General features: G+C 32.9%; 4 protein-coding genes across 4 annotated transcripts; 1 reads left to right on the top strand and 3 right to left on the bottom strand.

Annotated features, from left to right (window-relative positions):
* The first annotated feature begins 21,761 nt into the window (after positions 1-21,761).
* On the top strand, positions 21,762-27,049 carry LOC126775038 (cuticle protein 3-like). Its single transcript, XM_050496766.1, has 4 exons — positions 21,762-21,805; positions 23,267-23,461; positions 24,795-24,993; positions 26,357-27,049. The coding sequence occupies exons 1-4, from the start codon at positions 21,797-21,799 to the stop codon at positions 26,470-26,472; spliced, it is 519 nt and encodes a 172-aa protein (XP_050352723.1). The 5' UTR covers positions 21,762-21,796; the 3' UTR covers positions 26,473-27,049.
* A 2,130-nt stretch (positions 27,050-29,179) lies between these two features.
* On the bottom strand, positions 29,180-34,301 carry LOC126774706 (pupal cuticle protein 27-like). Its single transcript, XM_050496243.1, has 4 exons — positions 34,293-34,301; positions 30,582-30,777; positions 29,649-29,897; positions 29,180-29,295 (listed from the first exon to the last, which is right to left on the bottom strand). The coding sequence occupies exons 1-4, from the start codon at positions 34,299-34,301 to the stop codon at positions 29,180-29,182; spliced, it is 570 nt and encodes a 189-aa protein (XP_050352200.1).
* A 2,054-nt stretch (positions 34,302-36,355) lies between these two features.
* LOC126775013 (uncharacterized) lies at positions 36,356-38,077 on the bottom strand. The gene is made up of 3 exons (XM_050496728.1): positions 38,036-38,077; positions 37,037-37,565; positions 36,356-36,615 (listed from the first exon to the last, which is right to left on the bottom strand). The coding sequence occupies exons 1-3, from the start codon at positions 38,042-38,044 to the stop codon at positions 36,356-36,358; spliced, it is 798 nt and encodes a 265-aa protein (XP_050352685.1). The 5' UTR covers positions 38,045-38,077.
* Positions 38,078-55,396: 17,319 nt separating this feature from the next.
* LOC126775005 (pupal cuticle protein 36-like) lies at positions 55,397-62,652 on the bottom strand. Its single transcript, XM_050496716.1, has 3 exons — positions 62,602-62,652; positions 61,127-61,739; positions 55,397-56,265 (listed from the first exon to the last, which is right to left on the bottom strand). Exons 1-3 carry the CDS (start codon positions 62,608-62,610, stop codon positions 55,964-55,966), a joined length of 924 nt encoding a protein of 307 aa, XP_050352673.1. The 5' UTR covers positions 62,611-62,652; the 3' UTR covers positions 55,397-55,963.
* Between the last annotated feature and the right edge of the window lie 9,437 nt (positions 62,653-72,089).

Raw genomic sequence — 72,089 nt, 5'->3', positions numbered from 1 at the left:
CCTATATAACTATACGTTCACAAGGATGAAGTGTTGTCCGTGACAATTTCCTCTAAAAAAAAGCTAAGATAGATAACTTGTGTATTATCTTCTAAATAAATTTTCATGGAATACCTGAAGAATATATATACGTGTTTATTTTAAGCAATATATTTAATATTTATACATTTACTTTTTAATTATAAATAAAAAAAATCTATACGGAATCCATAACACGCGAACTAAATTCACGCTTTAATTTAAGTTCTCGGTCGCTTTACATCAATACGTTGCAAATACAGTTGCAAAACTTTTGCGCCGAAATAAAACAAGAATTTAATGAAATGATCATTAATCATAATCGCGACTGTATAGATTCTGGCTCAGGTGACATTTGTGTCTTCTGTAATATAATGATTGCAGTAAAATTGTTTATTGAAAATGAACACATTCGCTGATAGGGTTTTGCGCATGCGTCGAATATTCCCCACTCTGTTCAATTATTCTTTCTATTGCCGTGTTCCTGTTTGAAACCAGTGAGTCAGTTTAATTGTCGCTTATCATATATTTCTAATATTTAAACTACATTTCTGGTGTAGTGTAACTTATAGCATGTAGATCCCGAGGATTTTTTTCGTAATAAGTAATCGGATTCACAAATAACCCACCTGATGGTAAGCGGTGACCACCATTTATAGACCTTCAATGCACCACAAAGCTTTGGAACTGAAATACTAAATCCCTTGTGCCTGTAATTACAATCACCCTTCAAACTGAAACAAAATAATACTAAGTATTTCTGGTTGATGGTAGAATATGTAACGAGTGGGTGGTACATACCCAGATGGGATTATACAAAGCCATACCGCCAAGTAAACTGGTCCTCGTCCTGGAACATTCTCGAATCTTCTGATATAGAAATTATTAGATTTTTTGTCATTAGTCAAAACCCTGGGGATAGGCAATTTGAAACTGTCATGTTTGGTTAATAAAGTAAAGCATTTGACTGTGCATCTGCTTCTATCGTGTCGGATTGCAGGACTATCGGACTTAAAGATTGAGTGAATAAAGAGTGCATCTATGTTTGTACATTCTAGTGTACTTTAATAGTCTTTGAATTTGGCAACCGTCGTCGAATTTGAAGCCTCATTTCATTTCACGTTACGTGTATTGTTACATGAGTACAGATAACTAAAATACCAATTAGAATTAAAACAACAAAACTAACAGTTCACGCCACTCAATACGTCATTATGCAATGATACAGTTTATTACTCGTTATATTAAAGGCGTGTCATATATATGTAATGGCCCAAATAAAATGATATAGTACCATAACAGTCCGCGGGCGAAATATCACTTTCAACACTTCACATTGATTTGATTTTCAAAATGTGCTTACTGTCAGTTAAATTCGAGCGCACATAATTCTTAATAACTGGCTCTCGCCCGCGGCTTCGCGAGAGGGTATATGAATGTCATGGTGATCGTTTATGTAGTTAAGACATGAAAACATAACAACAAATATACATGTATTTGTATTTTTACGTATTTATTATATTAGTTAGGATCACATCTTCATCTTCAATCATCTTATCACCTTCACTGATGTCAGGCTGGTTGGTATATTGTTCGCCTACCCTGAGGAGAGCTCCGTCGAGCTACGAGTGGAGCACAGCACGGGAGGGATGCGTTATATCAACACGATTCCGCAGCCTCTCCGATCCCTAACGAAGACGGTCATCGCAGTGGTTTTAGTGGGTAAGAATCCCACATAACCCAGTCCCCTCCCCTAGAGAGCCGGGTACCGGGAGAATTTGTATTACAGTTCAACGAGGAAATGCTGCTAAAATTATTGTCGGCATTACACGTGGTCATAATTTGTGAATAAGGTACTATATATATAATAATACATACGTATATATATATATATATACGTATTTACTCGTTGGTGTACTTATACTAATAAGGTTGGTCTAGTTGCTAACTAATCTGGAGGTTTTTGGTTCAAGTTACACAAAATAATTGAGTTTTTTCGTTGATCTGGAACTTAGTGCCTACACATCTATGTCTCGAAAAGTAAGGCCGTTGGTCTTGCGTCTGAACTCTTTAGAGTCGTGGCGAATTTGCCATCCCATCGGATTAGTAAGAGTGAGGGAATAGAGTGCACTTGCTGTGCACACACACTTGTATACCATAATATGTCCTTTGCATTGAGTCATATTATGGTATACTTGAGAATTATCCGTATGGCGGGAATATGTCAGTAAGACAATATAAGTCCTCAATGTAAATTCTTACTAATAAAAATCGTAATATTTTTCTTAATAACAGCTGTCAATAATTATAATTCATCGTCAATCGCCCTCGGCCCTAGGTCGATGACATTCATATGACATCCGTTTTTGTAACTTAATATTAAAGTCACTTATACTAACCTATCATTATGTGTAACTCTTGATAAATGTTTCGAAGTAATCAACTTTGTTACGGGCTATTTAAATCAATATAATTCATCAATATTTTGAAATCAATATACGTGTACTAACAAAATTATGATTATTAATGTGTCAATTTAATTTAAAAAATGCCACAGGACAATCTTTTACCCGGCGTGTTTTTGCTTTATTTGTAATGTGTATTTTGTTCTTTTTATTTTAAATTAAATTTTTGCTTGCGCAGTAGGTACAGTTAATACATAAAAAATATATATATTAATTTTTATGCTATATTTATACATAAAAAAAATAAAAAATCGTATTGGGTAATATAATAATAAAATAATTATTATATTATCTAAGACGGTTTTTGCTCATTAATTTATGTATTTTAATTATATAGTCATGCATTAAATGCAATTACAAAGCTTATTCAATATCCGTATATATTATTATATATAAGAATGCGTATGCTTAGTAATTAGGAACTTTTTAGTAAATTTCTCATCAACGCTTTATTTAACTTCGTCTTCTACGAAACGGTTGTTCTTACGCGATTTAAAAACGCCTTTTGTATGATTTTTGTAATATTTATTTAATCTCTGTGTATTATTTTATTCTTTTGTGTACGATATAAAAATTATTATATAAAGACTAATCGTATTCGTATTTATCAAACATTCAATTAATTATTTTTTTCGATGTGTTTGTGATTGGTCCGGTGATTATGGTGAGTGTACAGTACAGTACAGTAACAGCCTGTTAATATCCCACTGCTGGGCTAAGGCCTCCTCTCCCTTTTGAGGAGAAGGTTTGGAGCTTATTCCACCACGCTGCTCCAATGCGGGTTGGTAGAATACACATGTGGCATAATTTCGATGAAATTAGACACATGCAGGTTTCCTCACGATGTTTTCCTTCACCGTCAAGCACGAGATGAATTATAATCACAAATTAAGCACATGAAAATTCAGTGGTGCTTGCCCGGGTTTGAACCCACGATCGTCAGTTAAGATTCACGCGTTCTAAACACTAGGCCATCTCGGCTTGCATGGTGAGTGAGCGTGTGTTAATAAGACTAAAGCCCAATTATTATCTATAATATTGAAAATAATACGTATTTCTTTTGTTTAAAATTATAATAAAAATATGATGTTAATATTTGAGTTTCAAAAAAAAAAATAGTTAATATTGAATTCGTTTCTTGATTTTTCGGCGTTTAAAGTGGTTTTTATTTATTAAAATGCCAGTACTTATAGGCAAAAGTGACCACTTTCGAATTAGATAAGCTGCTCATAAGCTTTCTTAAAATATATTTAAAACTTCTCTTATACTAAAATTATATTTTTGAGTCATTTCAGCCTTAATATATACTTAATCTTCTCACTATTAGAAAGAAACTTTGTACAGTAATATTAATTAACTGCCTTGGTATATTGGCTAGCCGATAGCGAGGTTGGTTGGTTCAAATACTTGGCCACTAATAACCAATGTTATTATATTTCTAATTGCTTTGGTCAGCCGTTGGGTTCTGCGCTTCGCTCCAACCACTCACCGGTTTTATTTTTATTTATTCAATAATTATACATACCTACTTTATATTTCTGTATGTATAGATTGGGCTTGTCCGCGATCAGTTTGTTGTTATTAGCGATATTTCAACAGAGTTAAAAATAAACAATTGAGCTAGATATAATCCATATAAAAATATACATAGCAAAATTTCAGTCTACACTAAAATTAATCTAATGTAACGGTTAAGTAAAAATAAAATTTAATAATATTATGCTAGTGATTTTTAGAATTCGTGTCAATTTACGAGATGTATAAAAAAAAATCATCTATATTTCCTAACGGACAAATTTCTCTGATATATTACTGAATAAAAAAAAATCAAGCTCTTGAAAATAAAGGAGCCCTGATGTGACAACCCTACCTAATTACGTCATTGCGCATTATCCACTCCTTTGATACTAACTAATGACTATTAGTTAAGTTAAATGTTATATGCAGCTATAAATTCTCATTTATGTAGACATAAAGGGCTCAAGTCAAGGTCAGGATGACCAGAACGCAATGTGGAACATCATGTGTCCGGGAGAAGTAAATTACTATCAAGGTTATCATTGGTATTTCCTATTTGTGAAATAATTAAAAAGTAAAATGACTTTGTTTATGTTCATATATACTAAGATAATAATAACAATAACATCCTTGGACATTTTTCACACACGGCCATCTGATCCCAAATTAAGCTTGTACAGAGCTTGTACTATGGAAACCAGACAACTGATATACTACATCTACTATTTTTCTTTTGTAAATACATACTTATATAGATAATTACACCCAGACTCAGGACAAACAGACATGTTCATGCACACAAATATCTGTCCTGGGTGGGAATCGAACCCACAACCTTCGGCGTGAAAAGCAAGCATCCACCAACCACGCCAAAAGGCTCGTCAAATATATACTAAGATAATAAATCAGGTTTATTATTTGTCGTTGCCGTCTTTTACGCTCTGTAAATCCTGTTCGATTCAAAATGGAGCGGAATTCGACGATGGTATTTGGTCTAAATTCTGAATTTAGGTGACAAAATTCATTGTTATTTAAAGTATTCATTTTGAATAAACCGACTGACGTTTATCGTGAATTATATGGGCGGTAAAAAAATTTAAATCACAATGTAAAAAGTTTTTTTATATAGGAAGTTTTTCGTGTTTTTATTTATGCCAACTATGAACTATATACATATATACTATTTTGATGCAGGTATTCTTCAAATGTTAAATTATTATGGTTTATGTCGCATATCGCTTTTTTGACTTTTCACGATCATTTTCTACGGTTTCGAGTTTATTCTTACAGAACACTACTATTTTCATCTGTTATAATATAACAGCTATTTAGTAGTAAAATAATTACCAAAACCGTGACTATTTATTATTATGATCCTTTGGCATAAAATGGTGAGACTTGAGTTTTAATTTCTATTAAAAAAAGTTTGATTACTGAACACCAATAATTTTTTTTTTTTTTTGTCTCATTTTTCTCCTTTACAACTGTCTATCTGTACAACGAATCGCATGGATTAAAAAGATGGTAGGCTGTTATTATGTTTTATTTTTTATTTATTTGTTGACTTTTAAACCATCAATGTGTTTGATTCACAACAATAACTATTATTTCTTCAAGAAATACGAATACTAACAATTTATTTAAAATAACTCTTAAAAAAACACGTTTATCTTTATGTAAATTTAATTGCCACGAAACAAACTAAACAAGGAATACCATCTTCATTTTCTATATTTGCTCATCATTCTTGCCATGTATAAAAAACCAGAAACGTTCACTTCAAGTGGAATACACGCAGAAATGCCTGTACTTTAATATGGCTTTATACAAAGGATAATTTTCTCAACTATATGCCATCCTTAGAACATAAATAATTGCAAAATACACTGTTTACTGTAAATGCGCCTTTCAAACCAAAACACACGGGTAGAACCGGAGAATAAATGGTACTAACACGGACCTGCCTAAAGACCTATCACCTATAGTCCTTATTGATGAATATTGTCAGTTACTTTTGGAACTAAATTTCATGACGTCAGTCATGTCATTGACCACCATATTGGATTTATCATGAGAATGAACGCTGTTTAGGAATGAATATTATTATCCTAATAGGACTGGTAATCATGTAAATGGTCGTAAACAAGCTATTTGTTCAAGCGTCAACACCTATGCTTATTGTGTCTATGTCAAATCACTCATTTTTACTCAACTAACCCTCGACGTCGAATGGATGATATTAAAATATTTTGATACGTGATTTTTGTAATGTGAGGTACACTGACAAAAGGAGCATCTGATTGTAAGAGGTGGAGATAAGAAATTCGCTGCTAATAGGAATTCGAATTCTCTTGTGCCTGTTGCCTGGCTCGCTTAGTCTTCAAAAGAGACAACAATATTGCTTTTTAGCGATACCAATGATAAATGCTTCGTACCAATGAGAGCTTGCATGAGGCCCTATCACTGTGTGGAACAGTTCCAAGATAATTTGTAATAGAACGTGCTTATATAGAACATACCTTAAATCTTTTATTTATTTTAATATGAATCAAGATTATTACCAAATCAAATTAATTGGACTTTGTTTTTGATATAAATGCCAGACAGATATAAGATATTCATAAACTTTTACTTATAATTTAGTTTGTATTGTGTCCTAAAATATTTAATCATGAATTATACATAATGTAACTAAATATAATGTTATTTTTTAAACGAACAAAAAAACCAAAGTTAGCAATTTATTATATATATAGCTATGTTTAGATTTTCAACCGTCAGTTGTATTCATGATTTCCAATTTACATATGTTCTTCATAGATATATATTATAAATTATTATTCAGTTAAAGCTGTCAACAGTTGTCCTTTATAACTATTAATAATTTTTAAATATAAGTTCAACCCTATTGATATTTAACATTGTAGATATATCTTAATAATAATAATAATAATAATATCCTGGGACATTTTTCACACACGGCCATCTGATCCCAAATTAAGCTTGTACAAAGCTTGTGCTATGGAAACCAGACAACTGATATACTAAATATACTACTTTTCTTTTGTAAATACATACTTATATAGATAATTACACCCAGACTCAGGACAAACAGACATGTTCATGCACACAAATGTCTGTCCTGGGTGGGAATCGAACCCACAACCTTCGGCGTGAAAAGCAAGTGTTCTACGAACCAAGCCAACCGGCTCGTCAAACAAAGTCGTCGTCTTAGAACGTAACAAAAACATATATATTTCATTTTATTATTAAAATGTAAAATAACTAATAAATAAAAAAACGTCTTAGGAAGTAGTTATAATTGATTTATTTATTTGCAAAATAATGTGTTAATAATTTTGTCATTTACATACCTACTTGTATGCAAAATATATAACCATAACAACCCGCTGTGGATCAATGGCATCTTCTTGTAAATTTATATCTCATATTTAAAAAAAAAAAAACGTAAATCGTAAAACTCAACTTATTATACAATTGATTCTTGCTCTACCGGACCGTTACCGCATACGTTGTGTCGCATCATTCGCACTGTACTAATATAAGTCGCAGGAACTTGTATGGTACAACTAAGGTCAGCAGGTACTGTGATTAGAACTGACAAAACCACGAAGATTGACCAGCAATAAACTAACCACAAGAACAATGAGAGTACAAATTACACTGCAGTGTAAGCATATATAAGTTCGAATGCTATAATTTTTATAAGCTTTTATTATATCATGTGTGGGTCAAATCATGCTGACTAAAAACGAGTTCTACAAAATTAATAATCACTTATGTCCGGTTGCTATGGCTGATAGAATTGTCTACGAAGTGTTCCTATAAAAAGCGTTTTGTATGTGTCGAACTTGAATGTAAATGACGTCAAAATTTATAGAAACGATTTTATATGCTAAATATAACAGTCCTTTCTCGTCACTCAAAAACAGTTGATTATATATATATATATTTAAATACAAATAAAGGAAGTATAATAGAGACTTGTTAAACCAGAAGTGCTTCTAGAAAAATCACTTCATTACTTACCCGAGAAATATTGACAACTGATTTATGGTGACATACTATTCTGACGCGTGTTTTGCTTAAAATTTTATAATTATTTTGGTCAATGTCGCATATCACTTTCATATAATATACGACCGTTTTCTGCAGTCTCGAGTTTGTTCTTATAGCATAAATGTGAAGTATTATTTAATATTAATTATAATGTTCTTACCTTGAAAACCTTCATCCAAAATAATTATTTTAATAATTAGACGTATTTGATATAACAGACAATTTTGTGTAATGTTTGTAATTTGAACATCTAGTAGAGGACTCCAAATATATATAAAATTATAATCTAATAATATTTCATAAAATCATTTACAAAGATGTGAAAAATCACACGATTTTTTAATATTATCACTTTCTCACCTTGAAAATGCTTAGGTATAATTCTTCTTATAAATAATTTGATTTAAGTATAATTGGTTTTAGCTTTATTAAAATATTTAACAATTAAATTATTAATAAATATTTATGTACATCTTACTAATATGAGGGCTTTGTCAAGCTCGTCTGGGTAGTTGCCACCGACTCATCAGATATTCTACCGCAAAACAGCAATACTTGGTATTGTTGTGTTCCAGTTTAAAGGGTGAGTCAGTGTTACTACATGCACAAGGGGTATAACATCCTAGTTCCCAAAGTTGGTGGCGCATTAATAATGTTCTTCTTCTGCGTGTGCTTCATTTCTGTCGTGCTTGTCCTGAAATGCTTTCACAGTTGTGTCGACTAGCTTCCTCCACACAACTCTGTCCTCGGATTGTTTCAAGGCAGTCGGAATATTGAGTCCTGTTATATTTTGGATCTGGTCGGACCAGCGGGTAGGTAATCGACCGCGTGATCTTTTGATTTCGACAATAGATGAGATGATGTAAATTTTATTTTATTATTTTATTAATTAACCTTCATTAGTAATGTAAGCGATGGTTAATATTTCTTACAATGCCAATGTATATAGGCGGTGGGGCCACTTACCACTAGGTGGCCTATTATCTCGTCTGCCTACTTATTCTATTAAAAAAATACACTACGTTTTTTTCATAAAGAATTGAACTTCTGATAAATTATAACATCAACGCCTAATAACATCGACCTTAAATAATTTAATCGAGGAATTTAGGATAATGATGCGAATAATAATAATCTTAGAACTAATAATGTAGAGTCAAGGAATTTTGGCGTCATTATTGTTTGTTAATGGCGTTTGTTTTAAACATAAATTTATTTTTCATACTTGACTATATCATATATCTAGTATATATTTAACAATACATGCAATGTATATAGTACTTGGAGAAGATTTAATATATAAAATCTATATATATATATATATTAATATATATGCGAAAGTAACGATTTCACGTCTTAGCCTCTGAACCGAATTTGACACAAGATCCACAGGCTTATTTTTTTTTACCGAGCATCTACCCCCTATCCCTATCACGCGGGTTAAGTCACATGCGAAATTTATTTGTTAATATAATCATTTATATTGTTAGTTAATTATCAACTTACTTATCAAAGATACATTTCTAAGAAAAAGAATATTCTAGCTCAATTATGTTTTTACTATTAGCTAAAGATGATAAAGAAAACTGAATATGGGCCACACTTGTATCTCCTCAGTTAATAAGCTACAAACCTTCACCTCTAAATGACGTTTACTGGTGGTAGAGCTACTTATCTGCCTCAAAGTCCTGGAGCACCTGGATCCAATCAGTTCGGTCCAAGTGGGCAGGGCTCAGCCAATGATCGTCCTCAACAAGCTGCGGAGAAAAATTCAGCCATATTGAAATTGGATCAAGAAATTGGAGAAAATGGTGAGTGGAAGCAATTTTAGAATATTCTGTAAGAATGAGGTCAGAATGAGATATGTGATATTGGTTATATTAAATGTTTATATTACTGGTGGTAGGACTATGTGCAATCTCGTCTGGGTAGGTACCACACACTCATCAGATATTCTACCGCAAAACAGCAGTACTTGTTATTGTTGTGTTCCGGTTTGAAGGGTGAGTGAGCCAAAGTAATTACAGGCACAAGGGAGATAAAATCTTAGTTCCCAAGGTTGGTGGCGCATTGGCTATGTAAGCGATGAATGACATTTCTTACAATGCCAATGTCTAAGGGCGTTTGGTGACCACTTACCATCAGGTGGCCCATATGCTCGTCCGCCTTCTTATTCTATAAAAAAAGACGTGTTCTGCCAACAGTGGGATACAGGCTATTTTTTACTTTTAATAATCATTAACTACAAAATAATTATAGATTGTAACAATTACGAAAGTATGTAGAAATCTTTGTATTATTAGCTATTTCCATATAGAATTTTACTGCGTGTATAAATGCAATATGGGGACTATAAACTGCCAAGCTTGGATTCTGAACTGAAGTTCTTTCGTAACTGTTTTTAATTTTCTCCATAATAAATTGTAGGTATTTTTATAGTATAGGCTCGTCGAACTTTTAAGCCGCTGATCCCATAGTCTTGGACTCAAACGACGAATTAGGTCTATAAAAACTTATTAGGTTTTTTCCAAAAATTTGGCAATAATGGCAGTGTTTTGAATTCCGTGCTGTTACTTAATTTGGTCAAAATCTGATAATGGAATATATGTATGAACGTATAACTGTTTTCGACGTGAACTGATTTTAATAATTGTTGAAAAAATGTTGGTGTAATTTTAGAGGGAAGTTTGTTGTAGTTTCATTGTCAAGATCTTATGATTGGATCCATATCAAAGAATTTTAGGATCAGATTTTTTTTCTTAATTTAAAAACCTTGGTTTTATTTCTTTTCTACCAAGCAAGTGAAAAAATTAAAAGTGCACATACGGTGCCTATCAAGGAGATTCTATCTATCATAAAAGATAACACCATGATGGATAGGCTGGTTGATACGATGTTTCATGACAAAGGCACAAGAAAGATAACTGACACGCAAAACAAACTAAAATTGCAGTTGGAAGACTTTAAATGGGATGCTGATTGGAAATAACAAAATGCAGGCACATCAAACTATTAAACTCAAAGAAATACAAAGACACCAAAGCCACGGCGACGTCTGTAGAAACTATAAAGATTAAAAAAAGAAAAACATTAATTATAGAGTATTGTTTACTTAGTGATGCGTCTTGAAAGAACGGGTTGTGATCGTTGAATACCATCTATTACAAATATATATCAAGTCAAAAAAATGTATAGAAAACTGGCCTAAGGTAATAAAATTTTATAATGTAATGTAATAAAAAAAACAATTATCAAACAATAATAGTAAAAATTAATCGAAGATTCCATTTTATTGAATCAAGAATTTAACCTTTACAGTCTATCTATATTAGTCATTCCCATCCTTTGTTTCACGAAGGTTACAATGTTTCATTTGAAATATTAGATTCGCTTATGTCTAGTGATGTGAAGTAATTTGTAACGAGGTCAAAGTGGAAAAAAGTCTTATATGTTTTATAATGTTAAGAATCTCTTTTAGTTATAATTTATTTATTTATTATAATATCAACACTAACAATACAATTAACTCTTTAAACATGACGTTATACAAATTAAGTGTCTCCTAAATTATAGGTATGGCAAAATATATCAACATTTCGAGTTAACAATTAAATTATTATAAAATTATATGATTGGTATAAAATGAATAAAATATAAATATCTGAGAACATTTAAAATTTTAAAACGAGTATTGCTCGTGGTCGATAGTGCCATTTTATAATTTTTAACTTTTTTGTGCACATTATAAAAATATGCCATCATATATATAATAGGCACAAATTATTCTATATTCTATTGCTATTAAGAGGATCTTTTTTAAGCATTTGACAATGAAATCAATACAAAAAACGTATTACAGAATTTGTTTCGTAATAAATTGTGTAAAGGTCAAAAACACAGATCCTTATTAATATTACGAATGCAAAAGTTAGTTTATTTGTTTGGTTGTAAATTTTTAACCTCTTAACTACTCAACAAATCATTATGAAATTTTGCGTATAAGTTATCAGGTTTATAGGAAAGGACATAGACTACCAAACACCTGTCTCCCACCCCTTAACAGCAACAAGGGCGAAAACTAGTAAATTGAGTGCCACGATTTGGAAAACCTCTTTTACGTTTATAACATGATTAGTATCGCTTTTTTGTGCGGTAATTTTGTATGGTACCACTCGAAAACAAAAACATATTTTATTTAACTTTCATTTGGTACGGTTAAAAAAAGTAATTCACTTTTTATAACCTGAGTTAAGAACCAGCTAAATTTTGATCGTTGTGAAAAGTTTTGGTAGAGCAACTGCTTCATGATTATTAATTCAAAATTGCTATAAATTTCTTTAATAATATCAAAAGATAGCACACTTGGAATTATAAAATAAAAACACAAAATTGCGCAAAAAAGCATCACCATACACTATTCCAATCCAAGAAGGGGTAAAGATAAACAAACCTTAGATTTACATATTCAAAATGATTTGCTTAATAGTTCTGCTATAGTATGCACTGCACAAAGTTCTTAATTAAAAATTATATCGTTGTGTACAATATAACATTATTTTACTTATCTATTTACATATTAATTTTACTACCAAAGTTCCGATAACATATTCGCTGACATTCAAGACGGATTTTTTTCGCTTATCCATAGCGAAAATAATATATTATACAAATTCACGACCAATGATATCTTGTCTAAATGTTTCTTTGTATTAGTAATAATATTATATTCTTATTAAAATCATATTGAAAAACTACTTAATCGTAACATTAAGTAACCTCTTACAATTTCTCTTAGATCGTAGTTAAGAAATATTAAAAGAAGTTTAACTGTCATTGGGGCCGTAAAGTAAATTACACAGAGTATAACCGTCCATTAACTCGGTAAGTAATGTAATACAGTAACAGCCTCAAACGGCTGTGCCTTAACCCGCTCTCCTTTCTGAAGAGGCTTGGACCCTCACCCTTGGATTCTTACCCTACATACTCCCACTAGACCCTAACACAGTAAAAATACCCTTTTTAAATCAAGTTTTTAATTAATGTAATGTAAAAGGAATGCATTTCTAGTGTTGTATATTAGGCTATATTGTCATCAGCATGAAAAGTGTGAACAAAAAAAAATTAGTTTAATCGTGTGTGTGGAACTAGTATTCAGCCACAAGATTTGACCTACTAGGTGAAGTCAAATAATAGCTTTTAATTATGTAAATGAATTATTTACTGATAAAATTATTTTATACATAGATTTAATTAATTCCTTATAGAATATATATTTAAACTATCAAATGTGTCATCGCCAATGGTAAATGGTCACCATCTCTATAAACAAGGTAAATTGTATTTGAACATTTTCATTTTACATATATAGACAATATTTTAATTAATTCAGTTAGATCTTGATTATTCTATGTCTACAATTACCTAAGAAAATACGTTAGACCGGTTTATGATTCGAAAGGCATAGGTTCGATTCTGACCTCTTCAACTATTACTTACTTCTTATCTTAAAATTTATATATATTATATAAAGGAAAAGACAAACAATTTTATTATTATTTTAAACATAATATATACATAATATAAGCAGATCTTCAATATTATATAATAAGGCACTAAACCTTAAACTTCTGTCGCCGTCAATGTTTCATATGATTTCTTACAGTTACTACCATCGCCATTGGCGAATGTTTTTTTATATATTTAGTATCCAGAAGTGAAGCTGATTTTATAAATTCTTCGAGTTGCTGTAAAAATAGAACACAAAATCATAGAAATTGACATTAGTTACAAACTCAATTACTTTTATAAGTTCAAATATCACAATTGAACACATTCACCAATCACAAGTCTTGCTAATATTAATTAATTAATTTACTTTTCCGTCCACCAAGTGGCGATCTTTATTTTTATATATCGTTATTGTGTGGATAATGTTATCTGATATATATTTTATATTATATGCAGCTATGTCATTGGTTTAATGCTTAGCTTGTACTTATTGGAATCATGTAATGTATGGAACATTTGTTGTTCCCTTAAAATAATTTTATAATCTGTTTCACGACTCGCGATTTTACTTACACAGTTAGAGGAACGTTTCAATACTCTGCTAGTGTCTTTCAACAAAATCAAGCTTTTGCATAGTTTTGTAGCATTTGTTTTCAATTTAATCCTAAGCAGTAAAAAACATAATAGTATACTATTAGAATGGTATATGTCTCGAAATGGTAACTGATCTTACAAGACAAACGTACTCACTATCGAAACCTTACATATATACTTAATAATTATATAATTGTCTTATAGAACAGTTGACAGTACGACTGGTAGATTGTACAAAAGTTTATCTATTTAGCTGATATTTAAATGTTATATGTCAATTTGTAAATTTTTTGTAAAGAAATAAATAAAATATTATTATTAAAAATTTATTTAAAAAAAAGTATAGTTTTTATATGTAATGAAGACTTTCGCTTTGATTTGTATATGTCTGCAATTTTTTTTTCTTTGGGCGTCTATGTGACCTTTCGACGGTGATTTATCCGAATCGATATGACTTGGAAAGTGGGAAACCTTCGAAAAAAGAGTATTTATTCCTAAAAGGCTAACAACGCATTTGCAATCATTTTGGTGTGCAGGTGTTTATAAGCATTAAAGCATTAAGCAAGCAGTATAAATTATAAGTGGTATTCATATATTTTTTTTTTATAGAATAGGAAGGTGGACGAGCGTATGGGCCACCTGATGGTAAGTGGTCACCAAACGCCCTTAGACATTGGCATTGTAAGAAATGTCAGCCATCGCTTATAGCCAATACGCCACCAACCTTGGGAACTAAGATTTTATGTCCCTTGTGCCTGTAATTACACCATATTCCATCAGGTGATCCTTTACATAAAATAACTAACCATAAACAAATAAAAAAGCCATCAGGTGGCCCATCTGCCTGCCCACCTGAGTATATTATACAAAAAAAAGCTCAAATGAGGGAAATCAAAGCAACCAAATGTGTGAGCCACTATATACAGGAGCCCATTCTTTCACTCTCATAATCTGATGGAGTGTCAATGGGAAATCAGGAGTAGGACCATTTGTTTTCATGCTTTTCGAATCACAAGAAATTTTTATTATTATCCAAGTCAAGGCCACATTCAACCTGTTTATACATAACATAATGTGATACTTTAAATATAAATTAGTGTCCCAAGGCGTGTAATTTCTCAATACAATTTGACCTCTTGCGGTCAAACACTCAGATTATCGAATGACTGAAACCAGATATGGAGAATTGAGTGATGGATTAATTATTATAATTTGAGTGGAAAATTTAATAAAATTTTATTGATTTGACTTTTATTGTTATAAGAGATGTGTCTACACTTTTTTAAGTTGTTGGACGTCAATATTAGATTTCTTTATTATATTTGGTTTATACTTTATTGTGTCCGGGGCAGTTTTATCACCCTTCCAGGTAACCTTCGTATATATTGAGAATAAAATATATAGGGTTTTGGCAGTTTTGGCAAACATAAAGTAGAATGAAAATAAAATTATCAAACGATATATATTTTTAATAATTTTACATTTATCTCAAGTTATAATTGTTTGCTTAAGGATATTACAAAATAAGCAAATCTTTGTTCCAAACCAAATTCTTGATGAGGAGAAATATATAACAGCACTGGGATTTTTTCGCCGGTTTTTCTCTGGTCTTAGGTATTTCTTAATTGGAAGCAGATTTTTAACAATTAATAAAAGTGTAAAGCTTTTATATTAAACAAAGAATTTGTCATTATATCTAACTACAAAATATAATGAGGTCTAGTGGTTAGCTTATAAGGCCACAGATCCCGAGATCCTAGGTTCAAAGCCTGGGTTGAGCCAATAACAATTTGGAGTTTAGAAATCGTCAGCGCTTACACTCGCGTACCTCAGAAAGCATGTCTTCTGTGGCTGAACTATTTCTAGCCGTGAAGGACATCGCGTCCCATCGAATTTTGTATGTGAGGATATAATATGTACCGTGTAGTTGGTAATTCTATCTTAAATGGTCACCGTTGAAATGGGGCGGTAAGACATTTCTAGGACGGTCAGTCGTATTTGTAACAGGCAATAAATATTGATCAGTAAAATATACGCCAAATAACAAAATACTGTTAATACTACAACAGCATCTACTACAAAATAATAAAATAAAAATATTATTTCAATTGGTCTAAAAGCACTTCTTATAATGATTCAAGCAATGCGTTTTTTAAAGTAATTAATAATATTCCTATTTATCCCTCTAATTATGTGTAGTTTATGTGCGGAGGACGACACTGACTCAAGGGTCAGGATTGAACCAGTGACTTAACACATCTTGGCGACTTGTAAACTATTGAGCTATTGACGCTTCAATATATATATTTTTAAAGTATATGTAGGCGGACGAGCATATGGACCACCTGATGGTAAGTCGTTACCAACGCCCAAAGACATTGGTATTGTAAGAAATGTCAACCATCGCTTACATCGCCAATACGCCACAAACCTTAGGAACTAAGATGTTATGTCCCTCGCGCCTGTAATTACACTGGCAGTGTAAGTAAACCCTTCAAACCGGAATACAACTATACCAAGTACTGCTGTTTTGAGTCAGAATATCTGATGAGTGGGTGGTACCTACCCAGACGAGCTTGCACAAAGCCCTACCACCAGTTAAAAGTTTTATACTCATGAATGATTATTTCACTATATAGCATTAATTTCATATAAGCTATATCTCCTATATACTTATATAAAGCCGAGATGATCTAGTGATTAGAACACATGAGTAAACCGACATGTGCCGTGGAGTACCGGCTTAGAATAGTACTCCCCCAATCTCATCCCGTGGGTGTCGTAAGAGGCGACTGAGGGACGGGGAAAAGGGGGGATGGGCAGCAGCGTCCCCCCTCCCATAAACATCTTACCCCCTACTGCGCTCGCCAACACGCCTGCCCAGCGCGGCGAGTATGGGCAAACCCCTCCCTTAATGGCAGATGAGCCCAAAAAAAGGCCCCCAGTTACCGGCAAGCCCGCTAGGCCCGACCAAGGTAGCGGTCGCGGTATCGGCAGGGCAGGGGGTGCTAAGAATCACCGGTTCACGGCAGGCTACCGTATAAAACGACTGAAAATGGCAACGTATAATGGACGCTCGATGAGGCTGGACCATCACCTCGCCGAATTAGAAGTAGAGTTAAGTCATATAAACTGGCATATACTGGGGTTATCTGAAGTCCGAAGACAGGGGGAGGACACGATAACTCTAGAGTCCGGTAACTTACTCTACTTCCGCGAAGGTGATAACCTCTCCCAGGGTGGTGTCGGTTTTCTTGTCAAAAAGGATCTCATTAGCAGCATTGTGGAAATCAGTAGTGTGTCGAATCGGGTAGCGTACCTTGTCCTAAAACTTTCCGACAGGTACTCCCTGAAGGTTGTACAGGTATATGCGCCAACTTCGACATACTCTGATGATGTGGTCGAAGCGATGTACGAGGACATCGCAAAGGCCCTCAACGACACCTCGAGGGCCCACTACAATGTTGTTATGGGAGACTTTAATGCTAAAGTGGGAGTACAAGATAGCGGTGAATCGAAAGTCGGACCTTACGGCTTGGGCTGCAGAAATCACAGGGGGCAAATGCTGGTAAACTTTCTCGAAGCGCAGGGGCTTTTTTTGATGAATTCTTTCTTTCAAAAGAAGCCTCAGAGGAGGTGGACCTGGCGAAGCCCCGATAACGTGACAAGGAACGAGATAGACTTTATCATTTCGAATAAAAGGCACATATTTAGAGATGTTTCAGTGATCAACAGGTTTAATACCGGAAGTGATCACCGCTTGGTTCGAGGCACTCTAAATATCAACTTAAAAGCCGAAAGATCGAGAATGATGAGGTCTACTCTCCGACCTACCATGCTCCAAGCTGCTCAAGGCTCCGAAAAGTTCCAAATGGAACTTCAAAATCAATTCACCGCGTTGGAAACCATAAGCAGCATTGATGAGAGAACCGACACGCTGGTCAAAATACTGCAAAACACATCCCGCAAGTGTTTTCCGCCACAGAGAAGAGACAACGCACCAAAACTCTCTGCTGAGACACTCGAGCTCATGAGAAAACGACGAGAACTACCATCGTTTTTGTCAGATAAGGCCTTAAACCGAACAATAAAAACGCTGACGCGACGCGATCTCCGACGCTCCAATACCCGTGCCATCAAGGCTGCGATTGAGCAAAATCGGGGATCGAAAGTGTTCGCTCGCAAGTTTGGGAGGCCGCGTCTGACAAAACTTAAAACTGAAAATGGTGGGGTCGTTACCTCTAGGCCTGAGATTATCGGAGAAGTAGAGAGGTTTTATGGGCAGTTGTTCTCTTCAAGATCGGATAAACCCGTGGGAATCAGTATTGATGACCAGCGCGCCCCTCTTATGCGCCATTACTCCGAGGAGCTCCCGGTCGTTGACCAAGGAGAGATTAGGGCGGCTCTAGAACAGCTTAAAAACAACAAAGCTCCGGGAGATGACGGAATCACAACAGAGTTGCTTAAGGCAGGCGGGACTCCGGTCCTGAAAGAGCTAGCAAGCCTCTTTAATTCCGTCATCCAACATGGCAAGACCCCGGAAACGTGGAGCGGGAGTGAGGTGGTACTGTTTTTCAAGAAAGGTGATAAAACCCTCTTGAAAAACTACAGACCAATCTCCCTCCTGAGTCACGTGTATAAGCTGTTCTCAAGAGTCGTCACGAACCGTCTCGCCAGACGACTTGACGAGTTCCAGCCCCCAGAGCAAGCCGGCTTTCGATCAGGCTACAGCACCGTGGACCACATCCATACTGTTCGGCAGATTGTGCAGAAGACCGAAGAGTACAATCAGCCGCTGTGTATGGCATTTGTGGACTACGAGAAAGCCTTCGACTCCATCGAAACCTGGGCAGTGCTCGACTCATTGCAGAGATGTCATATCGATTGGAGATATATCGAGGTACTGAGATGTCTGTACAACGCCGCTACAATGACTGTCCACATCCAGGACTGTAAGACGAAGGCGATCCAACTGCGCAGAGGGGTGAGACAGGGGGATGTAATATCCCCGAAACTGTTCACCAACGCGTTGGAAGACGTTTTCAAAACGCTGGATTGGACTAGGTATGGAGTCAATGTAAACGGCGAGTACATCTCACACCTTCGATTTGCCGACGATATCGTCATCATAGCAGAGTCGCTGGAACAACTCACCGAAATGCTGCGTAGCCTAGGCGAGTCTTCCCGGTGTGTCAGTCTCGGTATGAACTTGGAAAAGACCAAGGTCATGTTCAATAGGCATGTCGTGCCGGGACCGATATACGTCGAGGGGAAACCTCTCGAAGTTGTTAGTGAATATACCTACCTAGGACAGATAATACAAGTCGGTAGGAACAACTTCGAGAAGGAAGCCGATCGAAGAATTCGCTTGGGATGGGCAGCATTTGGCAACCTTCGTCAAGTCCTCAAGTCGTCTATACCGCAATGTTTGAAGACGAAAGTCTTCAACCAATGCGTCTTACCTGCCATGACATACGGTGCCGAAACGTGGACACTAACTGCGGGACTAGTCCACAAATTCAAAGTCGCTCAGCGTGCTATGGAGCGAGCTATGCTCGGAGTATCTTTGAAGGATAAGATCAGAAATGAGATTATCCGGAAAAGAACCGGAGTCACCGACATAGCTTGCAAAATTAGCAGGCTGAAGTGGCAGTGGGCTGGTCACGTATGTCGTAGGACCGATGGCCGTTGGAGCAGACGAGTCCTAGAGTGGAGACCGCGAATCGGCAAGCGCAGCGTAGGGCGCCCTCCAGCCAGGTGGACCGACGACCTCAAGAAGGTGGCGGGCACCAACTGGATGCGGAAGGCGGAGGACAGGGAGCTTTGGCGCACCTTGGGAGAGGCCTATGTTCAGCAGTGGACAACGATTGGCTGTTGATTGATTGATTTGATTGAGTAAACCGAAGTTCGGGTTCAAGTTCAATTTTCACGTGCTTAATTTGTGTATATATTTCATCTCGGGCGGTGCCGAAGAAGATCGTCAGGAAACATGCATCGAAAAAAATAATACTGACATATGTTTATCCACCAACCTGCATTGGAGCAGCGTGCTGAAATGTGCTGTAAGCTTTCTCTTAAAAAGGATATAAGGTCTTAGCCCAGTAGTGAAACATTAACAGGCTGATACTTTAAATTTGCATATTGTTTAATAAGCCTAATTCTAATCTATAAATGTTTTTTTTTACATAAAATTTAAATGTGTGTTAAGTTTAATCAAAACTCAAAGTCAATATAAGAGTTACACAAGTCAATTATTTATTACATTATCTAATATAATTAAATAGTCAAAAAGTTACGAAATTAGAAAAAAATCTTTCTTGTGTTCCAAATTTGAATTGTAATTAAACTAGTTTAATTACAGGCACGTGGAACGTAACGAGTTATGTTGAATGACAGCGTGTTTGCAACGAGAGCTTTATACAATGTCAATGTCGAACATATTCGTACTTGAATACTTACCTAGTGAACAATTCAGTTACGCCGTGATCATCAAATTTAGTTTGACTGTGTGTTAATAAGGTTACATCGGTATTTTCATTATTTTTTTTAATCAAAAATGCTATTCTAACTAGCACTTATGATTTTTATAAATTTAAACTTACTCTCAAATTGGTGAGCCGAGATGGCTCAGTGAACGAACACGCCTGTAAATATCCCATAAGTGTTGACTAAACGCATCCATTCCAAGATAAAGTTTGAAGCTTCATCGCACTGATCAAATGTGGGTTGGTGAATGATGCAATTCCCTCCGATACAGGCAGACTTTCTTACAATATTTTTAAGTGACCAATTATAAACCCAAATTAAGCACATGAAACCTTAGCGCTCGCAAGCTTTCAATTTAAGAGTTTCGGCTGAAATCTAGCTACTGAGCCATTTCAATTCCTAAACATATAACATACTTATGTACTATTAATATAAGATTACAATCACAAGTTATAATATTTTTATTTTTTAATAATATAACAAAACATAATACGATAAAGTTTTTATTAATATTTAAATATTATATCCTTGAAACTAGATACTTATATTTAAATTTTATATTAAAGTATAATAAATCATATCGCTTATAACACTGGTTTTTTTTTCTTTTTACATTGATGGCATAAGTTTGAATAATATAGTAATAATAGGTTAATAAATAAATAATTTAAAAAATAAGGATTTTCTTCTAAAAGTAATGCATATAATATATATATTATCTACATTATATAATATATATAATGTAGATAATAAAGACATGTACTACGTAGATACGATCAGATATGGAACCTCCTTTTTTAAAGCGCTGAAGAATGCAATACGATCCTTGACATCTAGGATAATAATCTCATGTCCGCAACGATATGGTTCAAAATATTTTAACAAATATTATCCTTAAAAAATAATTAACAAAAATCAAAACTTCGAACGAGTTGGCCAACATAAAGATGATTCAAAAAAAAAAGCTTACGCAAAAAAAAAATCTAAAGATCAACTATTTATAGAGAAAAGTTACATTATAATGTTGAATGAATTTTGTAACCACCGCATCGAGTATATATAAACGAATAGACGATAGAATCGTCACTTGTGTGATCACCTCCGACCTGATCTAACATATCATAAACATGCAGCTGGTGAGTACATATTACAGTAACTCGATTTTAACTTTTTTAAATAAATTTCATGTCAAACATCATATTTTAATATGCCATTTGAATAAAGTGTTCCATGTCAACATTTTTTATTGTTCCATCGATATTAATATTCTAAATTTAAATGCGATTTTTGACATTGGTTAATGATGTTTCAAAATTATTGATAATTTATTGTCTATTAAAAAAAACTATTAATCGTGAAATCGTTTCTATTAATATGTTAATATAGTGTCAATGTAATGTCATACTGTCAGGTTGACATTGTTATAAAATTTTACTTGACCACTGAAATAGACTAACTTTAACTCAAAGTAGCATTTACTTAAAAGTTACATCAAATTTGATGTTTTCAATTTTTTATCAATTTTAAACGAACAAACACTAATTTAATTATTATTTAACAATTAATTTTTTTATTGGTTGGTTTTGTGTTAGTTGTTTATATTTTGTTGCTGTAATGACTTTATATGTGTATTTCTCTTTAAAATTGAGAACTATTTTTATTATAAAAAAAAGGATTCTCATTGGATACTTTAATAAAGTGGAATATTGAAAAGTTATTATTAAATAAAACAATACAAAAATAATAAAACCTAAATATTACATATATTTTTTAATATTCCATTTAATTTAGCAATATTTCGTGGCAAAATCGTACCAATTTTTTTTACATTTGCTAAAATAACGTTCTTTTCACAATTATATTTTAATTTATATAAAATCAAATAAAACTTATTATTTTACTTTATACAATGTATAATGGGAAATTAATTTTGAATATTATAGACTCAATGTCTGTTTATTTCCTAATCTTTGATAAACTTGAGAACCCACCGTGTCTATTTTGGTAAAAAATGCCGACCGAAAAACACTTTATGATTAGCGGGATAAGATTTAAAATACTTTGTAACAATTTTCTTTTCATGTGAACCGCTTTGTTCAGGGTTGTAAGCGATGGTAATGTCAAGACAATGAGTATTGCATTTGAGATAAATGTACGTGTGAATGATTAATTGTGAGAACGGTAGCAAATTTTTATCTTCGATGTCATTATGTTTTGGTCGAAAACATTAAATTACAAGATACAAGTCAATAATGTGAATATTTCGACACCGAAAATAATAAATGACAATACTGTTTCATTACGATATTCTGTTGACTTAATTCGTTTTAGCTTATAACATATTTTATATGTTATTTGAAACAAATAAGAAAAAAAGCGTTTGTGCAATAACTGAAGCATAAATTGTAATGTTTTTTTTTAATATTTTGAACCCTGTGTTGATTATATACCCATCACCATTCTGTTAAAAACACAACAAAGTACTGTTTTTAAGACTATTAATAACCATCAATAAGCTTATTCTGTAATAGCACAACTACTTTAATTGTATCATATTTATAACAACCAATTACCTTTATCAATTCTTCATTCTACAGTACATCATCGCCATTGCCCTCTTCGGCATCGCCAGCGCCGCCTATTCCCCATACCCAGAACAGTCCAACCGCCCTCAGGCCCAGTACGAGAGGAACGCCCGCATCTTAGCCTACGAATCTGATGTTAAGGAAGACTCTTACAGATACAACTATGAGACCGAGAACGGTATCAAGGCTGAGGAAGAAGGACGTGAGGTATGATCTTTTTAATATCTACCTTCTTATTAACAAAATCAAGACCTATAATCTAATGAATTAGCTATCAGTAAATTAATACATTAAAGTATATTATGTATTAATATAATAGTTTTGAAAACAATCATTATCCGTTTCCGACTTTCTATTTTACAAATTCCTATTTTATTCCCGAATTCCTATTTTACAAATTGTTTTCATTGCGTTCCAGTAAAAATACGATGTCGATACACAAACTTATTAAGCGCTGCTATAAATTAGCAATTTATTAATTCAACCATGTGACAGTAATTAAATTGATAACCCATAATTATAATAACGAAGACCGCTTGAAATTAATAAGCTTCGAACGTTATAAATTACTTATAAATGCTATCAAACGAATAAATCTTCAATCAAAACCATAATTGTCTACTGAACGCAATTCTGAAACCAAAATTATTTGATCACATTACAAGTGATGCAACGCTAATTTATGTGCTGATACTACCTTTGACCTCCATACATTATCTGGAACTTTAAGCCGATCCCATTCGTAAAACACTCGTTTGATACAATCACCGGTCGAAAGGGCATCGGTCATTCGACTTGCATCCAAAATGTCGACATTGCGCAAAAGTTTAACATTTTTAGAATTTTTTTATTCATCACCAACATCTACTATGTTTATTTCTAACGAATGTTTCAAAATCATAAAAAAATCTTAATCTCCATTAAAGGGAGATGAAATGTTTTGCAACTTAACATAAATATATTTATTTAATCTTAGGAAGACAAACAGTTATATATATATATTTTATTGATAAGCAAATATATATATATATATATATATTTGCTTATCAATAAAACATTATACAAGATGCCTTTTAAATGGTTTTCAAAAGTTCTGTAACACTTAACAAATAATATAGCAATGGAGAAATAGGCATAATTTAATACACAAACGTTACATCGATATTATGAAAGCGATGTCATCTGGATGACAAGATGAAATCAATTTTTACATCAAGTGTGAGTTACATGTGTTCAAGGTTAATTTATGCTAATAGAATATTCCTCAACGTCGAATTACCAAAAAAAATCTGTTTTATATTAATTTATTCTACACTATTTCAACCGAATATAGAAACTGATTAAAAATTCTTAAGTCATTCCTTACCATGCCGATCTTTAAATACTTTTGAGTATCATCGCCTTAAATATTCACTGTGACTAATTCAGAATTACCAGTACGAAAGCGAACTTTAACCTCAATAAACAGATCTTAAATTTATTCATCTAACTTTGCCTTTAATATAAGATTTTACTTAATGATTTTTTTTTCTAATTTCAGGTCGATGGAATTGAAGCTCAAGGTGGTTTCCAGTACACCGGTGATGACGGTCAAATCTACTCCGTGAGATACACAGCTGGACAAGATGGTGTAAAAGCTCTGGGTGACCACTTACCCACCCCTCCTCCTATACCCGAAGAGATCTTGAAAGCTCTTGAACAAAACGCTCGTGATGAAGCCGCTGGTATCATTGATGACGGTAAGTGTACTTTAAATTGTTATGATTTAATAGTGGAGTTAAAATAGCAACTTATAAGACTTAATATGTCTTTATCTTATTCAATATAAGTGGTAATGACATTTAGGCCATCGATAAAAATGATTTGATATTATAATAATATAATGTTAACGCTAATGCCATTCTGAACTGTTTAATAAATTTAAATGTACTTTTATTATTCAAGCATAATTATGTATAATAAGTACAACATTTCGAAACATCAATACTAAAGATGTTTTTTTTATTTCTACAATTAGAACGTCGAGAATTTTACATATTAGGCAATTTTTATACACCAATGCAGGTCGTAATGTAGCGTTTAAAGCAATTACTTCTTGATAACAATGGATTCACAAGACGCATAGAATTGAGTAATGTTTAATTTGTTAATTTTATCTTAACAATGCAAAGGAAGGCATGCATCGAATAGAAATTTTACATAAGGCAACGGATAATATTTTTAGCATACTACTGACTTTCAAGCTCTTGCTTGGAACAGTGTAGAAGATGTTTGGTTTAAAATTGTTCTATTAAAAATGGATTCAAATCAAGATAAATAGACATCAGCTAAACCAATTGCAGAATTAAGATTAAGGCTGTCATAATGTAAAATGTATAAATGTCCGAATAGTTACTTAAAGTTGTTTCTTAAATAATAAATACGAAAGAGTTGCATCAAACTAGGGAAATACATTTAAGTTGACGACGCAATCAAAACCTACGCTGACTCAGCGCAATATGACCTTTCGTGGATTATATAAGTCTGGGAACAGTTTAACCGAATCGTATGCACTTTAAATACATCTATTTTCAAAACAGTAATGATATTTACTTATGCTAACTCTTGGGAAGAATATTTGCTAAAATTATTTTTCTATTGAAATATCCTTAAGTATATATAAATAAGGTTCATATTTGTTCATCAGTCTGTATTGTTCATTTACAAATATTAACAATTTATTTGAAAGCTGTAATTTAATAATTGTCTATCGTGAGAATATAGTAGATTCTAACGATGTATTTCTCTAACGTGATTTGATCTTTTGATTAGAGATTTGTGACTCCTTGGATTTTTTTTATAGCTATTGTTTCAATTTTTTACACAAAAATATTTAAAAGAAATTGCTCTTTTAATCAATAAGGCAATAAAATGTCAATGTTCATAGCTTAACAGAGGTACAAATAATAATACTTGTATATATTACTTCATTTAATTAAAAAAATGATGACGTAGTGAACCTGTGAAAGAAAAAAGAAATTGCTTTAATAAAAAATAAAAAAAACATTTCAAATATAATTCGGCAATAGATATAAAACTTAATATTATGATTTTCAATTTCAGGTCAATACAACCCCGGCAAATATGGTGGTGCTCCATCCGCCGGCGCTTTCGTTCCTCAGCAGAACTACGCACGTGCACAGGCCACAGCCGGTTTCCGCAAACCCTACAAGTACTAAGTCTAAACGAGACCTCTTATAAGCCTGGTTTACATTCAGATATCTAGAAAACTAAAACCTCATTCTTACTTTAAAGTACTTGCTCTGTAAGGGCTAAAATTAAAGAGGCTAATTCTTTTAACTGTAATTTTAAGTCTTACATTTTATCATTAAATCAAATATTCAATACAAGAAGTTCACTAGAAGATATTCTAGGATTTTTTTGTTTTTATGTCTCAACATAATTACAATGCCACTTTTTAATTGAGATGCTTTAAAATCATTTATGAGGTTTTATGATTCATCTCATTTCTATTATATTTCTTTTAATCCATTTCATAAGTGAACCTTAATTGTCTTTGATCTGATCAATTGAATATCGGATATTTTAGTAGACGAATTGAAGCCAGGTCATACTTAATCGATATCAGTGATACCACATAAATATATCTTAATGTAAACTAGGCATTATGTAACAAAAATAGCTTACGATCAATACAAAATAATGTGATAATAATCTGTACTTCTGTAGGTATAATCCAGATAATGGAAAGTTAGTTTTTATTTATTCTATGAATAAAAATTTTTTTATATATAATTTTTTTTTTATTGTAAATCCCAACCTCAATTTATTGCATCTATTGTCGGAATTAAGAAATTCACAATAAAATAGCGGCAGATCCCGATTGATAAATAACGAAAATGATAAGCAATATTTCCTTTTATTAATATTATAGTAGATTACTATTATAAGATGGTTTTAACATTTAACAAAAGAGTTACAAGCACATATAGAATAGTAATGCTGATGTGTGACTGAAAATTATTTTCTCCAAAACATTTATCCTTAAATTTGAAAGTTCCTATACACTTATTAGACAATTACATTATAACTTATTTTCAGTTATAAAAAAAATAAATATATTAAGTTTAAAATTTTCCTATATGATTGTGAATTGTTGCGGCGCTTCACTATCTATCATCGCGGGGTGCGGGGACGCGCCTACCAACTTAACTTCACTTGTCGTCTCGACGCGCGTGCGCGACACACATCAGTTCTTATAATTATTTATTATTAATATAAGTATTCAATTTCCAAAGACTTCGTTATTTTTACCACCACAAAAGCAGCTATCGAAGCTAACAAAATGGTCCTTCGCCCGTGAAATATTAAATAACGAAGAAATTAGAGAAAAACGCGTCATTCTTATTGACGCACGCGCACGCGCACCCACGTGGACAAGTCACACAAAGGATACCTGTGCAGAAAGGCAAATTTTCTACATCGAGGATACCTTTTCATCGCGCGCACCCACGGGACAAGTCACACAAAGGATACCTGTGCAGAAAGGCAAATTTTCTACATCGAGGATACCTTTTCATCGCGCGCACCCACGTGGCCAAGTCACACAAAGGATACCTGTGCAGAAAGGCAAATTTTTTACATCGAGGATACCTTTTCATCGTCCGATATTCAAGGAAGACGAAGCAGATCATTTCATATTAACGATCATCCAGTTCAAGCATATAACGTGACCACGTGGCCTACCTAAGACGCGTCGTCGCCGACGTCGCGACGTCTACAATAATTGACCAATCCACAGACCAATATTTCTTTGCAAGGTGACCCAGTTACTCGAAAAAGTAAATTTTAACTGAAGATCAAGCAATGCAAGGCCCTGAGCCCTTTTATGTACTTAAGATATCTTAATAATTAACATCGTGGTTAGCGGCAATGAAATACACATTAAGAAAACTTATACATTTATTATTGTAGTTCTGTACTATTATAATATTATTATGATTTTCAATTAAAGGTTTCTTTTAGTGGCTGTGGCATCAACAATGCTGTTACCATTTTTTAAATTAATTCTGCAACGCGGGCTGATAAACAACGGGCAACATAGGCTGCCGACCTTCCATGTTTTAGAGTTAGATATATACCGTTTGAATATAAAGTAACAGTATGTAAATGTCCCACTGCTGGCCTCCTCTTTGAGGAGAACATTTTGAATTTATTCCACTACGCTGCTCCAATTCGGGGTGGTCCATGCAGCAGATTTTCATGAAAATCTATACAGGTTTTTTTATGATTTCTTCCATCGTCACGGAGCACGAGTTTAATTATAAACACAAATTAAGCATATGAAATCAGTGGTGCTTTATTGGGCTTGACCCAGCAATTACCATATCGGATTTAAATATATATAGTTAAAATTTTAATTTATTGTTTTTCTATATTCTCATAACGACATCAAAACAGCAATTGTCAATACTGTTTGAATAAGGTTTGATAGGAACTATTATTGTTCATAGCTGCAGATATTGCTTTTAATTAAGAATGTTTATTAAGCACAAATAAAAAAAGGATATGTACAAAATAATAATACAATGAAACGTACGTGCAACAGTCAGTTTTAGTCATATTAGATTTAAATATAAAACAATATCTTTTTTTGTGTTTTTTTTTAAATGCTCCAGTCTATTTAACACCAGTTCAAAAGTGGATAACAATAAAGTGTTTTACAATGTATCTGTACTATACACATTTATTTTTAATAGTATGAAATTATTTTTAAATAAAAAAAATAATTAAGTAATAAAAATATTTATATTTTATAGCAAGCTCATATATATACAAAATGTTTGACTTAAATAAATAACATACAAATGGATATAAGTTATGTGGCAAATTATACATTAAGATATGTTAAAAGTATATCGTGATTTAATAGGAATATCCGGAGTTCGAGTCGAAACTGCCCTGGTGGTTGGCTGAGCCAAGTCCCTGACCAGGCCTTCCTCCAACCTTGTCTTGACCATCATTGTCAGGATGGTATTTACCTGTTAAAATAATAAGGAAGTTAATTCCATTCCCAGCAGTCGAAATATTAAGTTTTTGCTGCACCTTATTTGCTGCAATTAGACACCTACATGTGACTAATTTAATTGATATTCTGCCACATGTGTATTCAACCAATCCGCATTGGAGCAGCGTGGTGGAATAAGCTCCAATACTTCTCCTCAAAAAGGAGAGGAGTCCTTAGCCCAGCAGTGGGACATTCACAGTCTGTTACTGTGATTAACTGTTTTATCACAGTCAGATATAATTTGACCTATTTCTACTCTTTCAAAACCAAACTAATGCAGCAGGAAATGTCTCACATAATATGTTTTGGAAGACAAAGTATACTCACCATCATCAAATATACCAGCAGCCTCATCTTTCTCATTCTGTTTCAAAGCCAAAAGGATTTCTTCAGGTGTTGGTGGTGGAACTGGGAGGTGATCACCTTGGGGTCTGAAACCATCTTCTCCAGCTGTAAATGTCACGGAGTAGATCTTTCCATCATCGCCCTTGTAAGCAAATGCACCTCGTGTCTGAACTGCGTCACCAGATTCCTCAGCTTGGATGCCGTTGGATGTTTCGTACGAGTAACGGAAACCTGATAGATGAAGAAGTTTTGTAAGTATATCATTTGTTTTTCCAAACAATATTTTATATCAGGTTTTTATTTGAGAATGGCCTTAATAATAAACGTTGTTACCTATCTCTTTCTGTCGTTATTGAATTGGCATTCGAAAGAGGAAGACTGTTTAACGAATCAGTCGCTAAACAACGTTTATAAGTGTGGCCGTTAGTATTAATGTATTTAAGTAAAAATATAATTGCGTTAAATATTTGTTATTAAATTATTCAAATCATCGGTGCTATTTTGTAAGAACTCCCTTCGTATCTCACTCTTGTATCCTTCGAATGTTTTTTTTATAAAATAAGTAGACGGACAAGCAAATGGGCCACCAGATGGTAAGTGGTCACCACCGCCCATAGACATAAGCATTGAAAGAAATGTTAACCATCGCTTACATCGCCAATGCGCCACCAACTTTGGGAACTAAGATGTTATATCCTTTGTGCCTGTAATAACACTGGCTCACTCACCCTTCTAACCCAAACAATACCAAGCACTGCTGTTTTACTTTAGAATGTCTGATGAGTGTGTTGTACCTACCCAGACGAGCTTGCACATAGTCCTACCACCAGTAATATAAACATTTAATATAACCAATATCACATATCTCATTCTTACCTCATTCTTACAGAATATTCTAAAATTGCTTCCACTCACCATTTTCTCCAATTTCTTGATCCAATTTCAATATGGCTGAATTTTTCTCCGCAGCTTGTTGAGGACGATCATTGGCTGAGCCCTGCCCACTTGGACCGAACTGATTGGATCCAGGTGCTCCAGGACTTTGAGGCAGATAAGTAGCTGACGGTAGTTGAGCAGCAGATGTCAAAGCCAAGAGTGTGCAAATGATTATCTGGAATTATATAAAAGTTTTGGAAACAAATTTGAGTTTACTTATAAAGGTTGCTTAGTACGTTAAACTATGCTGTCTTTTTCTGTCTAATGTAATATCAATGATGATAGAAAAGGACAAATAAGTGCTTAGCTAAACATGCACTAAACAAAGTTTATAAAATTCATAATGTTTAATTTTTTGACAAATCTTACCATTTTGTTCATTTTGTATTATTTCTCAACTGAATTGCTATTTCAATGCGATGAGCTGTACTGTGCCTTCTTGGGCCCATGATGCGCTTTTATATGTAACAAAAATATTTAATTTAACAATTAAGAGATTGTTAACAACGATATTGTGACTCCCGTATACCTTGAATGTTTGAAGATGCGATTACTTTCTATAATAATATGCAAAAAATAAAATAATATTATACAAATATAAGACCTTATTACATCAAGGTCGTTGCATGTTGTATTTAAGGTATTTTATAAAAATTATATATTTTTTTCTAAATGTTCGTCTTATACAAGTATACACATAAGCTTATGTTTTCAGTAATTAATGATATTATGTAATTGATGTATAACTGAATGTAATTAACTGCATATAAACAAAAGAATAATGGGTAATATTCTGCGTTCTCATATATCAAGTATGTGTTGATACACATGACGATGAGTTAAAATCAATTCAAAATTATTTGATTTGACTTGATTTGATGATTTAAAGGTTAGAACATTGTGGATGCTTAGAATTTGGTGGGCTGCAGCGCCATCTAGCCGCAAGTTACATGAAATGCATGAACTACTAGATGCGTACAACAAATGTTAGGACAGCCACTGGTTCATTGTAACTCTGGCTCTTCGGGCGAAAATAAATGACACGGCAAGATGACCTGCCGGTCAGGAATTAGCCCGGGTAAAGGGGGCAACCCTGAGACCCGTACCTAGACCGGCTTTTTGGGCCAGTCAGGAGGAACTCTCTCTCACAACATGTCTTAAATTGCTTCTTGAATAATATGTCTTCGTTACTATCAATGTGAATAGAATAATATAATATACTAAATGTGCGTTATAGACTCTATTAAGGTTTTCATTCTTCATCATTAAAAAAGAGGAAAATTTTGCTCAGCCGTGGGGTAAAACCTTCCAGAATATAATTTAACATTGTATTCTAAAAGATGACAAACTTGCTATATACCCGATTATGATTATAATGTATATATATCAGAATGGCATCTGCCACATGCGGGTTTTTTCGTTTTCGTTTTATTTCTTACATTAAAACGTTCAAGCTACCAATTATAAAACAATTGTAGCACAAAAAAAAAATCAGTAAGATTTGAGGCGTTTATATTTACTTATGTCGTAATTGTGTTGCTACTGTGTAATTATTATATAAATGAAAATTGTGGTGTAAGTTTTATAATATAGTTTTAATACTGTTATGTTCCATACGAAACTGGTACTCTAACAACATTCGCGCGGTACAATTTTTTTATCGTGTGTGAACGCAGCATTATAATTGAAATAAAAGCAGCTTAAATGTAACGGAGGTAGAAATTTAATAAAATTCTTGCATTCTATGTCAGTGGGCGAGTAGACGTTCCAGTCAGCTCGTGACCAGACAGGTATAAGCCTATCGAATCGTCAGCCTTAACAATTGTAAAATAGAGCAATCCTCCGCTCTCTATATTGCCCAGCTGTCTGGTAAAACCTTTATGTTTTTAACATAACTTATGTATTTAAGTAAGTTTTTGTTATTTATGAGATGTGAGATTTTAAATTAAATATTATATATACATGATAAATATGATCGCAATTAAAACCTTAATACAATGCCTATAAAGGATACATCGAAATGGTCTAAAGTAATACTATTTATATTTCTCATTATTTACAACCTAAAATAAACAACAAATAACGTTAAACTTTCAAGTTCGAGTTGAAGAAATAGGTTAGGAAAATATTTGAGAGGAGATTTGATGATAACAATTTTAATCGCAGCGTCTATTCACGACGGAGGAAAGTGGAAGCTGTGCAAGATATATTCAAGGGTGTACGCAAACATATATATATGTATATATATAAGAGAGTGTGAGAGACTATAACTAACGTTAGTTACCCGTTAGAACGACAGTCCGACATGACCGGATCAGGCGAAAAACCTACAGAAAATTTCTTAAAGGAAAAAACCCAGGGCCTCGGTATCTGCAGCCTTATAAATTATCCACTAATTCAACAAGGTAAATTTATATAAACGAACATTTTCATTACCAAGAAACTATTGGGAAATGTCTTAATGTAGGCAATGTAAAGCTCACGACTTTGTACTAATGACAAGGTCATGTGAAGGGCACAGTGTTAACATTCTCGTAATAAGTTCGTTTCTGCTACATTTAGAGAAAATTATTTGAATATCACTATACAATATTTTTATCAAAATTCAAAGTAGGTCAATATTATTTAAGTGAAACTTTTTTGATACAAAGAGAGTAACATTTCAAGGTCAAATATTATCATTGTATTTTTAAATAGAAAGGCGTCCAATGGGCCAACTCATGATGGTAAATGGTCACCATTGCCCATAGACGTTAGCTGTAAGGTACAAGGTACTTACCCAGATGAGCTTGCAAACAAAGCCCTAACACTAACTATATAGTTAACAATGTAAGGAATGGTTAATATTCCTTACAGCGCCAATAACTATGGGCGATGGCAACCACTTAGCACAAGATGGCCCATTCACCCATCCACCTACTTATTTTATAATATATATGTCATTATTACCGCCAAGTGCGTAAGGTGAATATTTTTTTAATCGCCAATATACCTTATTGGAGAAGCGTGGTAAAGTAAGCTCCACAACCTTCTACTCAAAAGGAAAAGAGACCTTAGCCCAGCAGTGGAATACTAAGTATTGAAGATAAAAACGCTTGGTTCATAAATATCCATTCATTCTGTGTTTATAAAAAGATCTGTGTGAATAATGTTATCAATAAAAAAATAACTACAAGGTTTTTTGTCGGTTCTTTATGGTAGACTCTACATTCTGAACCGGTAGTAGCTTTTTGTTTATATTGTAAATACTCATAACAGAACATACACGATCAATAGAAAAACATTTTTGAATAAGATATTTTATGATAATGATAATCTCCTGACTGATTTTAACCGCAACGGCCATTATCTACGTAAACTGGCAGATTGCTACCACAGCTGTTACTTATTATATTGCTTATTCCCTGCTCACTGTTATAAACCGTAGGAACTGCAATCTGTACATGCTTTCAGATGAATAGAAATGCTATCTATAGCTTGCAAACTATGAGCTGCGTTTCAATAAAGGCGGACGGACAACTTGGGCCACCTGATGTCAATTGCTCACTACATTTACAGGTGGTAGAGCTTTGTGCAAGCTCGTCTGGGTAGGCACCGCCCACTCATAAGATATTCTACTGCAAAATAGCAGTACTTGGCATTGTTGTGTTCCGGTTTGAAGGGTGAGTGAGCCCGTGTAATTACAGGCACAAGGGACATAATATCTTAGTTCCCAAGGTTGGTGGTGCATTGGTGATGTAAGCGATGCTTAACATTTCTTACAATGCCAATGTCTATGGGCGTTGGTGATCACATACTATCAGGCCCATATGCTCATCCGCTCATCTTCCTAATCTATAAAAAAAACATAGACATTGGCAATGAAAGAAATATAAATCACTCCTTACATCGCCAATGCGCCACGCTAATGTTATGTCCCTTGTACCTATAGGCTCACACACCCTTCAAAACACAAAAATACTTATTGGCTTGATGGTACAGTATCTTATGGGCATCTTCCCAGATGGGCATGCACAATCCTACTACCAAATGCTATAAGTATCCGGCATGATCAGGAACAAGTGCAGGACCAAAATGATTGTTAACAAAAACATTCCTATAACAAACAATAAAAGCTTAATGAAGCAATTAACAAATTGATTAACCAATTTGAATTGATATAACAAAAAACGTAAATCGTTTTTTATACCAAACAGGTGTTTCATCTTCCTTGAAGGTAAATTAAACCAGTTTTGAAACAATGAAGCGTGACCAATAATTCAAAGCCTCATTGCCTCATGTCTCGTTAGTGTGGTGACTTATAAAGCTGCAAATCCCGTCTGGGTTCAAACCAGGCCAGGTCTATAAAATATATGTCGTTTTTCAGTCGAAATTCTCACGTTTGTGTAATGATTGAAATAAACATATGAGTTGAAATTACGACTCATAGAACAACAGTGCTATTCAGTAAACTCTCTTCGTATCTCACTTGTGAAATATCTCAATCTCAAATCATTTTGCACACAAAATAAAACAATGCTGTCACCATCGATCTTCCGATTATATTTTTATACCAACTCAATCGATGGCAGAACTGTTCTACATAAGGTCGTCGTTTAAATTTCAGTGATAGATTAGCTGAACTGATTATTATATAAAAAGCTATGAATGAAAATTATCCTTACAAGATAGAAATCTAAATAATTAAATTTATGAAATTTAAAGTTATTATTAATTTTTTTAAGACTATACACATATTTATCATATCATATATCATTATTGTTTTGTTTGAACTAATATATCATGTATTCATAATTATTACATGTTAACATCATTCATACATAAAATAAACCCGCAAATAATTCCAATATTCTAAAATATTTGCTGATTCCAGAACAATCACCGTAAAAACGGTGCATCACTATACGTGAAGTGTCAACGGTCAACTCAAATTTGTGTTCTTATTTGACTTTAATGTGTAACTAAAAACCAAACCAACCAACCTGGGGGCCAATCTACGAATTAAATTGATTGGAATTGAATCGGGAACATATCGTAATCGTTATAGATTAGTAGAATTGACGTCTTTTTTTAACGCTGGAAATCGCTTTACGCTTTTCCACCGGGAACAGTGTATATGTGGGTATAACAGGGTATGTGGGGCTCGCCGGTGTCCAAGGCGCCGAGTGTGCCCCGAACATCGGAATACCCACTAAAAAACCAGCGGTACCCTTTCCGTCTTGACGAGAAACGCCACGGGATCACTTTCGCATGCTACCGTGACGCTCTGTGAATTGGCGTCCTAGAATAACGCGCGAATTGGCTATTTATTTTTCTGGCTATATTTTTGCAAGTCATCTACACATTATCGAGTTTGCACAATATTATCAATACGCAATCATGATAAAATGTAAATAAATTAAGGCGTCAAGGCGAAAGAAATTATCTGTATCGAAACTATAAAAATTACTGGCCTTACTTAAAAATGTTGTTTATCGAGTAATTTGTTAAACAATTATGTGTCTTTTTCTTTCGAATGACAAATAAATTAAAAAAGAAAGAGTGAAATCAATGGTTAAATAATCAGCTAAGCGGCGTTTATAAGTAACGCTGTAAAAGTATATTTAAGATTTGTCTATTAAATACATTAATATTTTTTATGTCTTTCATTATTATTAAATGATATCGAAAAATAAAAGGATCAAATACAGTACATTGATATCGTTTATTATATATTTGAACACAAGCATTATTTAAGTAAAATAATTGACTCCTCAGTAGTGGTAGCCAGTTTGTTCATCAAAAGGTTGCTGAGGAATGTTCTGGAAAGATGTAGTCTTGGGAGCCAAGTACTGACGGCTGGCAGCACCGAACTGTGGCTGAGAGCCAACGTTGGATCCTTGAGACCCAAATGTAGATCTGAATCCTCCATTTGTAGATCCATGAGACGAACCAGAGTTTGAACCAAAGCCGGTGCTATGGCTGGAGAAATCGGAGCCTTGGCTGTATTGTTGGCTGGCAAAGTGGCCCGATGCTGTAAATAAAAAATATGCTTTATATTCCTAATGAAATAATAAAGTAACAGCCTAAATAAAGGCAAAGGACTGGAAATGGTACATATAGTTGGTACAAATTATATAAACGTTGTATATATTTTATACTATAGTGCATCCTCTCGAGAATGTTTGGAGTTTATTCCATCATGCAGCCGCATGTTTGTAGGAATTTCATTCGACTTTTGCATGATTTCTTTCTCTGGACAGCAGGTGGTAAATAATAGCTTAAAAAATAATGCTTATCAAAAATGCGTACTACTTACCCAGATTTCTACCCATGATCTTTCATTAAGATCAACATCCACTGAGCAATATCGACTTTATCTAATAACAGTATTAACAAGAACTTTCAATTAATTACTGGTATTTTTTTAATGCTATCCGTATAATATTACTTACGTTTGTTTGAAGAAGTTCCGATTCCATTGAAACCGTTGGATCCAGCTCCAGATGGTCCATGGTCTGGGGGAAGGTACTGATTAGATGTGGCACCAATAAAAGCGCTATTTTTACCAGCTGATCCATTAGCCCCGAATCCATTTGATCCTTGAGAAGTACCAAATCCACTGGAGCCATGGCCGTTAGCACCAACTCCACTGGAACTATGGCCACTAGTGCTGAATCCATTGGAACCAACACCGTTAGAACCAAAGTTAGAAGAACCATGGCCATTTACACCGAAGCTGGTACTGCCAGAAGTATGACCTTTGGCAAATCCATTGTTGTTAGAGCCATGACCACTACCGAATCCATTGCTTCCAGAACCGTGTCTGGCAAAACCGTTGCTGCCAGTGTTGAAAGCATTTTGTGAGCCTCCGTTGGCACCGAAGCTGCCATGAACGTTGTTGCTGTCAGGAGGCAAGTAGGAGCGCTCGAGGTGCTCCAGGCGACCAGCCGACGCCACAGCAATCAAGGCAGCAACAACGAACTGAAATTTTTACAATAATTTTATAATAAAAAACTTTATTAATTTTATTTAAATATAATTAACTTTAATATCATAAGAAATGTAAAATAAGCAATTAAGTCTGAAAATGTCCCATGAGGCATTATCGCCTCATCTGCTTTTGTGGTGACGATTTGAATCTTATTTCAATACGCTAACCTATGTTGGTTAGTGAATACGCATGGGGAAGATTTCCATCAAACTCTGAGGTTTCAGTTTTTCCTTCACAGTCGAAATGAATTATTATCAAAAATTGAGTGTTTGCTTAGGTTTGAAACCGCTATCTTCAATTACGGTTTACGTGTTCTTGCTACTAGATACACAAAACATAACTACCTCAAATAAATTAAAAAAAAAATATTTATAATAAAAACACACAATAATCCATTATTACTAATAATAATTATTACTAATAAATATAAAATATTAAATTAATTAATAAAATAATTTACCAATTTCATATTTAGGTCGGTGTATGTATTGCCAAATGTGAAGCCCACAAAGAACTGTGTTACTCTGAGACGGACTGACCCATTATATACCATCCGTCCAGATCCTAATCCTGAAGATATCGCTCGTACACTGACGTAATATACTTTACAAAATGTAATAAAACATTGCCATGATGTTATATGCATGGACGAGTTATTAGCCGACATATTTTTTCCAAAGACCTTGTCTGTCAGAAATTTTTCAAGGGTATGCCTTAATTAATTTCAGTTAATTGTAATAATCAATTCAATTATGAAAGCTGTCTCAGGCCTTATCTCATTGCTGGGTACGGATCTCGAACGTGCTTGTAATTTGATGTTCGTGAATAGATGAACATTATAAATTAGCTCGTTTGTTGAGTTTTGCAAGCGTATTTTTTTGGTTGTAAGTCGTTGATGGATTTGGCGAATCACGTATACGTGTTTTTTTTTGTAATTTTCGGTTAATTAAAATATCGTAACCAATGTAAGTATTTTAGTAAATTTTATAGCCAATGAAATGTATATAGGCATTTATTTTTAATTTTTTGATATTAACATTTCCATTAAATCAAAGCTAAGATCTTAATAAATATACGTACTATAAATTAAAAATGTATAGCAATTTATACTAACAATTAAATCGTTTACCAATAGAGTAATATATCTCTTATCAATTTACGTTGCAAAAATATTATAATATTTTTGTACTGAGTTTTATGAATATGTAAAATAAATAATAAAATGCATGTACATCAATCGATCCGCAATGATGCGTGGTGGAATTAGTTCCATTCCTTTTCCATAAGAGAAAAGAAGTCCCAGCTGTGGGGGATTTACTGGTTGTTACTTTACTTTCTCTTACCATAAGTGCAATCCTTATCTAAAGATCTATTAAAACATAAAAAGCGACAAAAGCGCTGGACCGATTTTATTTAAATTATGATACTTTAGTATAGATAGAATATGAAGGAAGCTTGAAAAACTAGATATGAGAGACTTGGTCTTCCCTTCTGTTCTCAAGATGACATTTGATACTTTAATAGACAAATTTAAACTACAATTACGCTTTTGAACGTGGTGGATGCTAGCTTGGAAACGATAGTATCATTTACTTGCAAAATATTTAAAAAAAACTTAAGCCACTTAACAGTATCTGGTTAACGATAATGTAAGTAATTTTGATGTTAAAAACTATTTCATAAAAAGCAAGCTATGCCACTCGGTTTCATACGTGTTATATTTATCACGTGTAATTGCTGTCAACATTCAAAAAATGCTACTGATAGTTTCTTGACCTAATAACATTTTTATTTGGTGGACCCGGATGGACCCAGGATTCGAACCCACGCCCACCACTTAAGCCACGACGCAGTCCATACTTAAATATTATGAGTGAACAGGCAAATGCATCTGATTTTGTTATGATGTGACATGCTCAAAATTAAAGATAAAAAACTTCGATTCAAAAAGCATTTATATTACCAGTAAAACCTGGCGTTTTCCTTTCTTTTTATATATAAACTGTAATGGCAATCAGTTGAACGATAGAAAATAATGTGTGGCAGCGCCACCTAGTGGCGACAAGAAACAGAATAGAATAAGAACCGTGAAAAAATACATTCTTACGAGTATATGTGCCACCGTATGGACACTAAAGAAATAACCTCGTTGATAATACCAGCCGTTAGCAAAATGTTTTTTTTATTGGTGACAGTTACGGGACGTTAGGTGTTCGACTGCCTTTATTTTCAATGCAAATATCTTCATGATTAATTTATATGTGTAAGCGCTATCCAAGTCTATTAATATCAACTATATGTTTTGTTTGTAGGATAACCTTTCTCAATAAATTAATTATCTAACGCAAAAATAGTTTCCCAAATTGGACTAGTAGTTCCTGAGATTATAATGTTCAAACATACAGACTATCCTGCTTTACAATATTGGTGTAAATAAGGTTAAGTTATATGCAATAAGCTTTTAACTTTTTCCATTAAGCCCTACTTAGTTACTTAAAGTTTATACGTTTTAAAAGCTTCCTACATGCTTAAAAAATCATAACTTAAAAGTACACGTCGAATACAATGTTATCATAACATTTTATATTGGATTAACATTTTGTAGTTAGGAAATGTTCCGATTTTTTTTTATCGAATACGAAGGCGGACGAGCATATGGGCCACCTGATGGTAAGTGGTGACCAACGCCCATAGACATTGGCATTGTAAGAAATGTTAACCATCGCTTACATAGCCAATGCGCCACCAACCTTGGGAACTAAGATATTATGTCCCTTGTGCCTGTAATTACACTGGCTCTCTCACCCTTCAAACCGAAATACAACAATACCAAGTAATGCTGTTTTCCGGTAGAATATCTGATGAGAGGGTAGTTGTTGGTAGTTACCCAGACAAGCTTGCACAAAACCCTGCCACCAGTTAAATAGATAATATTTAGACACTTACTTAAATAATTATGATAATGAGTTTATGTTTGTTACGCTTAAACTCTTAACTAAATCGATAATCATGTCTGTTTATTGTTAACGGTACAGAAAAGGACATACACATAACACCTTCCTCCTCTCCCGCAGCCTCGTGCGGATGAAACTGCGGTCGGACAATATTTTATAATTTTACCCTTTAATTAGGTAACTTTTAGTCCAAAAAGTTACTTTTAGTACGTGGAACGGATTTCTGCCTATATTACCCATATTTTGAGCCTTATAGTTTCAAGTGTAAAGCCAGTGTAATATACAAGAGATTTTATCTTAGTTCCATTTGGTTGGTGGCGCATGATTTGGATGGAATGAATACATCTCACAATGTCAATGCTTATAGTCGGTGATGAGCGCTTGCTATCAGCTCTTTCATTTCTCAGTCTACCTATATTAATTAAAAATTTATTGTACCATAATCACCATTCAATTTTTTTTTATTACGCTACTGACATACCAAAATACCAGTAATACCCGCTTATTAATATTCCAATTTATTTTACAATTAAGCGTAATGTTTAATATAAAACAGCTACGATAACCATAAATATATAAATAGTTACAGACAATTTTGAATACGTAATAAATAGAATCAAAAACGAATCGATTAAAGATACAATATAAAACCTCTTTGTTGTATACCTACACAGAGAAAGATAATGAAAGAATTCGATCCAACTCAATCAAGGTACAATTTGATCAAGCATCAATAATTACATAATTGGCTCCTCTCTTTTATTTATAAATGTTTATATATGTCAGATACATATGTATTTTTTACTTAATTACAGCTTTTTTATAAACAAATAATTGATTAATTTACATGATAAATATTTTTAAAAACGAATATCTATATTTTGTGTCGTATAAAAGGCAAAATATACTATATACATGAGCTGAGCAGCGGTTTTCGGTTTCCGGTTCACTACCCTGGTATACGTCATCATCATCCTGTAGTCCACTGCTGGACATAGGTCTTTCCGATGGCTCAGAGCTTGATCTTCAGCTCTCAATTTTCATTGCCCTTAACATGAGCGCCACCTTTGCCAGTTTTGCCCGTAATCACTGCTCTGGGCTTGGTGAACGCAGAGCGTAGCTCGTAGCACAGATGGTGCTGCCCGTCATCGGTCTGCAGTATTTAGCCTAGATGGATTGGTTATACCGTCATTAGTCGATCGCCAGAGCCTCGTATGTTAATCGGACGATAAACGTCCACATCATACTGGCAAGCATTAATTTAATGTAGTTAATTCATGTTTATATGTCACTTGGTCACATGATATATAAAAGTACATACTTATTTATGAAAAATATATTTTATTTATTTCTATATTCCTGATATATTCATTATCCTCTTCTCTATGTTCATGTTAACTGTTGTCTATAAGAGATTGCATAAGCGATTCCAAAAATAATCAATGCCTTTATCACTATCTTAAATAAGTTTACCGTTTAATTATTTTACTCTTCTTTGGTGTGCTAGGAGACATCTCTTCAAGAAATAAGCATGCCTTTTATAAGTACTCTCATGATATGTTTTTCTATTTATAATTTTTACGACGTATAATAAAGTATTAATTAAAATAAATAAGTTTATTTATTTTTACGCAATAATTATATATATATATATAATCGTAACAGTTTTATGTCTAATTTTATAAAATATTTATTTATAAAGTGCTTATAAGGCATATATATATATATATACATATATAGTATATATATATATATACGATTTAAAAGTAAATTTAAAGCGCCAAGAAATTTTCAAGTAAACACATGTTAATTATTTACAATTAAAATCACATATATTATGTATATATTCGTTTAAGTACAAGTAATAAATAAAAGCTGGTTTTAAAAGTTATAAAACTTGATCTATAGAATTGGATTAAGCTTATACTTAACACCAAACACGGAACTTATATGTAATAATTCTATGAAATAAATTGAAATGATTGGAAAGAAGTTTTTCGTTAATCCCTTACGCTTGTTTCCAATACTTCCTTATGTGAAAAATATAATCTGATTGACTATTAATGTCATTTCTTCCAAACGAATTTTGTTCACGGTGGCCATTTTCAAAAGAGACTAGCCTTGTCCAGTCTTACCCTCAATATTATAAGCAAAGTGCTGGCTTATTATAAATTATTACCATGTTAATTAGGTTTATTTTTGCGTGTACAGCCAACCCCAGTTTTATGCCTAGGCCTACAAGGCCTCAGCCATAAACCGTTCCGGAATGTGAGGCCAGAAATGTCGAAGGGCCTAGCCTTGGAGTTCGGGCTACAGCTCATAATAGAACGCGATGATGTCCTTCTGTCCGATTTCGGCCAGCCATTTACGCAGTGTAATTAGTTTGCAGAGAGATTGTTTAAACAACGCTATGTCTTCTTCTTTCGAATGTCAAATCAATAATGACATAAAGAGAGAAGTGAGTGTTTAACTAAACAGCCGCTTCGCAACTTTTATAAATAAGATCGTGGAATATTATGCATATGTCAGATTAAAACATACCGAATTGCAATAAAGGGAGGATTTTTTACAATATTCGCTTGTTTTTTTTTTTGTAAGATCATCTTTAAATAGTTATACCTACTTAGTAGTCAAATGGACTTCGTTTTGAAATATTCATCCATAGATTTTTCCAGTAGAACATACAATAAAACTACAGCGCCTGATAAAATCTGCTACTTTCAAAAACTTTTTAGACGGATTTAACTCATTGCAACCTTTGAACTTATATAGATTTATTTATTTATTCTTTAAGGAATATATGCAGTTATATTTTGCTTATATATAACTAATTGCCTCGTGGATTTATGGCTCGCTTAGACTTCGACTTTGAATAAAAAACATTTTTCGATGTATATTAATTCGATATTCTGGCAAATTGTGAACTGATTTTAATAATTCTTCTTAAATTAAATACATTATGCATAAATTTAGACTCATCCCATATAAAAATTAAAAAAAAAAACAACTGTCCCCTTGAGGGTTTAATGAGAGTAGAAAATTAAATTAATTGTGATTTAAATCGAATTGAATTATTTAATTTATGTTATATTAAATGCACAAACATATTTTTATTGCCGGTGGATTTTCTGGTATATAATATATAATTTTATATTTTGTATTCATGATAAGTACCAAAATTTTGAGTTGAGGGGTTTTAAGGGGAGGGGAAACGCTTATATATTTATTTAGAATAAAATAAACTAAATATACAAAATAAATTTTACTGATCAATAAACAAAATATGTATTATTTGTATTATTATTATGACGATATATGTATTATTATGACGAGCTGGTTGGCGTAGTTGGTAGATACTTGCCTTTTACGCCGAAGGTTGTGGGTTCGATTCCCACCCAGGACAGACATTTGTGTGCATGAACATGTCTGTTTGTCCTGAGTCTGGGTGTAATTATCTATATAAGTATGTATTTACAAAAGAAAAGTAGTATATGTAGTATATCGGTTGTCTGGTTTCCATAGCACAAGCTTTGTATAAGCTTAATTTGGGATCACATGGCCGTGTGTGAAAAATGTCCCAGGATATTATTATTATTATTATTATTTATTAAATTTAATAATTCTAGTAAATCTATTAATAAGTTCCCGAGTGTATAAATAAATAAATATCGATAGGTCATACAAAATAACGAGAGATAAAAAGAACCTTTGAACTCGGTTAAAATACTAAGGACTGTCAGATGTAAAACAGAATCAATAACGTCTTAACTTCACTACCGCTATAATTATATTAATTGCGTAATTAATGAAAAAATGTATCGTCTAATTCAATCATCTTTTATTTCTTGTTAAAATTAAAATTATAAATAGCCCCGGCAAAAATCAATTAAATCGTGAATTGGTTTTTTAGTTAAATAATAAAGCTGCTGACAGACAATATAATTATTTAAATAGACTTTTAAAGAATTGATTTATTGAATAATCGATAGTTAAATTTAAGTAATGTTATTTAATTTAGATTAATTATATAAATACATGAAAAAATGACTTGGATCTTAATCAAAGGTACAACTACAAGCGCCAAGGAGTTTTCGTAAACTTATTTTCGTTTTTATCAGTTAATTTATCCTCTATCAATTATTTATATTAAGCATTCATTTTTCAGTTTATAGTGTGACGTTTAACAAATATGTTTTATTTGATTTTGTTTTGCATTTCGTTTCCACCTTGAACTTTTACTCAAATGAGATCACCAGAAGTGCACCTTACAAAATTGACTTACATGCGGACATATATATATGAATTATATAATTTCATGCACCTATTAAATATAAAAAATGTCTTGTTTTGTAATTACTTATGATTAATTTATAAATGGAAACTGTTTTGGTTTATGAATTGTTTTATATTTTTTATTTTATTGTAATTATTTCACTGTTTGTTTCCTGTACACTAAATAAATAAATATAATAGAATAGTAAAACTTTACTAATATATACTTCATATATCACATAATTTAGCTTCAAATAAGATATAAATAAAACAATGAACGTGCCAGGGGTTTTGGGAAGGGATTTTGGAAACATAAAGTCATATGAGTTAAATTACTATGTGAATTATAAATGTATGTAACATTCAGACAAAGTCCTACAACTGAATTAAGTTAATTTTATTTATGTATCCTATTATTAACCCTTTTATTGAAATCGGCTAAAAATAAAATTTAGGGAATCTTAATTATTGGCAAATATTTGGACTTTTCGAAACCGTGCCTTAATAATATAATTATAAAATAAAGAATCGTTTGTAACCGGCCTAATGCCTAATGTTTTATTGAATTTGACCTTTTCAACAGTTTTGTGTGAAACGGAACTGGTTATATGTAAGTGATCACGAATTATTCAGGCAATTTGCCATTAATGAATAGTTTTAATCTAACATATGATTAGTTTTTACCCAACTAAAGCTACTAAGCTGTGTTACCCATATAATTAATATAATTAGGAGTAGATTGGCGAATCGTAAAGCTTTTATTGCATTGATTATAAATAGTTGGTAATTAGTTAAACAATGCTGTCTTCTTCTTTCGAATGTCAAATCAATAATGTCAGAAAGAGAGAGATCTGTGTTTAACTAAACAGCCCAGTGGCTGTTTAGTTAAACACGCATGCAACGTTTATATCTAAGGACGTTAAATATAAAATAATTATTTTTAAAAGCTGAATGTTATGTTCCATTTTTAAAACTTTAAAGGAATCACTAATGTGTAATATACCTGTCGAATTAAGCTGCTACTTGCTTATTTATAAACGTTATGTAGCGGGTGATTAGTTAAACAATGCTTTGTCACCTTTTTTCAAACGTCAAATCAATAATGATTGAAAGAGACGAGCAATGTTCGAAAGTTAGGCCGTTAGTATTTTTACAATTTAATGTATGTAAGTATTTAACGTATCATGACATAACGTTTGAAAGGCTTATAAAAGTACTAGTATTATAGATATACAAAGTCTCAAGTCATAGAATAGCTACTTAAATGTATTTTGCGTGCAAATATGCAAAGATTTGATTTACGATTTTGCTAATGGAGACGATATTCCAAGATTGTGACTCATAAGGCATGTAATTTAAATCCTAGCCAAGCTGTAACGATCAGTGACTGATGGAATCGGAGCTATGACTTCAAGTCAAATGAAATATATTAAATTAAATTTCACAAACAGATAAATGATATTAGTTATCATTGTGACATATCTATGAAATAGATAACTGGCTGGCGATACATAAAAAATTGTAACAGATTTCTTTTACACACTAAGGAAGCATTATTGAAAATTTAAAGGTAGGACCTTGTGCAAGATCGTCTGGGTAGGTACCACCCACTCATCAGATATTCTACCGCAAAACAGCAGTACTTGGTATTGTTGTGTTCCGATTTGAAGGGTGAGTGGGGCAGTGTAATTACAAGCACAAGGGACATAACATCTTAGTTCCAAAGATTGGTAGGTACCACCCACTCATCAGGTATTCTACCGCAAAACAGCAGTTCTTGGTATTTTTGTGTTCCGATTTGAAGGGTGAGTGGGCCAGTGTAATTACAAGCACAAGGGACATAACATCTTAGTTCCAAAGATTGGTGGCGCATTGGCGATGTAAGCGTTGGTTATCATTTTTTACAATGCCAATGTCTATAGGGTGTTGATGACCACTTACCTACGCCTTACTTACCTATAATATATAAAAAAAAGCTTCAAGACTGCTGCTGGGTTGGAGCAGCGTACTGTGATAAGATCCAAGTCTTTTATAAGCCAGTATGATATAGACAATTAAGCCAGTCCAGGTGTCCAGCCTGGTAGACCGATGGCCTGAAAAGATGGCGTGACGCAGCTGTTAACGTGGCGATGATGACGTAACAAATTCCCGTACTTAGCAATTCATTATCAACGTGTTATGCCACTACCTACTTAATAGTAAATAAATGTGGGAGTTTGCACGTTTGTTACATCATCCGCCCAAACCGACGAAACGAAATCAATTAATCTTTAAATCTACGTTTACATTAATAAATATTAATATAGTACATATAATATATGTAATCATTCCAAACATGGTTTTCATACATTTAATTATACATTTATTATTCTATACATTATACGTCCTAATCGATAAATTGTATAATTGTTCAAAAAAAGGTTTTTTAGTCTCATAAATAATGTATAGCCATTTAGAAGTAGCGGAGAATAATTTTCTCAGTTTCTCGGAGCTTAATGTGCGTTCGTGACGACTTGGTGTGTCTTCGTGATTAGGGACTACACACACTTTATCGCAATTATTTGAAAGTTTCAGTTTATAGACATTTATTCCTCAAAAAGATAATACATTCACTTACATGAGAAAAATTGCAATTTTAAAGAAAATATTATGCAAGTGGTTCGTCGTTCTTTTAATATTAATAATCTTGTGAAAGTAATATAATATTAAGTAAGAAATATAATACTAATCTCATTATAAAAAAAGTAATGTCGTTACGAGTATATAAAAAAGAAAATAATAATTAAATTGGCAAACAATACGTTGGTAGTAGGTGTGTACATAATTAAAATTCAAAATAAGTCTTTATAACATGTTGTGCTAATTTGGATTTAAACATTTGCATTGAGTTACAATTTTTAATTATTGGAGATAATTTGTTTTTTACCGTAGTTTGTTCGAGTCTTCGGAAGCAAAAACCAACTAATTCAGCGACAACTTCGCTTTTCTACTTCGTTTTTAAATGTGAATGCCAAGTCAGTATGGAGAGAAACTTTTATTAGTTGTGTATTAATATGCAAATATTGTATATACTTGTTACAATAGAAATACAAATACAAATATTTATATATAATTGTTTAATATTCATAATTTTAGTGTGTATAAATTTTTGTAGTGGGTGTTAAATCAGATACAGACAAACAGATATCTTTCATTGGCTTTTTCTTGTAGTGTAACGCAAATAATTGTTAATGGCATGTGTGATTTTATTGATTTATTTTACTATTTTTATTATTATAATAAGCTTACTATTTTTTTCTGTCCTTGATTATATAATAAGATTATTACATGTAGATTTTTCGATTGATAAAAAAGTGTAACAACAGAGTTATTGTGCCTTTAAGAGCCTACTTGAATAAAGTAGTTTGGTCTTGATTGGTTAAAAAATATTATAGATTACATTCAAAATCAAAAAAATCTAAATCTTCTTTGTTGTTTACTATTATAACAATCATAAGAAAAGTATATTAATGTTATTAATAAAAGTATTTTATTTTATTAAAAATAATTTCTATAACTACCAATTTTGATACTCCACAAGCGGTTGTGAAACATCAAAATTGATAGTTAGGTGTCCTGTGGTAGTCACATTTTTGTACCTCTCCATGGGGACGAATGAAGTCTCATTGATGTATCAAAATATTTGTAATCTGATAATGTTGGCATAAGCAGACTGAAAGACAACATTTTCATATATTATTTACTATATACGTTTACGGTAACATGTCATTTTTAAAATAACTACTACGAAGATAAAGATCTTATTAAATTTTAGATACGTATAAGAAACGAAATAATTTAAGTAAAATAATCTTTGACCAAAAAAATAATATTCTAGAACAATCATTTTATCGTTCTGATAAATTTTATAAAAATAACGTAAGCATACGATATTAAAAACTGTAATTTTTTTTGTATATTTTAACTACTTGAAACACCTTATTAAATATATGCTAAAATATTACTAGCGTTTTTCTAAGCTTTCGTCTGTGATTTTTCAGAATCGATATGACATAGAAACCTTCAAGAAAAATTCGTACTCATTCTTTAAAAGTCGCACTTGCAGGCGCTCCGGTGCTACAGGTCCATGGGAGATGTTAGTGACTTTCCATTAGGTGAGTCACCTGTCTGTTTGCCCCTTTTTTAAATATTTTATAGTCGATAAATACGAAAAAAAACAATTTCAATTGGTATGACGTCATCATTTTATCACATCAAATAACACAATAGTTAAAAATAAAATCAAAATGATGAAAATAGAATAGAATAAAATACATTGAATACTTAAGTATATGTAAATAGCAGGATTAATATTGTCGTGTTGCAAGTTAGAAAGGTGAGTGTGTCAGTGTTAAAACTGGCAGAAACGACATTGCAATTACTAACAATTTTACACAGACATAATATTCCAAAACTACTAATGTATCAATATCATATTAATGTCAGTTTGCTTACTTATTAATAATAATAAAAAATCGCGAACACATCGTGCGTACAAATGCGGACAAATGTAAGTCCTCCAACGCTCATCTTCATACCATTTATAGCATCACATTTCATACTAAACATGGTCGACTTGCCGAGCCATGTACACCGAGATGCGTGAGGTCAGATGAATCTTCCTTTAGATCTGTTTGAACTAGATAGATAATCTTATGTAACTTGTTAAGGCATATGGTAGTGATGTGTATTGGAGCCTTGTGGCCATTTACGGTTTTACGATTTTCATATCACGTAGTAATTGTATATTTTATTATATACTAGAAAACCACGCGGCTTTGCCGGTGTTAATGCTCTCAGAGTAATAACTTAGAAAGAAGCAGTCATTTTGAAATCACAGACTGACACTTTAATTTTATGTATTTGTATAGATAAATAAGTCTAAAATAATGGAAAACAAAGATACGTACGATCACTTTACTTTACTTTATACTTTATTGAACACCGCAAAGAGAAAAATACAAAACATGCTTTTTTTTTTTTTTATATGTCCGGGATGGCAAATGACTCTACTCCACCTGATGGTAAGTGGTAGTAAAGTCCAAACGCGACGACGGCCAGTACAGTCGGGAAGAATGTTCTGTACTAGCCGTCACCGCCTTGCCGGCCCGCAAGATGTCTCTTCACGCCTCGTTTGAAGGAACCCGGGTTGTAAGAGGAGGGGAACACGTGAGCTGGTAAGGAATTCCATTTTTTGGCAGTGCGACAAAGAAAGGAGTTGAAATATATGTATAAATTAAAAAATATATATTTGTTAACCTATTTCATATAAAGCACATTTAGAAAAGGAACTAAAAACGATTAGAACTAATAGAAATTGATACCTACTGGTGGTAGGGCTTTGTGCAAGCTCGTCTGGGTAGGTACCACCCACTCATCAGATATTCTACCGCAAAACAGCAATACTTGATATTGTTGTGTTCCGGTTTGAAGGGTGAGTGAGCCAGTGTAATTACAGGCACAAGGGACATAAAATCTTAGTTCCCAAGGTTGGTGGCGCATTGGCTATAAGCGATGGTTGACATTTCTTACAATGCCAATGTCTAAGGGCGTTTGGTGACCACTTCCCATCAGGTGGCCCATATGCTCGTCCACCTTCCTATTCTATAAAAAAAAAAAAATATCTTCCTATCATAAAGGTTGGTTAAAAAAAGTCTCTATATCTGTATACTGTCAGCTTGAAACTAATAAATAAAGGCGGTTTTATTTTACTCGATGACAAAGCGGATGCCCTCCAGTCATTACAAGTACAAGCTATTATTAATCGAGACACCAATCCACTCATACTTTAGTCTACAAATATGTATGATTTAATATGATTATAATAATAATGACTCAATTATTTCCATTAACTACATACCTCTGACATAGAATATGAAATTTTTTAGAAATGGCATAAAAACTTACAATATAAATTTAAAAGTTTTAAACCTTTTCAAAACACTAATTTTGTACAGAATTATTAATGTTATGGTCAGTAGCTATGTCTATGGATATATATTATGACAATTTAAAACCTGGTGACCATCTTTAAGTCTCGCATATTATCGATAAAAATTTATATTTTTTTAATTTTGAATGGTCCTCAAATGGTACAGCTTTCCCACTTGTAAATGTACGAAACGTACGTAATATTGTTGTGTTTTGTGTTAAGGTGAGTGCGCTAGAGTTTTTACAGGTACGAGGGTCATAGCTTCTTAGTTCCACTAATTGGTGGCGCATTGGCGATGTAAGGAATATTTCAAATATCATACAAAGCTAATATCTACGGTCGTGGGAAGCCATTTACCATCAAGTGGCCCTTTTGCCAGTGCTCCAACTTATTAATAATGGAAAAAAATATATATACCAATCCTTAAGCGTAGGCTTACACCGTAGGTCGTAAGCTTACTGTCATTTCAAGCCTTTGTTTTCAAATTAAACGTGTTTAGTGTTTGATATCATTTCTATTATACTTTCAGTTCTCAGCTAATTGCGATGATGATGACTACGAGAGCAATTATTAGAAGTATATAACAATTTATATGTACATAGTTATTTATTATTACAATATAGGCTTAAAATAGACCTGTCAAACAGAGCTGTTAAAATAATAATCGAATATTTGTTTGTCGCTGTTATTTTATCTTAAATCAATGTGAATAATTTAATCAGCTTAGGAATAACAGTTCGCTTAAGAATATAATATACGAAATGCCGAAATAGCCATGTGGTTAGAATATGGGAATTTTAACCGAAAATTTGGGGTTCAAACCTGAGCAAGTTTATACAATCGACTCGTGTACAGAATCATTCTAGTTATACTATTACTTGTTAATATGGTTGATCCACAGTGGCTCGGAGATAAGGATCTTAACCGATGATTCAAACCCGTGCACGCACCACTTTAATCTAGTTGCAAGCTTATTAGGCCACAGATCCCCAGAACAGTGATCCTAGATCCTAAAACCTGGGTCGGACCAATAAAAATTTATCGCATTAATTTTATTGACATCGAATTATGAGAGTGAGAGAATAAAGTGCACTTGTATTTTGACACATTCCTGTGCACTATAATATATACATGTATAATAATTAGTCTCCTTTAAGAGTGGCAGAAGCAGCCGTAATTGTTCAGGACGACGTCGATATTGGTCTAGAGAACTATGATTTTTTGAAACTTATTATGTATTACATTAAATGGAAAAATGTTGCTTAAAATATAATCAGCATTAATTTATATTAAAACCTTGGCGCCTAAATCACTTAATCGTTTCTGCTTTAAATATTTTCCTAAGCGTGTAAAGAATAATCATTCACGGTCCTAGTAATCTCGCTTCCTAGTAAGGTTGGTGGTATTAGGCGTAATTACAGTAATAACGTTGCAGAATTAGACAGAATGCAATTTGTCTTAATCTAGACTAGACTATGATTAAGGTTGACTATGAAAATGCTGAATATTAAAGAAAATATTTGAATCTTATTTATTACTTTATTACAGCTACATATATGAGATTCCTTTATTGCTACAAACCAAACAAATTTCAAACCGCCATTTTGTCGGTGGGCGGAAATTCATTAATTTATTATTGGCGCGACTTGTTATTTGTTGAATGTTTTCAATTGTGTTATTTGAATTTTTAAGCATAATTGAGAGCAATTTACATCAATTTGTATGATCGGTGTTCTATTTTTATAAAATCAAGGTTTAAAAGAAATTCGATGTGTTTATAAAATCAGTTTCAGTAGTTGCTAAATATGTACATATTGTACAAAAGTCAGACTTAGGCTTTAGCGTATACGGTAAAAGTATTATCTACCAGTCAAACTAGGTAAGGAAGTGTAAATTAAATTAATACTAAAAACATATAAAAAAAGCTTTTAAATTTATACAAAATTTACGAGTCAATGCTGTTGAGAACTTCCTTCGTATGGACCTAAGCGTTAGTCATCAGAATCAGGTCATAATTCCATAAAAATACATTGTAATCGGAACCGGAATCAATATTTAATTTATTTACACCCTTAAATTTAAATTAAATTAAACACATACGGCGTGTATGTGTTTAATTTAATTTAAACCACTTTATATTTTTATTATTTCTTACTACTCACTTTATACATTTATTTTTCTTTTTTTGTTCATATAATCGGGAGCCCGATGTCTTGTAGAACGTTTTATCTATTGCAAGCACCATCTTCACATTATTTAGTTAGTATTTAAATGTTATACATCAATTTGTAAACTTTTTGTGAATAAATAAATAAAACATTATTATTATTGGTTTGTGGTTCCGAATCATCTTGCAAGACAAAACTACAAGATTTCTTTCTATCGACAGTATCACGGCGAGTGCTCTGAGGAATTATTCTCTCTAATTCCTGCTTCCCTCTTCGTTCTTAAGTCCACGCAAGCTGGTTCTCGATGTCACCGCCTAACTGTGACATCAATTCCATCGCGAACAAAGAAATTTGGCAACTTTCCTTCTTTGTCGCACTTCCAAAAAATGGAATTCCTTACCAGCTCACGTGTTCCCCTCCTCTTACAACCCGGGTTCCTTCAAACGAGGCGTGAAGAGGCATCTTGCGGGCTGGCAAGGCGAAGGCGGATGCACTAGCCAGTGCAGAACGTTTTTCCCGTCTGTACTGGCCGTCATCGCATTTGGACTCTACTACCACTTACCATCAGGTGGAGTAGAGTCATTTGCCCTCCCGGCGAATATATAAAGAAAAAGTAAGTTATATAACATTTCAGAAAATAAAATTCAGGAAACCAACGATTTTTTTACATTGAAATGGAGAACTTCTATACAAAGTGTCATCCCCAATTCCACCATCTTAGTTGATATTTTTTTAAAACACTGTTATAGCAATCAATACTCATAAACAGAACTCTTAATAGTTATTATTTTATTTCTACTTTACTAAAAAATTACGAACTCCCATACAAACTTTTATCTTATGTTTTTCCTCTTAGCTGATGAATTTTCAAAAAAGCTTTAAGGGCAGTCTTTTACTCTTTAACATAAGTCTTATAATCTATTTCAGAAATGACAACATCCATGCAAACCCTTATCCCCCATTTTTTTTATAGAATAGGAAGGCAGACGAGCATATGGGCCACCTGGTGGTAAGTGGTCACAAACGCCTATAGACATTGGCATGTAAGAAATGATAACCATCGCTTACATCACCAATGCGCCACCAACCTTGGGAACTAAGATGTTATGTCCCTTGTGCCTGTAATTACTCTGGCTCACTCACCCTTCAAACCGGAACACAACAATACCAAGTACTGCTGTTTTGCGGTAGAAAATCTGATGAGTGGGTGGTACCTACCCAGACGAGCGTGCACAAAGCTCTACCACCAGTAAATTTATACCACCATTTAATACCCTTAGGAGATTATTTTTGAAAAATCCTTTCTTATTGCTTAAATACGTTCCATAAGGAATTTCTGTACTAAATTTCAGCGTCTAAAAAATGCAAAACGCTGGGTCTCAAACTAGAATGAAATTTAGCACAGAATTTGGGCTTAGGTTTACTGCATGGTATGTCAGTCATTCGTTCTAAAATATTATTAAATATAAATTTTATATATAACAAATACATTTGTGACTGATCGAGAGTAATCTATCGAAGAGCATTTATATAATAAAATTTTGGTCCTATCATTAGCCAAATATAAACATTAATAACAATTATTATACAAGTTTTTATACATCTTACGTTTTTATTTTAGTATGTTAAAAGTCCCACATTGTTACTTATTTCGCTGTCGCAGCGACACAAAGTGGCCCTTGGTGTTTGTATGCACCATTTTTTATCAGTTTTCAGACAACACATCTGATCCTGTATCCTTATTATTTTATTTTTTGGTACAGCTGATGTTTTAAAATAAAACTGTTATAGTTTTCATAACTATTTTTATCTGTAGTTAAAAGTGATATAATATTCTTGATTATTGAGATTGTGCCATTTTATTTCTTTACCAACCAATCAAAAAAGATGTTTTCTCGATTTTCCGTTTTTTTTAAAGATTTTATATTGTCCATTACGATTCTATTATATCAATTTTAATATCATAATATTATTGTAAAGTTTTTATTTAGTTGTATTTTGCCGCTAGATGGAGTTTCAGCTAAACTTATAACTATAAAATATGGTTATAAAAATTTAGTTAAACTTACTCAATTACTCTTAAAAATCGAAGTAACACATTTGAACACATAACAAATAACAAGTCACGCTAATAATTAATTAACTACTTTACTTTTCTGTCCACCAACAAAATGGCGGCTTTAAATTAGCGCGCGTCTTTTTTAACAACGCTTTTGTATTGATCAATGAATCTCGTTACTATATATTTTATCCCGCTGTGTTTCTTTCGCCAGTTCTTTCAGGTATGAGGTGTTTATTTCCGAATCGGTTGTAGATTTATGACAATCAATAAGTAAGTGTAACGCTTCTATATTGAATAAAGATTTTTTACTTTGACTTTGACTATATATGTATATAGATTATAAAAGCACATTGTAATTTTTAATTTTTTTAACGAGTAAATAAAAAATGATAAATTTGCTTTACAACTTTAATTCATTACGTATCATATTTACAATTTGTTATAAACTAATGTTCATTATTTTTTTTATACATTTTTATCAACTTATTTCTAGAACTGTCCATTTACATAGCCTTTTAAAATCTAGAGCTTATATGTAAAATTATTTAACAAGAAATGAAATGTAAGAGTGCAGAATGTTATTTGAGATCATTAATGAAGATGAGAGGGAAAAGACTCTGTAAATAGACTAATGAGTATTGAGTAGGTGCATGGCAGTGCAAAGCCAAGTTCTTTGATACTGCCTAGCATTTATACAGGGCATAACATAAACGATTCACAGCGTTATTCGTTGTTTTTCATTATCAACAGAGGGCGCTAAAAATAAAATAACAATTTATCTTCACGGAAAATTATTAGCTAAGTTTTTGTGATCACGAAATATGATGTTTTTTTTGTTGTCGTTATCCAGTGAGAAAATTCGGTGGTTTTCATATTTTCCATTATATTTCAAAGGATTTCTATGTATTTCAAAGGATTCGTTTAAGATAAAACTGAGCTAATATATTTCATTGTCCCTCGTTTAGTAGCGGTATCCGGATTGGGAGTTGAAGTTGCCGTTGCCAGAGCCTCGGGGTCCAGCGTTGGGGGCCAGGTATTGACGAGAAGCAGCACCATTGAATGCGGATGAGCCACCGAAGCTTGAACTACCAGTGGAGCCACCGAAAGCTGAGCTACCCGAAGAGCCACTGAAGGCGGAGGAACCACCAGCAGAGCCACCGAAGCCGCGAGCGGGAGCGCCATATTGGTTTGATGGTGAAGAGTATCCTCCTTGACCAGAATATGAACCAGCTCCAGCGCCAGCGCCTTCTCCGCGGTATGAACCTGGGAAAACATAACATTTAAAATAAGTAAATTTAATCGCTAAGAAACTTTGTCAGATGTACATAAAAAAACAAAGGGTCGCGGGTGAACCCGCGAGTGGAGACAATTATTAAGTTAAATAAAAAAAACATGTTTACGTCCATATTGTCAATGTTTTTGATATTTCTTTAAGTTTTTTTTTTATTTAACAATGAAAAGGTTTTGACCAGCTAAGCCTTATTTTTCCTATAAAATAACTCGAAAATTATTGGATAGAAAAAAAAAATCACATAAGCAATGTAGAAAATAATCTACTAAATTGATTTTTTCAAACAAAAATTGGAATTTCAAACAATGTATCTTATAATTTGTGATGTGAAATCTCACTTTTATTAACCTTGAATTAAGGTCGAATTTCAACTAACGGCTAACCATTATTTATTATAAATATACCTTTTAAATGGTTGATGGCAAGTTTAAAGTATTTTAAATTGCAACATGTCTATTTCATTCACACGCACGTATGATCTAAATTGCCAAGATGATTACGTTGGAGCTCCTAAGTCGATAAACGATTTAATAAAAAAAACTCTATTAATATTATAATGTATGCAATTTTGTCATATGTTTTTATAGTATTTATATAAAGCATTTTATAATGTATTGAATGGTAGTTTAATTACAACATAAATAATAATTATTGAATCACATAAATCGATCATATTCCAGATTGTAACTTTGTTCTTTAATGTAAAATAAGATTATAAACTTTGGATATGTGAACGAAGTATTTGACTTTCTCTCAAAAGACAATATAAAACAATTGATTAAAATTGAAAATCTGTACTCATAAATATTTCACACGTTCTATACGAGATACTGTCATTTTTTTAGTACCGTAACCGTACCGTAACAGCCTGTGAATGTCCCACTGCTGGGCTAAAGGCCTTCTCTCCTCTTTTTGAGGAGAAGGTTTGGAGCTTATTCCACCACGCTGCTCCAACGCGGGTTGGTGGAAATATTAACATAACATTTTTTTAGTAATTATTGTGAAAAGTAGGGAAAGAACCTTAAATCATTTGAAACTCTCTGTACCCTAGAATATATATGTATGTAGCTAATAAAAAATCACCCACAGTCGATACCATAACTTATAAAATTACTATCGTCTGTATTTAGTAGTATAATAACTGTAATTTATCAAAGAATTATATATTTCCTGACGTGCTGGCTTGTTAAATATTTGTACGATATTAATATACTCATATAACATTACCCGCACGTTTACTGGCCCCACCGTACAGTCTCTTCCGAAAGCTATTCAAGGTTGCGATCGGAAACAATTCCGATATACAAGTCGTAAGCGGCGACCTTTGCAAGATTCACACCTTTTACTTAACTAGAGCAACATTCAGTTAAAGTTTTATACCATCCCTTACAAGGATCTTTGGTTCTATATGTATCTATAATTATATATAATATTATGTATGATTTGAACCAGTAATCTTCGAAGATTCACGTGTAACCACCGGGCCATCTCGTCTCATTGTTCTGTGCGGAATTAAATTGATTTTCAGAAACGTTTCAAAACGTTCCCAGCGTAATATTTCAATTAGATATTATACAATCTTTATTATACATTAGCGAGAGATTATAACATTGGTTGAGAGCTTGCATAAAGGATTTGACCCGGTTAAAAATTGTAAGACTTTCATGTAATTATAATTGCGTTTACATTAAAATAGATTTAAGTTGAATGAGTTTTGTAAAACTGTGATATTTTTATCATTATAAATGACTTTGTCTATTACGCTTAACTATTTTTTTTTAGTAAACCGATAATCATGAAATTTTACATACACGGTGTCAGATACAGAAATAGACATAAGGTACCCCTCTCCCCTAACAAGCGGGTGACGCCGCTAGTGAAAATTAGTTATTTATAAAATAAAAGCAGCTATCGCATATAAAAAATAAGATGTATAAACCAATGATTAGTATACTTCTTAACCGTAGATCGCGGGTTCAATGCGGGTAAGTACATAGCATTACATTTTCTTTTTATTTCAACATGCGATAGTGATAGATTAATATACAACATAAAATCTTAGTTCCAGAAGCTTGTGGCGCATTGGCGATGTAAGCGATGGTTAACATTTCTTACTATGTCAGTGTCTATGGACGTTGGTGACCACTTAACATCAGCTGGCCCATATGTTCGTCCGCATTCCTATTCTACAAAAAAATAACCCTTCTCTTTCTATTACTACTATTTATTCTTACTATTACCAATATAATAAATTCGAAATGGTTGTATCGACCTCTATTACTAATGATACAAATAACGACTGATATTCGCAACTAAACCTATACAGATAACATTGCATTCATATAAAGAAAAATTAACCTCGTTCATAATCGTAAAATGTCGATAACAATTCATATCGAATATCAAATAATAGCCTGACGATCGTTCAGATTATTTCTTCAGAAGAAGTTGAGCTCGCAATGACCATTGAACAAATGTGAGAAATATTCAAAGCGAATGATTTAACATGTGACGCGTAAGATAACCCTCTTTGTTAACGGTTCCCATACGTTCCTTGTTACGTTGAACAAACTTTGTCACGAGATGATTGCATCTTAGGATTAACAAAACGGACGTGTTGAAATCGTTTCAACTTTATTGTGAGTTAAACGTTACAATTATATTGTGAATATAATCTCGATAATATGATAATAAAGTAATTAAGTGTATTCCACAAGATTGTTGCTCATATCGTTTCTGAAAATCGCAGGTTCAATCTTTGGACCATTATTATTCCTTTTAAAAATATTTTAAAGCGCATTTATTTTAAATATAATATTATAGTTCATCACGTACGCCGTTCATTTTACCTTTTGTAGACCTATCAAGTAAACATGGCGTTACAAAATATGGCAGCGCATCTCATTTCGCAAACGGTCATAATGCGAATTCTCATGCAGCAATATTAGAATTACTCTACCAGCCCTTAATTTCCAAACGCATTCATTGCGAAATAAAACATTGTAACTAGAATTTGCAAATCTAGTATAGAAGGTATGTGATGAAAATCTGCAATCTATTTTGGACACAGAAGAAATATTTCATCATATTTGTCAATATGATTTAATCTAAGCTCAATCACCAATAACGTGATTGTCATAAATTGTTATATGAAAGTAATCGTTGTTCAGTCAGCTCTACGATCCCGATTAAAATGTAGTAACATTACATTAAAGATTATAATAATGTTGCATCTCCAGTAAGCACACTATTTATCTATCATACTTTATATAATATGACGTTTAGAAATAAATTTATAAATCGAACTGTTTCAAAGACTGACTGCTTAATGATTTCATTAAACAAAACAGATCTTTCGTAACGTCATTTGCTATTTGACAAATAATTAGAAAATTACAATAAACGGATTGATATTCGGAACTTGCACGTTCATATCACGATTTTGTCTATTATTAAGATCAGTAAATAGATCGTCCGCTCCCATACCTTCACTTTAAGGAATAACCTTTTTAAAGGATGTGAGCACATCGGTGCTGTTCGCCACGCCTTGAACGCGGATAGTGGTCACGACGCCAATATTCTAACGATTTGTGATATGAATGACTGACGTAATGCTCACGATATTCAAAACTAGTTCTATGTCTTGGAGCATTTTTATTAAAGATTATATATTTCAGATCGTTACATAATATAGAAGTTTTAATATACAAGGTATCAGGCGATTTTTTTTTAAATTCTGTTCTACATTTCTTCATAGATGTTTCAAAGCTAAATTAGGATATCTAAAGCTGTCTTAGTGATTAGCAGTTGTAATACTTAGATACTTAAAGTTCGACCTCTGCACTACCTGCCCCAGATAGGTTCCTAACGATTACGCGAACTGTTGCAACTGGATGTGTCTTCCATCACATTTTATATCTGTTTGTGACCTTATTTACTGACAAGTTATAGACTCTCAGTTTCAGTTAGTTTTCTAATTATCTAGATATATATATTTATAGATAAAATTAATTGATTTTAAATGTTCAACTAAAAAATCTTTTATATTACATGAAACATGAGAGCCTAAATCGGAAAAAAATATATTATATATTTAAGTAATTTTTAGTCTCGTTTGAATAAAAATCATTGTTACTTTATAAATTACTGATGGAACAACAGCAAGACTATGAGATTATTCACTATACTTGGTTGAAATAACTCCAATCTTTATATATCAGTTGTCCACTTAGTGATTTTAGTGAATACAACTGACAAACCGAAAAGTTTTATTTGCACCAAACTAAAAGCACGTTTACTTTTTTTGTATCATCAAACAGGTGAGCGCTTTTTGTACATCAAGCTAAAACCTATGTACGTCTTATTTCATAATTATTGAACCAATAAATTATATAATCAGACAAAAAAGTTGTTACCATACATCGCTATTAAAATTACCTAACTTATAGCAGAGAACCTATGAAAAAAATATATTCTAAAGGTTGAAAAACTAATGTCTATCAACGAACTTGAATATTTCTTACTGATATAATAATTTTGTAAGTGTGTGTTTTGTCTTATTTTTGGGTGCCAATCATGGCTATATTTGAAAATAGTTTGAAAGTAAATTTAAAAATTAAGCCATATGCAGTTTTTTTTTATTTAACAGGAATGTGGACTGGCGAATGGGCAACTTGATGGTATCTGTTTACCACCCCTATATATATTATAGGTAGAATATCCCATGATTGGGTGGAACCTAACCTGACGTACTTACACAAAGCCCTACTACTAAGTGAAGAACAGTATTATTTATTTAAGACTAAGCTATATTTTAAGAGGTGAAAGACTTACCATCATCAATGATACCAGCAGCCTCATCACGGGCGTTCTGCTCCAGGGATTTCAAGATAGCCTCAGGGATGGGAGGAGGAGTTGGCAGATGGGCACCACGTGGCTGGTAGCCATTTTCATCGGCTGTGTAAGTGATGCTGTAGTCTTGGCCATCATCACCCTTGTAAGCAAAGCTGCCTTGAGATTGAACACCATTGGTTGCTACTCCAGACGCATCAGCTCTGATACCATTGGAAGTTTCAAAATCGTAAGAAAATCCTTCGGCCGTGACTTCGTTGTTCAATCTCAGAATCTGGGCATTAGCGTCAGCTGAGTTGCTCCTGCCTCCGAAACCCCCTTGATAAGAGCCAGCACCAGCTCCTGAGCCTGCTCCTCCTGCTCCGAAACCAGCACCGTTTCCGAACCCACCGGCGCCAGCTCCGCCGTAACCACCGGCACCGGCACCACCGAACCCACTACCGCCTGCTCCGCCTTTACCGAAACCTGATCCGAAACCACCAGCTCCGGCTCCAGATCCCGCACCATAACCTGCACCTGCGCCTCCTCTAGGAGGGAGGTAGGCATTGTCAAGACGGGCTGCTGAGCAGGCACCGAGGATAGCAGCAACTACTAACTGCAATTGAAGAAATACTTTATTACCAATTTTGACCTCGAATTCTTAACTTACTATAATATTAGATAAATAATTAGTTTTATATTTAATAAAAAGATAAGAGAAAATAAGTTTTTTGTTCTATACATATATCGCTTTATTTCTATGGTAAAAGTTATATAACGAATCTAAGTTATTTTCTACGAAAGGTCGAGGTCCATAAATGTCAATAAGCTTAAATGTTAAAGACTTAAGCATTTCGTATTGTTCTTACTTCGTAAAATACATCCTAGACAATAAGTTCGTGAAAAGTTAATATTTATGCAGGTAATTGTTAGCAAGAAAAACTATTTTTTCTTGAAATTTCCAGATTAGAGGTAGTAAAAATACCTAAACCTTCGTTAACCCGTAATCATAACTATTGTCAGTTATTTGAAATTCAATTTTTATGATAACATGAAATTTCTGTCTAATTAAAGTTTGCAATTAAAACTAGAAATACTGAGAAAATAGCGATGAAAAACATAATTTAATTTAACCTTCAAAATTAGTTTACACGCTTATATATTAGCACTGACATGCTAGAGAATTGCTAAGGAAGTCACACTAAAATAGTCTAAGGAACAGACTTATTTACAGGATATTTTAAAATATATTTTTGGAGGGCAATTATTATGAATTTAAATTTAAGGACCCTTATAAGAGCTTCGAAATCAAAAATTTCAATGGCTAGATTCCCTCAGGAATATAATTAAAATTATATATAATAAATATAATAATATTCAAATAAATCCAAAATAACCAACACTTAACCTTCGAAACAATGGAATCCATATCGACCGGATTCCTCGTTATAAAGAAATTAATATTTTCATAAACTCACCAGTTTCATATTGAAATAATATTTTCAATGGTGCGTCTTGGATGGTTGGCGATGAACTGTGCTCTGCTTTGATGATCTGATGGTTATATACCTTTTTGGCTTAGAATGCTTGATGAAAATGGTATCACGGCCGTACACAGCGCATCGCGGCAGTGAGGTCTCCCTTATAGAATGTAGCGAGTAAGGGACGATTTCTGCCATATGTTATACATTTTTGGTAGCAAGTGAATATTAATTATTATTATTTTTTATTAAGTGTTTTAAATAATAATTGTTTTTTAAATATTTAAATATTTCGTATTGTTTTTTTAACTTAATCTTTCATTGATGTCAGCGAAAGTTTCAAGTGTATGTTTGAAGGATTTTGAATTTTATTTTGTTATACATACATTATAATACATAAATATTTTATTATTATTTTACTTTTATTCTAAATATATTTTAACAATTAATGATTAAATCTTATGATTGTACTTAAGTTAAATTTCAAACTTAAATAATAATAAGCTTAAGTAGATATTACAAAACATCGATCAATGCAATATAATTGTATGTATATTCTATTGCAATAGAAAAAGATTAACATATATTCATATAAGCCTTTATTTAACTGTGTTAAATAATATTTCGAAATCGTAACATTAAAAATTGCATGGATGACTTAAATATAACTTGAACTTGGATGTTTCACGCACATACACAAAGAAACTTACTCACTTATGACTTGTGAGTCATGAGGGGTGTAGGTTTAATTCTCTAGTATTGCTATTTAGTGATTATTGTTAAAATTTTAATATTGTATGTATGAAATTATGTTTGTTATTCGTGCCGATTGTAATAAAACTTTTTACAGTTATTATTGGAGCTTATTTGAAGGAACGCAACTATAATACCAACAGTCGTATGGTTCAATTACTCAAAAATGTTTTTGTATTTCTTTCTGTTTTAAGCTATATATTAGCAATGAGCTAAATAAACTTAATTGATATATACTAATATTATAAATGCGAAAGTAATTCTTTTTGTCTGTTACACATTCATAGCTTACTCACTAAACCGATTTTGATGAAATTTTATATGAGTACTTTTTTATCTAATATCTCTCTAAATGCGGAAGAAGCTGAAGCCGAGAAATAATTGTAAATAAATGTATATGACTATTTTTTGTAGCTTTCCATTACCACTAAACTCGACAGCGCTGAAACTAGTGATATTCAAGGAATGTGGTTAATTTTAATTCGATCTGTGATCTGGCTGTAGATCAAACAATCATTTAATTTAATTTTATTTTGAAAAAGGAAAGTACATTAATCATCTGTAAAAATTCCTGCTTGTCAAGCCCTTGACGAAGGACCTTATTCCACCACGCTGCTTTAATGCAGGTTAGTAGACACACACGGCGGAACATATTCCAAAACATGCAGGTTTCCTTAAGTATTTTTATTTTATTTTAGCATGAATTGAATTATAAGCAAATATTTAGCAATTGTCCAGATATGAACTCAAAATCTTCGGTTCAGATTCATGTATAAATCCACTAAGCCATCCCGGCTCTTCTATTTTGAAAGCTTATCGATAAAATACTTCGACTGTGGCAACATGTAATTTTGGCATTGTACGGAGTTAGAATTTTCGACAGCGAAATCATTGTTAATAAATTTAATTCGATAATAAAATTTTATTGATGATGAAAGTAAGACTGTTTGTTTGAAATCATTTAAAAAATAAAACTAAAACGATTTTAGTTTTATCTATTTACATATATCATCTATATATCAAAATGTCTGGTCTTTCATAACTTAGATTCTAGTAGTATTCTTAATATAATGGCAAGGAGTTATTATAAGTAAGGTTATTACAAGTTAATATAAGGTATACAATATGTATATATTTAATAAATAGTATATATAAGATGGAAAGGCACATAAAGTTTTTTTTTCAAATTAAGTGGAGTATTAAGTTAGATTTTAATGTATTTTTTTGTGATGTGGAGTGGACCAACGCCCATAGACATTGGCATTGAAAGAAATGTCATCGCTTAGATCGCCAATACGCCAACAAGTTTGGGAACTAAGATGTTATGTCCCTTGTGCCTGTAATTACACTGGCTCACTCACCCTTTAAACCGGAACACAACAATACCAAGTACTGCTGTTTTGCGGTGGAATATGTGATGAGTGGATGGTACGTACCCAGACGAGCTTGCACAAGCCCTACCACCGGTACAAACAAGATACAAAGCATGATGGCCCAGTGATTAGAATACGTGAATCCAACTACTGAATTTTCACGTGTTTAATTTGTGCTTTTTATTCATATCGTGCTCCGCAGTGAAGAAAAATTTCGAACCTGCTAATTCGTGACCTGCATGTGTCGGATATAAGCCTGACACATAATAACTACCAATTGGCATCAGCGTGGTGGAATAAACTCCATTATCCTCAAAAGCAAAAATTTAATAAAAAATAAGCTTATGTTAGAAGTAAGGACAAAAATAGCTCAAGGGGTCGAACTTGCTACTTTTAAATCGCTCGATAGCTATTAAACCAAAGCTATATTGACGCTTCAATTTTTGTTTATATATAAATTTATTTACTCGAAAACGGCTTTTTAGATGAAGTATTTCTTTTTCAGTATTTACATATACATAGGTGTCTATATGGTAAGTGGTTACCAGCGCCTCACGCCTCACGCCAATGCCCCACCATCCTTGGGAACTAAGATGTTATATCCCTTGTGCCTGTCGTAGCACTGGCTCAGTCACACATCAAACCTAAACGCAACAATACTAAGTATTAATGTTTAGCCGCAGAATATCTTATGAGTGGGTGATACCTACCCGAACGGGCTTGCACTAAACTCCACCAACTGGGTAGGTAGAGTTTTGTACAGTATCAGTAAAAGCCTATTAATGTTCCACTGCTGGGCTAAGGCCTCCTTTCCCTTTTGAGGAGAAGGTTTGGAGCTTATTCCACCACGCTGCTCCAATGCGGATTGGTAGAATACACATGTAGCAAAATTTCAATGAAATTAGACACATGCAGGTTCCCTCTCGATGTTTTCCTTCACCGTCAAGCACGAGATAAATTATAAACACAAATTGAGCACATAAACATTCAGTGGTGCTTGCCCGGATTTGAACCCACGATCATCGGTTAAGATTCACGCGTTCTCACCACTAGGCCATTTCGGCTTCAGGTAGAGTTTACTTTTTATAAATATCAAATAATGATAATTTTAAGCAAATCTATGATGTTGTATTGTAAGATTAAAGCTATCTATGGAATTATGGATGGTAAGTTTAATTGATTATAGATATAAAGAGCCAGAAGCCTCGTCCTTCGTCTTTATTTACGTACTTTACATAGAATAACGTTAGGTTAGTGTCTCATTGATTTATTCCCAAGTGAATATAGATAAATACATAACGAAACAGCGGAGATGCGGTTTATATTATCTATTATGTTATTCTGATGACAGTAATTACGGATTCTCACTGTGAAAACACACGGCGCGACATTCTCCTGCACCCAGCACTTACAATCTTCATACTTCATTTGTATATAATGCAGCACAAAAAAATCAAAAAATGATTTATTGTATCTATAGAAAATTATTTCAAATAAAAATATATTAATAGTAGAAATAATACATATTTCAATCAGTCGTTTTTTTATAAAATACACAATACACTATTCTTTGATTAATTTCACCATTTTCAAGTGCACTTTGTGGTACACAAACTTACAAAATCATTTTATTTTATAATAGATAATAATTCCTTTTAGTCCTCCAGACCGATTTCGGCCTCATCGGCCAATCTCAAGAGAGATAAGCCAACCGTGCAGGACATATCCGTGCACAAGTGTGCGCGCAAATACAGCTAGAGAGTGCTCTCTTTCCTAACTCTCATAGTCCGATGGGACGATAATAATAATTTAAAGATTAGACTGATTATACTCGTTAAATAACATGAATGCTTACTTGCTTGTTCGACTATCATTAATGAACGCTTACGGGCTACGGCATTACTTATAATCGTTGTTTAGCTGATGCTTAGTTAAAAAATGCTGTCTTTCTTTCGAATATCAAATGAATAATGACATAAACAAGTAAAATTAATAACGTTCGCCAATTTTACGATAACTTTACTTTAATTCCAAATGAATTGAACCTTTCAATAAAATACCTGATTGGTTTTTTTACAACCATTTGCGATTTTCTATTGTTTATTATTCAGAGTCTTAAAAAGTGTTAGTGTTTAAAGTGATTTATTGGTGATGTATAATAATGTGTAAATTAATTAATAAATAAGGTAAAAATATTGTTGTCATACCGTATGATTTCTGAATAACGTAATTTTGATTACTTCTTGAAATGTCATACGTGGTTAGGGGTCTGTTAAATATATTTTAGTTACAAATTTGAAAGAAGAAGAAAATAAAGTTTTTATTGCAATATAAGACACCAGGGGATATGAAGTGTGCAAATTTTTTTTATTAATGTTCTAAAGTATAATGTATACGTACATTTTATTTTTAAATCTGGCTTTGAAAGTTTTATTCGCTCGACGGGCTTTCAACTCGCGTGTCCCGCATTCGTGGGAATCTTGAAATATTTTGAAATATTTTTTATGCTTCACAAGTTATAGTTATTTGTGAATTACTCTACGTGTAAGTTAAATGGTCGGTTTATTATTAAAATAATGGTTTTAACGTCGGTCATTTAAAATTAAGAAATTGCAATAAGTCTGTCTATAAAATATCTGCTGAATAGTTATATAATAATATATATATATATATATATATATATATATATATTATTTATATTATATATATTATTTAATTATATTCGGTTGGGGTACCGTCAAATGGAGCTACTGATAAGTGGTCAACGCTTAGTCTCATAGAAAATGGTAATTAACAGTCTGTAAATGTCACATTTAGTTGACAATTGATTCATCTACGCCGTTTTGATGTGTGAGGCAAAATTTCATCCAACAAATGCTGGGGTGTAATTCTACTAAGGTTTAACGATTACGATACATTCCTGATTCAATATCAACCCAACTTCGAATATTCTCTATTTATTCGGATCGGAACAGACCCGATATGATGTTAACATATACGTTATATTAAAACCAAACTTAGTTTTTAACGTGTATGCCAATGGTCGATAATTATATTAAAGAATAGAAAAAAGGAATAAACGGCAACGATAATGCTTCGATTCGATTGCGATAAAGTGATAATTTGTAATTAGAATTTACAACACAACACATTTGGTCACAAATATCCTTCGCGATGGTTTTCTTTTCACCACCGATAACGAGGTAAGATTTAAAAAAATTGATATGGTCATGACATGTGTTGCAGATACCTGATAATAGCTAATTTAAATAAAATAATCAATTAAATAGGAGTTAAAAAAGCTCAGGAAAGCTCAGTGCTACTCTAAACCCAGGTTTGAAAGCTTCGATTATTCACATTATATATTATTTATGTACGTTATGATTATAAATACTATAATTGATACGCTCATTTCGTTACTAATGTTTGTCTAAAAAATAACCCGGATGTCGCTCACACGCTTTTCGTGTACATAATCTAACGATAATTTCAGTTTCGTTATTAAATATAAAAAAAAAAAAGTATCATGTAAATATCATTTCAATAAAAAATTAAGTGATCAGGGATCCGTGGCAAATATTTAACAAAATACATAGTCATGCTGGCTCAAGGGAGACTAGCCATGTAGCCCGGGAGAAGGTGTGGATGGTATCACAATTTGTATTCAAGAACCCCCTAGGTATTGAAGGACGCATTGGCGAGGCAAACGAGGTATCAACACAGTAGCATGCGTAAGCGAAGCTCCCCGAAGAGATGGTGGGGGTATCGTGTCTGGTACCGGTCTTTTAGTGGGTATTCAGGCACACTCAGCGTTGGTGGTTCCTTAGCCCTACTTTATGTGGCGAAACATGTAAATGCGTTTTTTCAGTGAGACAAATAAGGAGATAGAGCCCAAGACCTTGTGATGTGCTATATACTAGACCAACGAGGCAGGTAGAAGACATATTATTGACATAGTGATCTATAGCCAGCTTAGATATTATAAATGTAAAGTTTTGAATTTTTATTTGCTTAATAATAATAATGTCCTCCAGACTGATTTCGGCCACGGCGGCCAATCACAAGAGTGATTTGCCAACTACGCAAGAGATATTATAGTCCACAAGTTTGTGCGCAAACACAGGTGCACTTTCTATTCCCTAAGTCTCATAATCCGATGGAACGGCAATCTGACACGACCGGAAAGAGTTTAGGTGCAGGACCAACGTCTTTACGTGTTTCCGAGGCACGGGAGTGTACACACTTCCAACTTCCAGAGTCCGGGCTACTACTGAGAATTTTCTGACAGAAAAATAATAACTTTTTTATTAGCCCTGGGAATTGAACAAAGGACCTCCGGATCTGCGGCCTTACATCAATCCACTAGACTAACAAGGCAGTTATATGTTTATTACTCAAACAACATAATACGACATAATAAGTTAATTATTTCGTGATAAAGAACGTATAGTACTTTTATTTTTTTTGTTTCTGGTTTTTTTTTACTTAGAATAATGCCAGTAAGCAAGAGTATATTAGTATACAGAGTAATGTATTAAGATTTCAATATGAAATTCAAACGAATTCTACAGCACATTTTAAAAATGTTGTTTAAAAAAAATAAAAAATCCGTGAACGTGATCGTCTTGTTTTTCTATCACTACTCGTCCCATAATGTGTGCCCTGACAAGATTGAAAAAACAATAATAATAATAATGAATTCTTGCAATTGTATGTTATCTTTTTACAAACAGGATATTAACGGACGTTATGAGTTCGTCATATTTTTTTTGTGAAGCCTACTAGGTAAAAATGACGTTATTACATTTTTTTTCAGTGCACATATTACTAACTGTTATCAGTATTATCCGCCTTTTTGATTTTTTTCACACAGTGAAAACCGTCAAGAAGGCACCCAGCTCCCTTGGGGGGTCGGGTTGTTTGGGATTCTTACCCACTAAAACCACTGCGATGGCCATACTCGGCACGGAAAGGAGAAGCTGTCGGATCGTGTCGATATAACGCTTCCGTGCTGTGCTGCGGTCGTGGCTCGACGGAGCTCTCCTCAGGGGGCTAAGTTAAACTCGGGTTCAAACCCTAAGTCGACCCCAAAAAAACCGAGAGTTTCATTCATCGGTTCCACTTAGGTATGAGGTATTTTTCTTCTTTATAAATTTTTGGTAAGCAAATAATTATAACTTCAATATTGAATAAAGGTTTTGTTGACTTTGGACTAAGTTGCCCTCTCAATATAAGTTTGCGAATTTACCAGTTTACCTTCAATTTTTTTAATTAAAAAGCTTATAATTACTCGAAGGGAATTAGTAATTAAAACAGGCAATATTTCTATAAAAATATATTGAATTATTCTTAGCGATAACATATACATGTTTATATGTATGTATGTTAAACATTAATATCTGCAAAACCTTGAGTATGGAATCTTATACAGTCGCTTGATATTACTATTTAAGTAGGTATCATATTTAGTAGAGCAAAAAGTGTTCAAGTGTAATCGTATTTTTATAGATTATTTGCCTTAGTCAAAGGCTTCGGGTTATTACCCCGCATAGCTTTGAGCGAGATACAAGTTTTTTGTTTGTTTAATAACATTCAAACCAATTCCTACCTTTTTTATTTTGAAATCTTAGAATAATAAACAAAAGCCCCCTCCTAAGTGATATATTTTGCCACTAGTAAGAACTACAGTGTCACTGGGGGGAGGTTATTTTGACCTCTCTACTCAATAACATGCACATGTTTCTAATATACAGTAAATTCACTCACTGTGAAGATAATTACTTGTTAATAGACTAGGCTATTGATTGAATTGGTCTTGCAGACTAATGCAGAATTTGATTTCGTTTTTAAGAACATAATAATTTATTTAAAATTTTATCTCAAAATTACTAAACTAATAGTTTGTTTTATTGAATGTTATTTATATATAATCTTAATTTAATTGGCTTAAAATAATTTATGAATCAAATATAGTATGTTATATTTATTATGTAATATATAATGAATAATATTAACGAACTATTTATATATACGATATACACAATCGTTTGGATTCATCATATAATTTTTGTTGTAAGCTTTCAACTAATATTGTAATGCGTACGTATGTTAGTTTGTTTATGCTTTTACAATTGATCAACGTAATTTACGTGTATAGTTAATGACCGAGTGTTACATGGGTTTTAATTGTAAGCTGACTACTAGAAAGCATGTAAGACCGCAAATCCTTAGTTATCGAACAAAAACCTCCAGTCGTCTTGGATTCCTTTTTTGTATAGTTTTTTTTATGATATATATAGGCAGACTCACAAATGAGCCACCTGACGGTAAGTGGTCGCCCTCGCCCATAGACATTGGACTGTAAGAATCGTTAACTATCTGGAACTAAAAGGTTAAGTCTCTTATTCTCGATATTTAAATACGAATAGCAATTCTAAGGTATTGTTGTCGATACTTTAGTATTGCTATTTGACATGAAAACATGTCTTAAGAGAGAAAGAGTGTGAGATTTTTTTTTTTTTATAGAATAGGAAGGTGGACGAGCATATGGGCCACCTGATGGTAAGTAGTCACCAAACACCCTTAGACATTGGCATTGTAAGAAATGTCAACCATCGCTTATAGCCAATGCGCCACCAACCTTGGAAACTAAGATTATATGTCCCTTGTGCCTGTAATTACACTGGCTCACTCACCCTTCAAACCGGAACACAACAATATCAAGTATTGCTGTTTTGCGGTTGAATATCTGATGAGTGGGTGGTACCTACCCAGACGAGCTTGCACAAAGCCCTACCACCAGTAACTAATAATAATATAATAGAATAATATGAGATAGAAAAATAAGTAAGATTTAGAAAGTAAGGGAGCAGAGCGTGCTTTTGTCTTTGTGCAAACACTTCTGCACTATAAGCATAGTTCGGTAGTTCCTTGAGTTTTTAGGACAGGCAAATAAAAAATATTTTAAAGTAATTCTTTTCGATACCGCGGGTAACAGCTTGTGTTATACATGTACTTAGATCCGCCACGGCTGTAACTCATGTTTACGCTGCAGGCTATATCTAAGTTCAATTCGAAGTTGCCCATTTCTCGCCGCGAGCCACTCAATATTAGAATATTACATCAGTATATAATAAGATTATGATGAGTCTGTGTCTGTAGGTTTATGAAATATTTATTTGAATAATAATGAATGTGGGAGGTGCCACAGTGGTTGAAATTCGATTGTAATTCGTTTCTAATAAAATAGATTTAACTAAATTTATTTTAATTTTATTTTTAAATTATAGCATTTACCTCATTGAACGGATTTGAACCTGTGATCCGCGGTAAATATCTGATTAAATAGCTGGTGGTTGC

The sequence above is a fragment of the Nymphalis io genome, chromosome 17 (assembly GCF_905147045.1).
Source record: "Nymphalis io chromosome 17, ilAglIoxx1.1, whole genome shotgun sequence".
NCBI classification, from domain to species: Eukaryota; Metazoa; Arthropoda; class Insecta; order Lepidoptera; family Nymphalidae; genus Nymphalis; species Nymphalis io.
The sequence above is the reverse complement of the archived record's forward strand: the minus strand, read 5'-3'. Positions and strand labels throughout refer to the sequence as shown.

What these genes read in the sequence shown, in the direction of transcription:
- LOC126775005 (XM_050496716.1), bottom strand. An exon ending in TGCTGGTATCATTGATGATG is followed by an intron (nt 56,266 to 61,126) that starts GTAAGTCTTTCA and finishes ATGTTTTCCCAG; the next exon opens with GTTCATACCGCGGAGAAGGC.
- LOC126774706 (XM_050496243.1), bottom strand. An exon ending in TCAAGAAATTGGAGAAAATG is followed by an intron (nt 29,898 to 30,581) that starts GTGAGTGGAAGC and finishes TTCATCTATCAG; the next exon opens with GTTTCCGTTACTCGTACGAA. An exon ending in TGCTGGTATATTTGATGATG is followed by an intron (nt 29,296 to 29,648) that starts GTGAGTATACTT and finishes TTATTTTAACAG; the next exon opens with GTAAATACCATCCTGACAAT.
- LOC126775038 (XM_050496766.1), top strand. An exon ending in CTGAGGAAGAAGGACGTGAG is followed by an intron (nt 23,462 to 24,794) that starts GTATGATCTTTT and finishes TTCTAATTTCAG; the next exon opens with GTCGATGGAATTGAAGCTCA. An exon ending in CGCTGGTATCATTGATGACG is followed by an intron (nt 24,994 to 26,356) that starts GTAAGTGTACTT and finishes TTTCAATTTCAG; the next exon opens with GTCAATACAACCCCGGCAAA.
- LOC126775013 (XM_050496728.1), bottom strand. An exon ending in CGGAACTTCTTCAAACAAAC is followed by an intron (nt 36,616 to 37,036) that starts GTAAGTAATATT and finishes TTTTATTTACAG; the next exon opens with CATCGGGCCACTTTGCCAGC.